Source organism: Oreochromis niloticus, linkage group LG7, assembly GCF_001858045.2.
Source record: "Oreochromis niloticus isolate F11D_XX linkage group LG7, O_niloticus_UMD_NMBU, whole genome shotgun sequence".
NCBI lineage: Eukaryota > Metazoa > Chordata > Actinopteri > Cichliformes > Cichlidae > Oreochromis > Oreochromis niloticus.
Window position 1 is genome coordinate 36413684 of NC_031972.2, and position 61249 is coordinate 36474932.

General features: G+C 40.0%; 1 protein-coding gene and 2 long non-coding RNA genes across 6 annotated transcripts; 1 reads left to right on the plus strand and 2 right to left on the minus strand.

The window, feature by feature from the left end:
* Positions 1-27353: 27353 nt before the first annotated feature.
* Positions 27354-29131, minus strand: LOC109202871 (uncharacterized). 3 transcript variants are annotated; one of them, XR_003220725.1, is made up of 4 exons: positions 28948-29131; positions 28301-28477; positions 28095-28196; positions 27359-27952 (listed from the first exon to the last, which is right to left on the minus strand). It is a non-coding gene; the product is annotated as an uncharacterized LOC109202871 (long non-coding RNA). The 3 variants fall into 3 exon arrangements; XR_002062846.2 differs by having other exon boundaries at positions 28301-28490; XR_002062845.2 differs by lacking the exon at positions 28948-29131 and having other exon boundaries at positions 27354-27952; positions 28301-28650.
* Positions 29132-29352: 221 nt separating this feature from the next.
* LOC109202874 (uncharacterized) lies at positions 29353-30248 on the minus strand. Its single transcript, XR_002062850.2, has 3 exons — positions 29746-30248; positions 29540-29653; positions 29353-29385 (listed from the first exon to the last, which is right to left on the minus strand). It is a non-coding gene; the product is annotated as an uncharacterized LOC109202874 (long non-coding RNA).
* Positions 30249-42181: 11933 nt separating this feature from the next.
* Positions 42182-52684, plus strand: LOC102083072 (uncharacterized). Of its 2 annotated transcripts, XM_019361411.2 has the most exons (11): positions 42182-42819; positions 45058-45256; positions 47185-47386; positions 47497-47665; positions 48768-48861; positions 48993-49028; positions 49692-49745; positions 49918-50045; positions 50410-50545; positions 51601-51671; positions 51970-52684. In XM_019361411.2, the coding sequence occupies exons 2-11, from the start codon at positions 45061-45063 to the stop codon at positions 52198-52200; spliced, it is 1317 nt and encodes a 438-aa protein (XP_019216956.1). In that variant the 5' UTR covers positions 42182-42819; positions 45058-45060; the 3' UTR covers positions 52201-52684. The 2 variants fall into 2 exon arrangements, with proteins under 2 accessions (XP_019216956.1, XP_019216957.1); XM_019361412.2 differs by lacking the exons at positions 42182-42819; positions 45058-45256 and adding an exon at positions 46832-47000 and having other exon boundaries at positions 47084-47386.
* Positions 52685-61249: the final 8565 nt, after the last annotated feature.

Genomic DNA, 61249 nt, shown 5'->3' on the forward strand with positions numbered 1-61249 from the left:
AGAACCCTCCAACGCATAGTGAGAGCTGCAGAGAGGATCATTGGTGTCTCTCTCCCCTCCCTCCAGGACATTTACAGCACCCGTCTCACTAAAAAAGCCCTTTGCATAGCGGCTGATCCCACGCACCCATTGCAAAGCTTCTTCAAGCTGCTGCCGTCAGGGAGGCGACTGAGGAGTCTCCAGGCCAGGACCAGCAGACTGAAGGACAGCTTCATCCATCAGGCTGTCAGGAAGCTTAACTCCCTCCCGATTCTGCCCCCTCTCCCCTCTCTCCTCCACGGTCTCACTGAACTCTGTCACACACACACACTCTCTGACTCACTCACTGGCCTGCACCAGTTATTAGTCACCTTGTGGAGCATTGGACTGCCATTACCTCATAAGACTTTGTTACACTATCTCCTACCGTACATTACCAAATCTCCATTTGCACTATTTGCCTATTTGCACTACCTTGCCTGGTCTACACCCAATGTCATTTACCCTTACCTGAATATTGTATATGGTATATTGTATAGCTTTTTTTTTTTTTTTTTTTTGTTATATGTAAAACTGTACTGTATTTATTCAAATTTTACTTTTTTTTTTTTAATTATTTTAATTATTTTTATTGCTGCTACTTCATCTAGGGTTTGAGAGTAACGAAATTTCTATTCTCTGTATGTCCTGTACATATGGCAGAATTGACAAATAAAGTTGACTTTGACTTTGACTTTAGTAATGAAAGAGAAACAGAAATGTGCAAGAAAGGTGAAGCATGTTTTGATGAGTTAGAGAATCCTTTCTCAGTTCTTAATTCGGAATACAAGAGGTCAAAATATTTATCAGACAAGTGGGAAACTGTAGAACCAGTTGAATGTGTAATTGGCTCAAGATTTGACACAAGGCGAAATAAAAAGACCGGAACATATGACCAGGCAGTTGTTCAAGATAAATTCATGCATGTTCCAATTTTATCAACATTGGATCAATATTTAAGAGTCAGCATGTTGGAGAAATGTTGAAAAAAATCAGAAACTTGTGATTCAAGACTCAGAGATATTTCTGATGGATCTCCATTGAAGACTCACCCTCTTTTTTCAACAGAAAAGCACACAGTTCAGATCCAAATGTTCTATGATGACTTTGAGGTTGCTAATCCTCTTGGTTCCAAGCGAGGTATTCACAAGTTGGGTGCAGTATATTTCACCTTAAGAAACTTCTCTCCCAAATGGAATTCTTTTTTGGCCAACATACACCTTTGTGCCTTATTTCATGCACAAGATCTGAAAGGTTATGGTTTTAGTGAAATTCTTGCTCCTATTGTTCGAGACATTAAAGTGTTAGAGAGCGATGGTATTGAGATTCCACTATTCGGTGGTTATGTTCGTGGCAGTGTGGTAAAGGTCACTGGTGATAATTTAGGCTTACATAGCTTGTTTGGTCTGGTGGAGTCTTTCAGTGCAAAGTACTGTTGCAGGTTTTATTTAGCTGAAAATTCAATTATATTAAATTTTATTTATATAGCACCAAATCACAACAAAAGTCGCCTCAAGGCGCTCTATATTGTACAGTAGATAGCACAATAATAAATACAGAGAAAAACCCAACAATCACATGACCCCCTTTGAGCAAGCACTTTGGCGACAGTGGGAAGGAAAAACTCCCTTTTAACAGGAAGAAACCTCCGGCAGAACCAGGCTCAGGGAGGGGCGGGGCCATCTGCTGCGACTGGTTGGGGTGAAAGAAGGAAAACAGGATAAAGACATGCTGTGGAAGAGAGACAGAGATTAATAACAGACAAATGATGACTTTCAAACAGAATTCTCTGAAGATTCCCCCAAAATAGTGTTGCGCACCAAAGACCACCACACTGCTCACTGTCAGGAAATGTCTTTTACCACAAACAATGACCCTAAAGTGATTGCAAGTTATTTTCTGAAAACAGTTTCATTCATCAATGGATGTCCAGAGAGGTTACGTGCTGACCGAGGTACAGAAAATGGTTGTGTTGAACAAATGCAGATGTTCTTACGGAGAAACCACACAGACAGTTTTGCAGGTGAGAAAAGTTTCCTTTACAGAAGAAGTACAGCCAACCAACATATAGAAGGATGGTGGTCTACCCTACGCAAACAGAGTGCACAATTTTGGATGAACTTATTTCAAACTTTTCAGGACGATGGCCACTTCACAGGGGACTTTTTGGACAAAAGTCTTATCCAATTCTGCTTTCTCAATTTTATTCAGGTAAAAGCATGTGCTCATGCTATGTAATGTCTTAGCTGCAAAAATAGAACATATAAATATGGCTGCTGTCTGCCCAGCCTGGAGGTCATTGCAAACTCTCGGTAATTACCGTCAGGCCGACGGTACAGGTCACATAAAACCAGGACAAACAGATTCAGGGATAGCTTCTTTCCCAGAGCTATCACCGTAGTAAATAAGCACAAAAACAATTGAACCTGCTTAGCTACACCATACTGTCACTGTCATTATATTATGCTGCTATCCTGTATATATCGTACTTACTATTGTTTGAGTACTTACGATTGTTTTATTGTACTTTTTATATTTATATTTACTATTGCATTTTGCACCAAGGGAGTGGCACTCCAATTTCGTTGTACCCTGTACAATGACAATAAAGGCTATTCTATTCTGGTAGTTTTATTAGAATTTTTTTCTTTCAATTTAATATGAATTTTATTTCCATTGTAATGGAAATCAGCCAGGTAAGGAATGATTTTTTTTCTCACACTGAAAACGCTACATCCAGATGAACAGAATCAACTTTTTGGGATTCCACTTTAATACTTTGATGGAATTGTACTCATGTTATCAGTGGAAGTAACTGCACCTGTCTCAGCACAGGTGCATGGAGCATTATTTATGTTTTTTATTGCCACATGGTTTTAATTACTATGGAGTCCGTTACCTAGTGGTCTTTTGGGCACGGTTACAGAAAGCAATCTTATCATTTGGTAAATTCTCTATTGAAAATATATTGTAGAATCATTGCACACTGAGTATAAAGTGTTGGGCTGTCATGTAGCACCATCCTGTGTCCATGTGCTGTTTAGTGAAAGTGCTATTTTGTTGTTGCTGCTTGGTTTTACATTAATTAGAGGTCACTTTCTCTGTCTGTTGATTAATGAGTTAATAAGCCTCAACTCTGGCTAAATCCACTGGTACATGGTCTGTTTCATACACTTATACTGTGCTGTTTTTCATGTAGGATGAACTTGATTAAGTTGTTGTTATATTCTCTCTTATAACTTAACTGGTAAGTAACAACACCTTTTTAGTTGTTAGTAACTTACTTTAATAACCAGTCTAATGAAAGGCACAGGCATATCAATGCGCACATACACCACACTTACTACTTTGGACAAGATTGTGACTCGGCTCGTTTCTCTTTTCACCTGAGCACTTGTGACAGGTAGGGGTTCCATTTGTGTAACGTGAAACACAGTAGCTGGATCAGTCTTTTCTTCAGTGGGTTGCATGTGTGGAAGATGTGAAAGTCCATCTGCATTTCCATGTAGCTTTGTCCCTTTGAACTCAGTGGTGTAGGTGTGTGCACCCAGGAACAAAGCCCATCGCTGCAAGCGTTTACTTCATGCAGCTTTCTGTCTCTTTTCCACATTTTGTTTTTCTTTTTATCATACTGCTTTGATTTGCACATTTTCTGTGTATGCCCCTTTTTGTTACATTGCAGGCATTCTTTCTCTTTAAACCAGCAATTAGCAGCGTCATGTGACTTTTTGCCGCATCTGAAGCACATCGGTAATTTATTATTGCGCTGCGGATGTATTTTGTTTACAGAACACGGCTCCGTGCATTTTCCCTGAAGCTCTCCGGCATCTTTTGCTGCTGTCTCCATCGATATCGCTATCTCTAATGCACGGTGCAAGGTGAGGTTATCCTCTGTGAGAAGTCGTTTCTGTGTGCTCTCATTGTTCATGCCGCAGACAAAACGGTCTCTCAGCGCATCTGACAGCCACTCCCCGAACTGACAGTGTTCCGACAGCCGCCGGAGTTCCGCGACGTACTCCGATGTGGACTCATTCTTTAGTTGATTTCGTTTATGAAATCGGAAACGTTCGGCTATAACCAGTGGCTTCGGTTGGAAATGTTTTGGAGCACTTCTGTGATCTCCTTGAAACTTTTGTCAGCTGGTTTGGCCGGTGTGATGAGGCTGCGCAACAAGTTGTATGTTTTCGCTCCCATCACACTCAGTAACACAGCAACTCTTCTCTCATCCTCTACTTTGTTAGCCAGACAATACTGTTCAACTCTCTCTACATATGTTGTCCAATCCTCTGTGCCATTATCAAAAACGTCCATTTGTCCAACGCCTCCTGACATTTTCTCGGTATTTTATAAGCGTCCTTCACTTAAAAGAATTGATGTTACTCACGTCCTCTCAGCAGCGCTTTAGCCAGGCAGGTGAGTTAGCATCCACACGGAGGGTTAGTTGTTTTGGCCCTAACCCTTTTCGTGTCCTTTTGGCCACTTTCACAAGGATTTCCCCCTCTCTGTCGTCCAATGCACATCGGGGATCCGTTTTAATCCTCGTCGCCAGTCTGTTATATTCTCTCTTATAACTTAACTGGTAAGTAACAACGCTTTTTTAGTTGTTAGTAACTTACTTTAATAACCAGTCTAATGAAAGGCACAGGCATATCAATGCGCACATACACCACACTTGGTGTTCTCTACTTTGCGCAGAAAGTAGTACCACAAAACTATAAACTGATTTTACTAAATACATAACAGTTGTGAACACATGCAACTCGCACAAAATCCGGCCAAGTGGTAGTGCAGCATCGGGTCGACCTGTAGTAATGTACTCATTTCCAGAGCTGCACAGTGCTGAGGATAGACTGAAATATTTCCATGGAGGAGACCACTGTGTGTATGGAAGAGTGTAGCCCAAAATGTCAACACCCCTGTGATGAAACAGTCTTTGAACTCTGTTGTCTGCTTATGGTAGAAAATGAATGGGATGTCTCTGGAAATCCACTTGGTGCTGCAGATCTGTATATTCAGCTTCCTGCTCAAACTGCACGATTGACTCGCAAGGGTTAGAAGTTCATAGGTCACGATGCAGGGTCTCACACTATACGACCCAATGCTCTGATGCGACCTGGACCCACACTGTGCGTCCATAAAATGAAGGTTATAACAGAAAATCTGTCGCTCGCTCTCCCTCTCTGTCTTTCACTCACACAGACACGCACCACCACCATCAACTTTGCTAAATTGCTAATGAAAAACATGATCAGGCAGCTGTGATTGAGCAGCAGTGTAAATCTATTTACACGGTTGTTGTGGTCGTGATAATTTTGTGAGGCCACATCGAAAAGGCTCTGCTGAGCTTGCCATAGTTGTACAAGTTGTGCCTTCATCGCTTGTGTCCAGATCACGCTGCACTGCCGTGCTGCGCCGTCTTTTTCGCTGACATTTTTCAGGTCATTCTGTCAGAATATTGCTGTTTATTACTGCTGTGATTTAAATTCAGAGTGCTGATAGGAGGTCAGCACCAACTAGTATTATTTTTGTCACAGCCGAGGCAAACTGCGTGGAGTGTGAAAAGTGGACCCAGGTGCAGACATTCTAAAACTCAAACTTAACAGATGAGCTGTTTATTAAGGCAGACTGAACAGTACAAAATAAAAGGGCAAAAACAATGCAAACTAAGCAATAACCTAAACTGGGTAAACTAGAAAGGAAGCACAAACTATGAAAACCCTGGCAAACAGAAACACAAACAAAACTCTAAACATGGCAATGATGAGGAGGATATATGAAAACATGAACACAGGACATGGCATGGGAATAACACAGACGATCCGACCAAGACTGAATGAGAAGGCACAGACTAAATACACACAGGAGGCTAATGAGGGAGGTGGGAACACATGGGGGAACAGCTGAAACACATGAACATAACGACCTCACAGTGGAAGAGTAAAACTAAACACGATGAACACAGGAACACAAGATCTCTTCAAAATAAAACAGGAAACATGAGACGCAGACATGACAACCAGAACCTGACAACGTAAGACACAGACATGAAATACATGAAGGGCTAGGGAGACTTAACATGGGTGGAAGACACAAGGGGAATCTAATAACAAAGAAGTATAACAACCTAGGCATGATAAAAAATGAACTTAGAAAACCTGAAGGGCTTGAACATAAACTAAAACTCAAAACGCTGTGTCAAAAGACCCAGGATTGTGACAATTTTATGTTGATCTTAGTAAAAACTACAGTTTGGTTGGTATCTTTCCCCCCAAGTTTGATTGTTTTTCTACATTCACACTACCAATAAACAGAAATGTTTATATGTTGCTTGAAAAAGCTGAATATTGTGATATTATCAATCAGTTATGAAACACATGTCAATCCTTTAAAAAGGCCATACATTAAACTGCATTTACAAATGTTATATTTTTCATTGAATCATACGTGGTGTAAACCTGCCTACCAGTGACCTGCAATATTAATTTCTGTGTTTTTCTGCCAGACATGTGCATAGTATGGAAAATATAAACTGACCAGCTCCCTGTTCATTGTAGTAATGGGATTTTAGAGAACCGGCTCTTTCGGCTCCGAACCGGCTCTTCAGGTTGTTTTGTTGCTTTAATTATTTTTACAATAATATAAAATTATGCACAAAAGGAATTACTAATGTAAAAAAAAGTGGTTTTATTTACATATGTTTATATATAAATATATATTTATATATATATATATATAAATATATACAGTGGCCCTTAGAGACACGTACAAACTCCAAAAAGCACGTACAAACTCTAAAACACATTTCTAGCGTTAACTGAACTTCCAAAACAGAGCTACCTAGATCACTTAAATTACACAATTGAAAGCATATGTGTATTGTTTGTATATTTATACACAAGCACTCATATATATTCAAATAATTAAAAAAAAAAAAGTTCATTTACCTCTTACTACCACACACCGGTCGTTGGTACTTGCTGGCTTGTGTAGCCTCTAGGTAACAAAAGCTCAACACTGTGCCTAGCATTCTGGAGCACTTCTGTTGTCTTTTGTACATGTTTTGCAGTTTTTACGTGCTTCTGAGGCTACGTCCACACGTACACGGGTATTTTTGAAAACAGAGATTTTCTGTTTTCGTTTTAAAAAATGATCCCGTCCACATGTAAATGCAGAAATGAAGGAAAACGCTGCTAGGAGAATGCCAAAGCAACAGGTGGCGATATATTCCTAAACGTGTAGAAATGTTGGCCAATCAGAAGTGTAGAAGCCTCGGTGGGAAATAGTAAACAAAGCTGGGGCGTAGAAGCAGAACCGAGTCGTATGTGTGGAGGGACAGTAACTGTGTGTATATGTAAGCATTTAAACACTGCAGAGAGTACAATTAACAGTAACAGTATTGTAGAAATTCATTTCACAGAAACAAAACGTGGCGCACAGTGACGCTGCGTTTTCTCCGTTTTCCTCATCCACGCGTAAATGCAAAAACAGAGTTTTCAAAAATATCCTTCCTGACAGTCATTTTTAGAAATCTCCGTTTACGTGTGGACGAAAGGTGCACACGTTTTTAAAAAATACCCGGGTATGTGTGGATGTAGCCTGAGGTTTCACGTGTTTTGAAGTTTGTACGTGCTTTGTCTCTAGGGGCCACCGTAAATATACTTTTATTCATTCACTCCACATAAAATGTAATAAATAAATCATATAATACAAAAACCAACTAGTCACTGTTCAACTTTTAACTATTTAAATTTTCAGCTTTTTCCTTTTAAACAAATTTAAAATGAAACAACACAAAACACTGCAAACCACAACCACAAAATATGAAAAAGAAGATGCATATTCTCTGTCATATGGGCCTGCATGAATAAACTTTCTGAATCCTTTATCATCTGCAACTGAAAATAGTTGTGGATGATCACTATACCTTTCTAATGTGACGTTGTTGTCCCTGGCTCTCTCTCTCTCTCTCCCTCCGGCTCTGTTCCTGTGCTACCTACCCCTTGGAAGATCCTCAAAAACACATCCTTATGAGGTCCTCAGGTCAAAAATCGACCACACCATGAAAAGTGCTATAAAAATATTATATATTAATATTTTTTTCCACTTTAAATTGGTCAGTCTTTTAAAACCACTTCTCCCTGAAATATTCATATAAAGTTTTAATTATATTTCGGGGGTTGTAACCGTTTAAATCCCAGTTCCGTTACATGAGCGCACTGGTTTTTTAGCCGAAAAAACCAAAAAACTTAAAAATTTTCCATAAAATACATTTGAAGTAATATTTGATTGTTATTATAATTAGGCCTTTGGATGGTCCGAAGATTACCACTGACATTCATTTTGATTCACCATTATTTTTTTTTTGCAGGAGCACGGTTTTTCACTCTTGCCTCACTAAATGCATATTACCTTGTTGCTATGGAGGACCACAAGAGCCACGCACATCGAAATAAAAATTTCTGTGCTTTAATAATGAATTGTAGAATAAATTCTGCAATTGTAAATTCATTTTTGAATTCCAATTTAATAAACTGCATTTCAAAATCCTTTTTCCAATTGCACTTTAATAAACTGCATTTTAAAATCTTTTTTCTGTTGCACTTTAATAAACTGCAGTTCAAAATCCTTTTCCCACTTGCAATTTAATAAACTGCAGTTCAAAATCCATTTCCCTTTCCTGTTCGCTCTGGGATTAGTTGCTGGATTAGCTCCTGGATTAGCTGCTGGATTAACTCTTCGATTAACAACTTGCTGGAGGCTATTCAAATTAGCCACACCGTGGGATGTAAGGAGCTCTCTGATTGGTTGGTCAGACACAGGCTGTCTGCCAGCCTGGATTTTTCTAGCTCATAGCTTCTCCCTGCTACGAAGCGTGTGTGCTTGTACAAAGGCCGTTCAGCCTCGGGATTTACACTCGGCTCGACACGGATATGTGAAGAATGAAGGGAGCCTGCAGCGAAACGGAGAGCCAACCTCTGACTGAGTGCCCGTTAACTCAGTCTGACCACCTGTTGAAGGTAACGTGCTAACATGGCTAACGCTAGCATCACCGCACGTAGCCCAGTTATTTTAAGGTCATTTTAGCTAATGAAAGTTTTACGTCGCAGCTGTACGAGCTCGCTACGTGTTTTGTAAGCTGCTGTGCTCTTCACAAATAAAGCTGGAAGCAGCTCAGACTGTTAGAACCAGCACTGAGCCCTGTTACATTTATACAGTGTTAGAGCAATGGCTGCAACCTACAGCCTTTAAACTAGCGATTACAAATGCTGACAGTAAACTCGTCAGTCCAGATGTTACCACATTACTCTGTGGTACTTAGAGTTAAAACAACTGAGACAGGCTGATTAAAATAACAGCTGTCAGTTCTCTCATTCCTTATATCAAGACTGGAGATCACACTACTGATTTCAGTTCATTTAATATGTGAGTGCACAGATTCATTCTCAACTGGACATAAATGATGATCAAAGGTTGTATATATGATGAATTCATCAAATCCCAGCCTCTAACACAGTGCGCTGAATCTTAGCTTTGGATGTCCAGTATATTCTAATCAGTGCAATGTAAGCATTCACTGAACCTACAGTATCTACACCTGTGTGGCAAATGTGTGGTAAAGATACAGATAATGAAGTTTAATTATTAATACAATATACATCATGAAAAACAAAAGCTGAAATTGATTCAGTTTAGTACTTTTCTCTGTATGTTCTGTGATTATAAAGGCCTTAAATTCTGTGATATATACTGTAAATGATGTTCACAGAGGTCTTAAAGTACTTAAATCACTGCTGATAGTCTGGTTGTTTATATTTTCACGTTTTTGTGTCTGTAGGGCTGTTTGATGATGATCACACACACACACAAGGAAACAAGCATCCTTAAAATAATACAACATTCCAGCTCATGTGTTGGAATGGAAAACAAATGTGTTGTTTAAATTAGAGACTGCACTTGTGACAGAACAATAAATATTTTATTTTGATTATATAAGTAATGTAAGTACAAAACAAACTGTGGTAGACCTAAACTTATTTTCAGAATAATTACATCTGAGACTTTGTTTCATTGTAAGATTATAACAGTGATGGCAATATAATTGTTTGTTGTTCAGCAGAACAGTGTCCAGTATGTTGGCTGTTATACTTTGTTGTGTTTGAAAATAAAAGTTGGGCTCATTTTAACATCATTACAAACATTGTTGTTAATTATTTTTAATCATATTCATGGTACCACAAATTGTTTTTTCATTTAGTTGAACTTAACATGTTTGTCAGTAGGTAAACAATTAGTATTGTACAGTCAGAAATATCAAGTTATTCTTAATACTGCAGACTTGCAATGTATAAGTTGTCCTAACAGTCATCTTAAGTAAGCTTTACTTAGTTTTTTTGAGGCAACGAGTTTCCATAATTTTTTTGAGTTCTGGGAACTAACAAGGCTGTACAGTGTACTCAAAATGAGTAAGTTGCCCTAACTTGGTCATCTTACGTAAACTTGATCCAATTTTTTTGAGTTCTGGGAACAAATGAGCTTGTACAGAGTACTCAAAGTAAATAAGTTGTCCTAACTTAGTCATTTTTAGCTAAGCTTTACTCAATTTTTTTGAGGCAACGAGTTTCCATAATTTTTTTGAGTTCTGGGAACTAATTAGATTTTACAGTGTGTGGGAGCCAGAGATTTTCCATGTTTGAGGTGACCAAATACTTATTTGCCACACTGATTTACAAATAAATTCTTTACAAATCCTACCATGTGTATTCATGGATTTTTTTTTCACATTCTGTCTCTCACAGTTGACGTGTACCTCTGGTGCAAATTACTGGCCTCTGTCATCATTTTAGGTGGGGGCACTTGCACAATCGGTGGCTGACTAAATACTTTTTTGCCCCACTGTATGAAGTGTTTCTAACAGCGAGCAGGAGGCGACTCAGATTGTAAAGCAGACAGCGACACTGCTGATGATTTGCTCCGTGACCAGTTTGTGGTTTATATATTTCAGCATCTTATTTAATACAACATGATGTTATCTTTAAGACATGACCCACTGAAGAGGAGGAAACACAGGATCAATTTTATCTTTCATATGTCACATAACAACTGACCCCCAAAGAGAGGTTACCACAGTAACCATGGTGGATGGTGACCAACCCATCAGCAACAAAGAAACGCACAATCTGGATTAAAAGCTGGATTAAAGGACTCTTAAAGGAGAAAAGCAAACTCAGTACAACATTCACAGGAACTACAGATTTATTTCTTTCACATACATGATCAGGAACCACCAGCGGAACAAGGATTTAACTCAAGCCAGGAAAACCAGGAACTGAAATGCCCTGGGAAGGCGTGATGGGGTCCGTGGGAAACATCCGAGGAGGGACAGACAGAGACTGAGGGATTGTCTCGCACGCAGAACAGGCAGGAGGACAAGCAGGTGAGATTATGTGAAAGAAGGGGGACAGACGCTCAGAGACAGAGTGTGGTGGTGCAGAGAGCGACAAAGAGACGAGGGGCAGGATTTAATTCTTTTAAAATATGTAATGCTAAACAGGCCGCCGGGAATTATGTTGTTGTTTTTAGCTGTAAAGGTGTCATAAAATCTGCTGTATGTCCATTTTTTCAGGACTACTCTCAACATCTGGTAGTTGTTTTGTTTTACTGTGAGTGTCTAACAAGAAATATTACAGATTTTTACTGAATGAGGCTCTCAGGACGAATAAAAGATTTAGACTTTGCCATTTGAAGTTTGAACTATAAAACACTAAACAACAGCAAATATATGAACCTAAAGTTTGTTTCTTCAGAAACACAAAAGGAGCTAATGAAAAAATCAAATAATGTTTTGATTTATTTTATAATATGGTCATTTTGAAAATTCATAAAAACAGCAATGATTGTATTTTAACATTAAGAGCATCATTTAAAGTTAAACAACCATATGTGTGATCAGAGACGGCATAAATGTAGCACGGGAGAGCTCAGAGCCACACGTGTTTCCAAAGGACGCTGGCCCAGAAGACACTTGAGGCCTCAGGTGCATAAGATCTCCTGAAGTTAAATTTATTTTTTTGTGTCAAACTACTGAATAGCTAACATTATATTTAACATATTAGTATGTGACAATGACAAAACTGTCCAGGACCGATTTGTTGGTCAATTATTAAGTCATGTACTAACAGAGACTTGGAGGAGAGAGACCTAATATTCAATAATCCACACCGACTTTACAGGGTGATATACAAATTTGCACAGGCAGTGCATAATAACAACAACAAATAAAGGAGAGTTATTCTCAAGTTCAACACAGATACTCAAATATTGCATCAAATTCACAAAGTCATCCTTGAGTTATCCTTGATTGTTGACGTTACTCTGAACATTGTCTTCTGCTCCATCCAGTTGAAGGGCCAAATTTCATCCAAAGTCTTTCTGATATTCTTCCACGCTGCAGCCTTACTTGTGGTTCCAAGAGTACTTTAAGGTTGGGAGGGAGGCAGAGCCTTAAGCTCTCCTCTTCTGTAGAAACAGCTTCCAGTATGAATTCAAACACCTGTCTCTGCTTTTGAGATTAGCCTTAAAACTTTCCTTTTGACAAATAATACAGTTCGGGTGGATCAGCTGACCATGAATCTTCCCTTATTTATGTTGCAGTAAGCTGAGGCTCCTGCAGGCTTCCCATGATGTACATAGTATTCTTATTCAAGGGGGGAAACACAACATCCAGTTTCTTAACAAAAACATTTCTGCTCTGAACTGGCAGAAACAACCCTGAGTAGAAGCTCACATCAAGACAACAGCTCCTCGGTCCACAGTAGCATCGCTCTGCTAACATGCTAACAGCACATGTGAGCTACTCACCCCTCCCTCCTGTGCTGAATCGTAGCACGAACGAATCACTCACTGAATTTCAATTTTAAAAAAATAGTAAAATTAACCTCAAGAGAACCACATTAATAAATAATAAGTTTTTGTGTTACCTGAGTATTATTGAGGGGTGTAGGACACATCTCTTAAATCTGTTTTATTGAGTTTTTCATGTTAATGACATCTGTGGTGTTACGGGTAAATTTTGACCCATAGGTATTTACATTAAGAAAAGCCAAAAAAAGTTTTTTTTTTTCAGCAGTAGAACTTTAATATAAACCAAAAAACAAAGAAAGTCCACTCCTCCTTTGCTTTGGTTATAGTCGTGGGTAATTGTGGGGTTTTCATCACTTCCTGATGATACAGCTACACCTTTGTTTCCTTTGTGAAGTTCTTGTCTGAGGTCATATCTGGCAAATAAAATAAAATAAAATATCACAGCTGATCCAGTGACCCTGCAGTCTAGTGGTCATACTGAGGACCACACATTTGAACTGGTTCTTCTCAGGGGTGCCACTCACAGCTTGGACTCTGAAAATCTGTACATTCCAGGCATAGTTGGTTTTGGCATCACAGGTTTCCCAGATTTTTCTGTACACTCCAGCAAGAAGAAGAACACCAGTGAAAGCATCCAGGTGTTCCTCATCAATATCTTTCCACATGGACTTCATTTCCTTCAAGGTTTATCATAGTAATGATGATTCTTTTCAGTGACAGTGGCATAAATTGCTCAAAACATCTCTTGATGTCACTGACTTTGCTCAGAGCAAAGCTTATGATTCCAGGGGTCATTTTGATGAGGTTTGCTGCAGCTGCCCTGCTCATGAGGTACTGAGCTCCAAAAGATATCACCATTTTTGGTGTCTTGACATGCCCGTCTTTATTGTGTTTTGTTTTTGTGCAGGTATACTGGAAAAAACATGCAAAATAAGAATCCCCTAAAGCTCATATGATTGGGAGAGGAGCTGGCTGTCAGTGTTTTAGCTGACAGTGCACTTATGATTTCAGTTTTGGCTCTAATTATTGATTTATACTCATAATATTATACCTGGGTCGAAACCGACCCTAACAACACAAAGGTCATAATTTCAGCTAGGGCCTTTTATAATTTAGTGAAAAGATTTTTTTTGTTGTTTTATTTTGCAGAAAGGATTTTGTAGAGGTTCCCGACAAAGTCAAAAAGCCTTGATACAATAAACAAAATATGTGGGTTTTTTATGCATTTGAAATTTAAAATGGGTCGGTGCTAACACGAGAGGGAGGTTAATTCTTCTTTGCAGTGAATCCTGTCCAATTACAAAACCTGTTTATTTGTGGGTTGAGCAGCAGAGTTGAGTCTGTGGGTTGCGCCCATTCAATTCAATTCAATTCAATTTTATTGAATTGCATATGCTAGTCACCTATGGAACGCCAGGACTGCCATAATGACTTAATTAAATACACCATTAAATAATTAATTAAATGTGGCAGTAATTAATTAAAATCGGAAATAATTAATTACATAAATATTTACGACACATGTACTTAATTATTGACACATTTAATTAATTATTGTCATATTTAATTAATTATTTAATGATTTATTTATTTTATTCATTTTGGCACTCTACTTGAATTAATTTTTTCTGTCAGCCTCACCCATCAAACTAAGTGGGCGGGCTTAACGCTGCCATTCAGCTTCTCTAACATTTGATTGGTTGCCGTGCAAAGTAAGTCAAGACAGGTCGATCCTAGATCATCAATTGCCTGTGTGGACTTGGGGCAGCCAGGTATCCCAGAATGCATTTCAAATCACAGGCAGCAATGGTGGTGGTGTAGTTTTAAAATACCCCGTTTGTCTGTCACCAACTACACTTTTAACAGTGTTTTAGCCGCGAATGAACATGTTTGCAAAAGTGCTCAGATGTTTTCAGAGATGTCACTGCTCTGCTAACAGTCAGCATGCAGAGTGCACCGAGCTCACAGCCCCGGTGTTCCAGCTTCACTGTTTATTTTGTGTGTATTTGTTTGTTTTGAGGGGGGGTACGTTAACCAGTTTGTTTACATATTCCACTCTCTGTGTTCCACATGTTGCATTCGCAGATTCTCATTTTCACAGAGCGATCGTCTCTTTCCGCCTGCACTTGTGCTTCTGTAACATAAAGAACGAGCTGACATGTTTCTAATGACACCAGCGATCAGCTCAGCAGACCCTCAGTTTACCTGCATGTAGTGACGGCCCGCGTGAAGCTGACGCTCCGGAGCGTGTGTCGAAAAAAACATCACACTGGTTCAGAAGCACTGTGTCGAGGCTTGCTTCGTTTGGCAAAAGTCACGTGACCAGTGACATCCGAAGCTTCATTACGACGTAACTGCTTCGGTACCTGATTCAAATGGAAGGAAGTGAATCATTCGCGGGATTTGTGGAGTGTTTTGATGGTGGCAGATAGTGAACCACTGATCATTCTACTGAGAGATTTGGTTCTGTTGTGTGGGAGTGTTTTGAGTTGATTCTGGTCGGTGGGTTTTCCAGCTTTGTGTTCTGGCTGTTTGCTTTTGTGTTGTGCGTCTTTATTTTATCTGAAAACGGGACAAACTTAAAATGTCAAAAATCTGCTTTTCATAATATAAATATCATTAAATAACTTTAGAAAGACTTCCATTTGACTCGTAACATTTAATGTTATAAAAAGATATATTTTATTTTCAATATAATCTTAAAATGTTAGTCTACAAATTGTGCAGCAATTTAATTTATTTATTCTCTTTAGCTGATAGTTTGTAGGACCCAGGTAGACTGTATAACTGCCTCTCTACCAGTTTCTCTGCACTGCAGCCTCTTCTGTGCCATGTGAAGACATTCTCCTTAAGGCAGGAGAAATGATCTCCACGAAGAGGAGGTTCGGCCATCGCACAGTGGAACAAATTCTCTTCTTGAATAAAAATGAGAAAGGGTTTCCTTAAATGCATCATGTTTTGAATTTGCAAGTTCATGAGCATTTCCCCTTTCAAAATCAATTCTGCCCCCAGGTCAAAAATATGTAAGTTTCCCTAATATAATATTATTTATAAAAATACCCGTCTAGCGATTAACTGCATAAGTACATGGAGGCAGGACCTCACAGCAGAATACTGCATAATGTGCGTCAGAATTATTTATTAAACAAATAAACTACATGTTTTTAACACCAAAAAATACGCGTTCAAAGCAACACAACAGCAGCCCAATATATCCAATGAGTGGACAATCATTATGAAGCAGCTGCTCTTCATACTTTTGGACACAAGATGTCACCAGAGAGGACTGTGCTGAAAAGCCTTGAGTAATGAACCGTTTTTCAATACAAGCTTCAGAAAGCTTCATTTGGCCATCACTACCTGCATGCATCCTCCTCCTCTACTGTCAGCTGTTTAACACCTGCTGCTAATTCAAGAAACACGCCCACGTTACCTGGTGATAGTCACAGTTTAACTGGGCAGTCGGTGCTCGATATAACGCAATGTCAGCGCATTTTTCTGCACACGATAAGTAAATATAGTATTTCTCCCGAGCGCAGAGCTGCTGTTTCCTTATAGAGCACTTCATAGGCGAAGCCACTTTATCAGCGGCTGATGTCCAATCACGGCACAGCTTTGAAACCTCACCTGAGTTTTAGCTCTCAGTGGTTAAACGCTGGACTTAATTCACTCAGGTTTTGTCTGTCGGGTCACGTTTACTTCACTGTTTTATTTACAACTGAGCAAATCAGTTTGGCTGAGGCTAAAGTTTCATAACTGCAGATTTTACAGACGTTTAATGGTTCACTGGCACATGTGTTAGACTGAACTATTCGCTTTTCTTTATCTGGTGTGTTTTGGATTTAACAGTGAATTTTGAGATTAAACTGACTTTTAAAATGTTTTTATACAAAGAGGGAAGAGAAGGCACATTTCCACCGAGAGGAGCAGAGTTTGCAACAGCATGTTCATCATGAAGACTGCAACCTGGACAGAAATATTATATCATCTGTTTTTTAATAGTTATTCAACTGTATTCTAAGCACCAGGTATCTGTTAGAATTTTTAGAGTTTACTTAACTAAAAATAAATGAGGTTAACATATAATTTGTGTGATTTTCTTTCTCTTTTTTTTTGCTTTTTCGGTCATGTTATGTTTAACTGTCAAAGGTTCGTTACAAACTATGAAACCCATCGTGCAGACTTCTGGATGATACTTCTGGATGAGACTAAAGGCAGGAAGGTGTCCTTTAAAACTAAACATGTTACACTGTTCCAAAAAATAGTAATGTCAAAGTATATTACTGTAATTCTTTACAGTTGTGTACTGTCTTCCTAGGATATCATTCAATTTACATAAGCAGACTGTGATCTTACATGTCAAAGGTAAAACAACATAACATCACTGTAAATATAGTAAAACACAATTTACTTGTCTTTTAAATATATTTGTTTGTACATATGCATATTTAGATCGTAAAAATACATCCAGAAACAGCTAGTTCTCTCCCATCATGCCTTGGGACATGTGATGCTGTTTAGATGTTCTTGTTTTATTGTTTATGGTTAGTTACTGTTAACTGTTATCTTGAATGTTGTGTTTGCGCCGTGGTGCAGAGTCACTGACAGTTGTTGTTTTGTAGCGGGATGTCACTCATGTCACTCATGTACCATGAGTCACTGCTGTTCTGCTGTTGTTGAAGGTTGAGGCACATGGAAACACCTCAGAGTGTTTAAATAAAGAGCTCCCTCTACCAGCTTGGGGTTGAGTAACAAGCTCAATATCTTTGAGCTGATTTGTTAAGATTCTTTTGCCACGATCTAAATCAGTTCACGGCCACGCTGTGATAACTATATATATTTTTTAATAAATGTAGAGGTAGGATTTGCATTAATATAAATCTCAAAGTATTCACAACATGCCTGAACAGAAATAGGCCTCTGCACCTGGGGTGAGGGTGTGGCCATGAAAACATTGTGATATGCCATTGGATGTTGGGACACATAATAACATGACGCTAAGCATCGGCCAATGAATGTGAACTAACAACAACAAGGTCGCGGGTATGGCTGCGACCGTAGGAAAGAATCGTGCATTTTACAGTTTTGTTCTGTTCTTCTAGAATATCATTAAAGTTACGTAAATAGACTTTGACTTCACATTTCAAATGTAAATTAATGTTAAATCACTGTAATGTAATGAAACATAATTGTCATGATCATTAAATGTATCTGTCTGTACATATGCATATTTAGATTGTTAAAATACATTTACAAATGTATCATGATTTCACAAATATCTGTCCGTTATTTGAAAGATTGAACTGTTGGATTCAAATGTAATGCTACGGTAAAGTATATAACATGATCCCTATAAGCTTGTGTTACATCACATAAGTATTATTATCATTGCTAGTTAGGGCGATCGTGGCTCATGAGTTAGCAGTTCGCCTTGTGATCAGAAGGTTGCTGGTTCGAGCCCTGGCTCAAACACTCTCGGTCGTTGTGTCCTTGGTCAAGACACTTTGCCTACTGGCGATGGCCAGAGGGGCCGATGGTGCGATACGGCAGTCTGTCCCAGGCCATGCAATCCATTATTAGTTAAACCAACTGTTAACGGTATATTTCTGTACATTTACGTATTATGATTCATATTGCCACATTCATTCACCTTGTTTATAGGTAATTTCATTGTTTGATCACGTTACAATGTTCCTAATTTGATGTCTAAAAGCACTTGGAAAAGGCAGAATCTCATGTAACATTACAAAAACAAACTCTATTTTCACTACTGAAAATGACCGTATTTTTACGGGACAGTTATTTTCTGTTATTTTACGGTCGTATTTTGGCGCCCCAGCTGCCGGAAGATTACCGTTGTTTTACGATGTTTTTTTTAACAGTGTAGATAGATGTATACACGAAGTAGAGAGATGTCTTGATGCATTCTCAATCATCCAGGAAAGTAAATCTCCAAAAGTTGATTCTGTTCATCTGGACGTAGCGTTTTGTGGGAGAAACGTTTCGTCACTCATCCAGGTGACTTCTTCAGTCTCAGCTGACTGCAGGTTTCAATCTTATTGTAGAGGCTAAGCCTACGCTTGAAGCCACCGAGGTGGTCGTTAACGGGGGGTGACGCGATGTCACTGGTATGTATGAATTAAGTAAACAGTCAATAAATCCAGCTGTACTTATCTTGTCCTTTTTGTTCTTTATTCCAACACCATCTTGACATAACAGCGCAGCGGTCACAAACTGTTTGCCTTCGTACAATTAACGACACACCTGACGCTGATTACGTGCGTCTACCTTAAATACCTTTACATGAACAAAACAGAAAAAGGTGACCTCTAGCGGCCACATAAGGTATTAACCCAAAAACGGCTCCTACACTTATAAACAGTACATTTGCATAATGAGTGAAACCAGCCCACTGAAGGAACAATGGGCTGTGAGGTCAGTTCCTTCATCATAATTATGCAAACTCCCATTGTTGATCAATGGTCATGGGAATTTGCATAATTATGATGAAGGAACTGACCTCACAGCCCATTGTTCCTTCAGTGGGCTGGTTTCACTCATGCAAATGTACTGTTTATAAGGTTTATAAGAGACTGAAGAAGTCACTTGGATGAGTGACGAAACGTTTCTCCCACAAAACGCTACGTCCAGATGAACAGATTCAACTTTTGGAGAAGTAAATAGATATATACATGAAGTAGATAGATGTATACATGATCAACATAAGTTATTTGTACATCTGTACACAGCAGGTATGATCAGCTCACAGTCCGATGTTGTGTTTGTTCTCAGATGGGTTCAAAATGTATGTGGTGTCTCACTGTGACTTTAACTCCACTGAGTCGAAGGACATCAAGTACATGAGATCTTACTATTACAACAAGATCGAGGTCACCAGGTTTGACAGTGATGTGGGGAAGTTTGTTGGATTCACTGAGTTCGGAGTGAAGAAAGCAGAGACCTGGAACAATGATCAGGCATTCCTGGCTGGATGGAGAGCTGAGAAGGAGAGGTACTGCCAACACAACATTGGTCTCTGGTACAGCAATGTTCTGTCTAAATCAGGTGAGTGTGCTGGTCTGTGTGACATCATCAGGTGTTCATGTTGACCTCACTCTGAATCATTTATGATGGACCCACAGCTGCAGGTCAGACTCTGGTGATCAATAACTGTAATAAATCACTGACTGTGAACACTCTAACCTCAGTCTGTGGCGCTCCCTGCTGGTGAAACGGGCAAACTGCAGCTGTTCATTATAACACGCTGATGATTCATTGAACCTCTTTAAGCTCAAATATTGCTCATATTTATTTTTTTTATATTTCGATATAAATATCTCTAACAGCATGAAGCAGCCTGACAGGTTAATATAACGCTTTTCTTCTATTTCATTTATTTTAAATCAAAAGCCCGTCTGCAGTTTATTTATTGATTGTGATTTTCAGAGCTTGTGTAGCAGCTTCACACCTGCACACATTTACAGCTCAGATCTATGAGTCAGTGTAACAGTGGAGCTATTAAATATACTGAAACAATTATAAAGTTCCCATTACAACCCAGAGGAAACACACACAGATATTGTCTTATTAAATATTTCACTATTTTGGCACTTAATGCTGGTATTTATTGTGACTGTTTGTCTGTGAAAAGCACTCAATGAATAAGCTTTACTTACTTGAATGAAATCAGCTCCCAGCATCAGCTCAGAGGAACATGAGGAGAACCAGCTCAGACCTCCTGTGGAGGGGAAGCTGTCTGAGAGTGGAAACTGATTCTGTGTCTTCTGCTTTTGGGCTATAGATGGCTAGATTTACGAGTGCACATAAATGCACCACGAGTGTTGACCAGGCTGTTCACAGGAGTGACTTCCTCTCTGTGAGCAGGAGAGCAGAGCATTTTCCTCCATCAGCCAGCAGCTGTTTTGTGACCCATCTGTGTTTGACTGGTTGAGCAATATGATCAAATAGACCGACAGAGCGCCCCCTGCTGGCTCTGGATGGTACATTAAACTGAGTGAAAACACTCAGGGTTTATTTATGTGTGGATGAGTTAAGGTGTTAGTTTCTCATCTAGTCTCCATGTGTCAGTTTTTACTTTTAAACCAGCACAGCAGCTGATCTGCCAACACGTTCTCACTCCCAACTCGTCAAATGTGTGACGCATGGTCAGGCTCCCTCTGCTTCACTTATCGACGCGCAGGGTACCCCCCTCGCGTCGAGAATTGACGTGCAGGGTCCTCCTATTGAATACTATAGAGCTCCCTAATCGTTGTTTATCGACGAAAAGAGATTTCCGCGCAAGAGCCTGTTGTTCGTATATTTATATATTTCCGAAATCACATTGTAGTGACGTATACTGAACACAATATATTATATAATGTAAGCAACTACCTGAGAAACAGCAGATACAGCAGATAAATTAATTATAGGCTATTACTTTTGTATCGTTTATTGCATTTATGGAGGGAGAGGTGTATGCTGGGTAATGGCACAGCTAGCGACACGGTGACTTTATTCACCCGCTTCGGCTGTTATCAGTCCATACAATGGGCGTTATTAGCAGAAATCAGTCCCATAGATATGGGGCATCCACCTGCTAGATTGTTCAGAAGGTTGTTATCATCCATCCAGATGGAGGATCACTAACAGGAGCGTGGAAGACTCCAGAATCCACTCTGGCTGGAATCCGGTGGATACAGCAGTGTTACAGGTAAGACCATTTAAACGGACAGCATTTATAGAATGACTATTAAAAGTCAGCGAGTGTCAATAATGTTAATGTGGTTATGTTAGTAATACACCGAGTGCTAATATAACAGCTTTAAGATGCATTTGTAGATATTATTACGTGTTTTACCGTCTTTATGGTGCTAGCTTAAAGTTACGGTGTAAACGTTAGCTTATGTTGTAGTAAAGCTGTTACTGTTTAAACGATGTTGGGACAGAAATATTAGCTTCTGTCATGACTGATGAAGTTACTAGTTAATAAAGTTTCCAGTAAAGTGATTAATCGCAGCCACAGATTGACAGTAAATATCTCGATTAGCTTCAATGCATCTGTAATAAATATGTGCAAGTTTCAGTGCTTCGTTTAAACTGTATGATACTTATACTGACCCAGGGTCAGTGTAAAATACAATCCTAGCTGTGTGAACAAAGCCTGGCTCCTTTAATCCTGCAGGACAAACCTCAGGATGCAGGTTCTTATTACTCTTTCCTGCTGGCACACCTGTCACACCTGAGAGTCAGCTAGAAACTTACAGTGACGTGGACATCATGCAAAGACTGCCAGACTCTGTAATACTGTAAATGATCAGTGACTCAGGTTAACACTAAACTTTAAACAGTCCCTCTGTGTCTCTGTGTGTGCTGAACATGTAGGACTGAGTCAGGCTGTATTGACTGTGGGACTTTAATGTGTTAAAAGCAGGTTGAAGACGGCTCAGAAACATTTGATGATTAAAATTTACATTTATTTATTAATTAATTAATTTATGGCTGCTGGTGGTGTGTAAAGCCTCTACTCAGCTGTATTTTTGTTACTAATTTATGTTTGTTGTTGTTTAACACAGATTTCAGAAGAGCAAAGATGAGCACTGTTGCTTAATCCTTAATAGTTTAACCTGATTGGAAATCAAAATAAATCCAGATTCTTCTTCCACAGAAGTTTCATTTGTCAGTGTGGGACTGCTGAGTCACCTGAAGAACTCATTTCATTCTCCACGATGTTCATTTACAAAAATGTTTCACAGGAACTGATTCCTCCCAAAGGGTGAACTAGTGTGTTTCCATAGATTACCTCTGTATGAATGTACTTCTTAAATGAAGGCAAGTGTTTGTCCTGTTTTGTTCCTCAGGTACAGTACGTGATATTAAGGGCAGGCGGTCATCACTGGGGGAAGACAAGAAGCAGACGTACTTCCAAGAGGGAGCTGCAGTGAGGACACAGCCTGGTCACCGTGGTCAGAGGTCAGAATTTGAAACAGCTCAGGTTTATATTCTAGGGGTTATAAAAAAATTGAAATGTATTTATAAAGAAACCTTTAAATAATATTTCAAATAATAGTCATAATTATGATTATTATTAGAAATATCAAACATCTAAGTGGATTTTCTGTCACACGTATTGTGTTAGCCCTGCGATAACTGGCAGCCTGTCTTTGTCCTGTATCAGCTGGGATAGGCTTCATCCTCCCGCAACCCTGAATTGGATACATGAATTGTATTGAATTGTATCCCAATTATGTAATCTGATCTTTTACAAACTCAAGGTATCCAATCAAAATGTAAGTAATAATGTTAAAAATGGGAAAGCAGAAATAAGTGTGACATGAATGTAAATGTGTGAGCTGACATAGAGGACAGCTACATGTAGTCTGAAAAACCTTTGTTGTCAAGTTTGCTGGTATATCAGCACGAGACATTCTTACATAGAAGAGACTGTTAAAGTCTCTAACTCAGTGAAGCATTATTGGTCCCGTCTGTTTGGATAAATATAGTAAGCTGATGTATTTATTGACACATTTTCTTAAGTGCTTATCCAGTTCAGGATCACAGTGGAGCTGCAGCTGGATATGTTCAGTAAAGAAACCTTACAAAAGTTAACATAAACCTGCATCTCTGTACGTTGTTGTCCACAGGATGAGAAAATCAAACTGGAAGACTGTGGAACATGTTAATAAATGTTTGTGTTTATGCCTGTGTCTTTCACAGGAGGCGCTGAAAGGTTTCCCTAATAGTTCCTGGTGAATCAAAGCAGGACCATAAAGGTTGCTGGACTGCATGATGGCCTTACCCCTGAGCAGTCATCCTGTTAAAGGAGGAACCAGTTAGAAGCTGTTTTCAAAGTAGCTGAGCAGATTTCATCTCAAGTAAGCGATTAACTGTTTGTTCATTTGTTCTGCCACTTAAAGAGCATTTAAGGACGTCTTTTGAGTGTCCAGTTGAATTAATTCTGGTGACTCTCATGGTCATTTGTGATTATGGACATATTTTTCATGTTCATCCAGCTATTTAGTAAATTCTATCTTACAGTCTGAGAAATCACAGTGTTGATATTCAGCACGAAGAGAAAAGCTCACTAGTTTGAATTTATTTACAATCATAGTTTTTATAAATTCTGACTGTAAACAGCTTTTACAGCTTTGATATTGTTTGACACTCGATATCAGGTGATGGGATTTAATTTAAAGGTTTCTGTGTCCCAATGAGCCATTTACATTGACCAGTGTCACTTTAACTGTAACACATTCATTATTTAGATCCAACATTTCTAAGAGAAATAACTGAATGTAAAAATGGCAGCCCTCAGGCCAGGTTTAACTGATAGAGATATATGCATGCATTATGAAATTTATGTATCCCAGATCATTTTTATTCATCTAGTCATGGCAGACCCACCCCTTCCTCCCAAGTTAACTGCAACCCAAAAGACTAGTGGGGCTATTTACACACTCACAACCAGTGTGGGGTAAAAAGAGCCACCAAAAAGCTGTCAGCCTGCACAGCTACAGATGTGCTAAAAGCTATAAGAGTTAGAAGCTCTGCTTATGGAGAAACTTTCTAAGCCTAACTGGGGACAGGTACTCCTGCCCAAATAACATGATATAACCCCACATACAGCCCAGCCATAAAGTGAACCAAGTCATTTGGTTAAAGACAGCATGGGAGCAAATGCCAGCCTGCACCAACCTGACATTTCTTCCTCCTGAATTAAATGGATGGATGGATGAAAGTTAAATGACTACAAACCTAAAGCCACTAGTTCCCACACTGGAGTTCCCCGACACTGTGTTAACTGTACTGAGCTTGTATCAACAGTTGTAACAGGCTAAGCTACCTGAGAGACTGCATTGAACGATTGTTTCTATCTTAATGGTTTCAGCTCAGATGTTCTGCTTTTTCCTTTCAGTAGATCAAAGCAGCTCGTGCTCTGTCTGCTTCCATTCTGATGGCAAGAAGAAAAAGAAGAAGACTTCAGCGAAGTGGCGTTCATGGTCTCAGTGGACAGTCATGGTCACACACTGCATGTGGTTTTAAAAGCAACATTGTTCACCACAACAATGGAGATGTGTAATATCAGTGCAGCTACGGTTTGTTCTTGAACATCAGTTCTGTTTTCTACTTTGACCACTTAGACCAAAAAAAGTGTTGTTTTCAGATTCTTTCTTATAAATCTGTAAATCACCTGCTCATTTTTATTACAACTAGTTTCACATAAATGTTAGTGTTTCCTTTATGATCTTTTAATGCTTACACTAGACTGTACACGTCTACATTAGAGACATTTCTGTTACCTATTTATGAGACTGGGCTGCTTGACTACGATTTGGAAATGGATGCAAAATCACACGGATCATGCTATTGTTTGTTTTTTAATATGATTCAATTCAATAAAACTTTATTGATCCTGAAGGTTGACCCCGAGGGAAATTTGGGTTAAGGCCAACACAGGACGTGTCTGACTAAGCAAAGATTAATCTGAGCCCATTTCTACCTGTCTCTACTGTTTCAACTGTAACTGTCAGGATATATATTTATTCCAGCTCTCACAGGACAAAGGAATGACTCAGACTTGTCAAATGTTCTTTGACTTGATAAACAATTTGAAGTTCACAATTTTCTTACAAATAAAACTTTAATGACAAACATGAACAGCTGTGGTTATTTCTGAGACATGAGTTTTTTTGAATGTGTTCATATTTAACAGTGTGCATTTGTATGCTGAAACTGTAATGGTGAACCCTTATGAACCTGAGGTGATGGTCAACAGAAGGCAAACATATATAAATATAAAACAATACTGAAGTAATGTCTTTACCCTGTGCAGCGTGTGGACGCTGTGCACACAATCACCTTATTCACTGTAGTAAACATGCACCGCTAGCTCACGTGACTGACTGTCTCCATGGTTACATCGTATATTGTTAGCTATGTAAACAGCTTCCAAAGATACCGCCATAGCTCTCTGCAGCTGTAACACTTTCACACTTTACAAATCATTTCACGTTTTTGATAGTTATGAAGACAGAATATGTTTTTAAAGTCATGCTAGGCGGTTGCTATGGTGGTTGCTGTGGACTAGGGTGGACCGCGTCCGATTCCTGTTGTTAGCTGTCCGCCGTAGGAAGGCTGCGTTCCATTTAGAAGTAGAGCCAGTCTGCCGTAACTCGAACTCAAACCCCGTTTTGTTCTGTAATTAAAGGGCTTTTACAGCCGTTCATGACACACACGCACACACATATAAAACACTTTGCCTCACCATGAGAATGCAACTTTACTAAAACCTTTAAAGTATCTGAGATAGGATAGAAAAACGAAGCAACCACAGATTTAATGAAGACTCTGGGTTCTGTAGTTCACGTTTTACAGTCCTGAATGACTCACTGCACATCCATATAATTTATTGAAGAGGAGTTTAGAATGCACTTTAAATTTACACTGTTGCTGTTTAATTCTTTACATTGTTACTGTGTTATGTCATGAATAAGGTTCACCTGCTGGGGTTTGATGGATCAGCTGGACAATACAGTCAAAGACAGCTTTCATCCATCATATGCAAGAATCCTAGTTGGATTTTTGTTTTCACTCATATTTTAGAACCAAATATTGAAAACAACTGTGACAGACTGGATACCTGGTCAGGGTGTACATTACCTTTCACTCAAGCATCCCAGGACAGAGCCCTGCCCCACCATGAGCCTGGGTGGATACATGGTTATAATATAAAATGACTGATACTGAATATGAATATTTCATGAAAATCAAATTATAATATGAATTCCTAGGTGTTTGTTATATCCAGTAAGAGATTGATTACATATGTCTGAATTGCTAACCCTAACCCTAGCTCAACAGACCACAATGCCCTGGACTGTCAGTATTATTACATGCTGTGAACATAAGTAGCTTTGATCACAGTTTATGTTGTAAAAGAGAAGGAATATTAAAAAAAGATCAACATTGTGATATTATTTCTTCCAAACTGACCAGAAACATGCTTGTCAGACTCTCACAGCACAGGATCAGACTCACTGTGCATGACGGCTCAGGCCAATAATGTTTGTTAGATTGTCAGTTGTTTAGTGCTTCTGTACAGTTAGGGTCACCATCTCTATTTCAGAATAATTAATATGCAGAAAACACTAAAAGTTGATTGTCTTCCAATATTCTAGCATAATTAAAAAACTTTGACTTTGTAAGTACATATTGTTACAGTCCTAATGCCAGTATGATTCTTCATAACTCCTGCTTTGAAATACTGAACTTTAAAATTGACCTGATGAAAGATAATTTACAGTCTGTCAGGATAATTCTGACTATAAGATCACTGTATTAATCTGAATCCTTCTGCAATGTGCTGTGAATGAATGCTGATGCAACTGACTGTGGGAAAGCTGTTAATAAAATGAATCTGTGACACATGCAACACATTCACAGAGGAAGAGGACACAAAGGGAGGACACGCAGAGGCTGTGTTAAAGTCAGAAATCCAAATCTTTAGTCAAAAACAGGCGGCGGTTACAAACAGGAAGACAAGCAGTCCATCAAACAGTCTACAGGGTCAAACATGCAGAGAATTCAAACAGCAGTAAAAAATAACTGGACACTGGAAAAACTTAAAGCAATGTGTGACGCAATAAAAGGAAGCAGCGCAGTATATTCACTGAATTATCATCAATTACAAAAGAGAAAAACGAGGATTTCTAAGGATTATTTGCTTAATTGCAGGTAGAGTGTGGCTGGTAAAGATGGAAACATACAGAATGTAAACTGTGTGAGTTTGGTGAACTTTGTTAGTAACAAATGAGGTAAAAAAAAAAAAAAACAGACAAAACACAGAAAGAGGCTCTCAGTATTCATTAATAATTAGAAAGCATCTAAATATTCTGATTTTTACAGTCTTAGTTCTGCTCGCTGTCATCATTATAATCATCATGATCAATGGCGAGGTCCTGAGGTGGGCGGGGCTGTCTCTGGTGATGTCACCATGAAGGAACAGCGTCTGGCACGTGTTGCTGAAACATCCCAGTACACTGGTGTAGTTTCCTCTCCAGCTGTTAGACATTTGACACTTCAACATTAAGGGGAAGAAGAAGAAACAGTGTTAGGTCAGGTGACCACATGGTTTCTAAAATAACTGACAGGAAGTAACCAGGCCGTTAGAAATGGATGGCATGTGTTTGGAGTTACTGTAGTTAGGTAACTCTACTTACCAAAAGCAGAGCTGCTGAATGTTGCAGGAACATGCTCATGTGTAGTGGTTATTCAGTGCTGCTCCTGCAGGTTAGACAGTCCAATAGTGATATCCTGCCCATCTGAGAGTTTGAAAACATACATGCAAAGATTTAATTGTATTACAGTCAAAGTGGGATGTTCGATTTTGTCCTTTAAAAATGTTTGTGTATTTGAAAGCACTAACATTTAAGGATGACTCGGATCGTCTCTCTCTAAGAGTGTCTCCTTTAAAGGGGAGACAAGTGTATCCACTGATCAACAAGTCAAGGTGGTGAGAAGGACTCGTGCCCTTTGTGACTCTGCTAGTTCTTCTGAGGAAACACCACCGTCTCTCCACACCGTCACCATCTGTGAGCACAAACTGCTGCTCTGCTCTGTCAGCATGTAGGAAATCACATATCACACACACAAGGGTGAAGAAACATTAGAGCTCAACGTTGGATACTTTAGATCAAAACTAGCTCTTAGTTTCAGCAATCAGACAAACAATGATACCAAACTGATTCTGTATGAATACAATATGGTATTTTCAATACAGCTGTCAAATTAATGTATAACAACTAATACAGATATATGTATATATATTTTTGATAAATTAGTTTGGTAAATTAGAATATATTTTTATTTATTTTTGATTTAACAATTGCATCTGAATGAATTAAATATTGAACAAAAATATATTGTCACATTCTTCATTCTCAAATACAAATTTCACAAAGTAAATTTTTGATTAACAGAAAAATATGAATTACAAAAAATAATTGTATATTATTAAAATATTATGCAACCATGACCAAAGTCAGAATCATCATTACAGTACTGTGGACTTACTGCTTGATAAACTTCAGGGGAGATCATGATGACAGAAAACTGTAAACAACACTCTGAAGTCTGAAGCTGCTTTTCTTGTTTCTGTGACCTCAGCACGCTGACAGACTTGAAGTTGCTACAGATTTTAAAAAGTGATAATTACAGGGAAGAAACTTCTCTTTTTCATCCATTTAATCAAACATTTGATGCCTCAGCTGTCTCAGTCCTATAGCATTCTGCAACTACAACTAACCTGAGGAGCCTTGGATTTGGCTGCAGGCGCCCCTGTACATCCTTCTCAGCAGCACACATGTGGGTACCATTTAATCACACTTCTTCCTGAGCTTTGCTTCATCACAAGACTAAAGGTGGCATCCCGTGTCACAGTCTTATCATCATCCAATTGGAGAAGAAACATTTACAGGCCTCCTGGTTTTGTTTTCTGATCCTGCAAAAAGACTGAGGACAACAAAGCCCAGAGAACACGAGATACACAACATCCAACATTCAGACTCAACAGCCTCCATAAAGGAAGAGCACCACATTGGTCCAGTTATACTAGATATAAGCATACTTCACATTACTGTGTATCAATAATAAGCAAGAGACAAACATTGAAGATGCAGAGCATGAGGTCCCATCATCAGACTGCAAACAAATATCCACCAGGCTTCTTTGTTGGCAGAGGTGATGATTCTCCCATCAGGGATCAGTAGCGTGTATTAACCTGTGGTATAAGCAGCAGTCACTGAAATATTTCAGATAAGAAATCTAGCACATAAAAGCCAGGATGGGAGGGATCTCTGCAAACTGACTTACCTCTCTGTTCCTCCAGCTTCAACAAAAATCTGACTCTCCAGTCACAGACAAACAAAAAACTGCAGCTGGGAGATAGAAAACGCTGCCTGGGTCTTGCTGGATGTTGCTGGACAGAGTCCACACATTAGCAGAGTGCTGCTTGGTCCCACTGACCCATGTGGACAGCGACTGTGGAGAACTGTTCTGGCAAACGGAAAAGAGAAGTAAAATGACAAAAAGCCAAACAGGATTTCCACAAAGACTCTCTTAGAATCAGCAATCAGAAAATCATTGGTTCATATTACAATTAAATATGACCAGGCTCCTTAAATGTAAGCAGTTAAGATCTGATTTGATTTACATCCTTCACACAACACATTTGTCCAGGCTGTCAGGTAAACATAGAATTAATCTCAGGTAACATGACTCAGAGTAGAGATTCAGTAAGAAAGATTGCCAGCTCTAATATTATTACCACACCAACAGCTCAGATTTCTAGAAGTATTTAAACAAATGTCTTCTGAATATTCAATTCAGGTTCGGGGGGGGGCGGCGTGTCGTGGAATTTTGTAAATAAAATCTGCTGTGATCAAGCTATTTATTACTGCGCGCAGGAGAGCCAACACACATCAAACATCACAGTTCACAGTCATGCCAGCTCTGCCACAGAAGTCATGCTCCTACTCCTTTATGCATTCCAAGAAAGAGGGAGGAAGTTACAAACTGATCATACCACACTTCACGTGTCTCGCTATGAAACCTAACAGATCAATGGTGTTGGGATTTAGAGATTCTTTTATTGCTGCCATATACTCTGCCTTATGATAAATGCATTAATAACATGTTCTACAGTATTATTTTATCAGTAATATTGTTTACAGGGTTCATATTGCATTGAATATGTTTGTCATCACATTCATTCTATTCACAGGTTGAGTTCATTCTATACACAATGCATAACTGTGCTTGTTTAGAGTTGATGTTCTATCCAAGAGGGTTTTAAGCTTCACTGGTGAGAGTGTCCAGGTGATACATGTTGAGGGAAGATGAGAACATAGCAGGTTAATTGCATGCATGCTTACAATACACATAAATCTAGTAGCAGGCCTGAGCGAAGGCCCAAGTGTCTTCTGCTTCTTGTTTGAGACCTGCGCCAATTCAGTCTACTTAGTGATTGAGGACGAGGGTCCATTATTAGCCCTTAGAGGCCCTGAAGCTTGAAGTTATTACCTTAAAAGGAAGGTGTTATCAAAAAGAGAAGTTATATGTCTGTTCATAGTTATTAGAGATGTACAAGATGTACCCTTGTCTGTAAACAATGACTGGACATAATGTATTTTTGACCTGTATTGACGTGTATGTGGGGGTGTGATCCTCTATGCTATAAAACCAGAACTCAGTGTATTTTTGTCAGAGCAAATAAGCCATATGCTGACGGTTGTTCTCCGTTGTCAATAAACTCATCGTTTGATTGTACTTTTCTGGGCCTCCGTCGTTTGTTGTCTGGTCTACAGTTGATCGATCTCGCTTCATTTGGTGGAGAATGCGGGCAACTAAAGATCAGCAGTAAGAGGTACAGGTGTTTGTTGTCGGCGGAGGTCGAGGCCAGATCAGGTGATTGAACGGCAGACGTCACGGTGATCGCTTGACTATTGGGCCCACAAAAAGGTAAGGCACAAACCTCTTAAACTGAAATTGTGCTGTAGTGGATTATAATTCTAGAATATGTAGTCAAGTGGTCATCCGTTGATCTCTGTTTTGAGTTTTGTTTGAAACGAAAACCTTTGTTGCAACGAAAGTGAAACTTAAGAGTAGTATTGTGTTCACGGTCGCTCGGAAAAAGCAGTACTGAGCTAAAAGTAATTTGTGTTGTGTTCATGGTCGCTTGGAAAAAGCAGTACTGAGCTAAAAGTAACTAGAGACGTTGTTTTTAAGGAAATAAGAGAGATTAAAAGAGATTAAAAGTGTCTAAAGTCAAGGAGTTGAAGAACTCCCTCCCTGGGAAAGACGTTTCCTAGGATTATACTAGGGGGAGGGCCCCGCTGAGAGTTGTGGCCTCAGATATAGCCCTGGTGATCGCAGAGGATCATTGTTAGGGAGACACTTAATTGTGAGAAAAAGAGTAAAATACCGGACGCAAGAGTCCGAGGAAGTTGATATATGATTTAAGAGAAACTCAGGCCAGCCGTGAGCTTGAGGTTTTGCAGTAAAGCCAGCCGAGCAGTAAAGTGAAACTAAGGTCTGTTGTGTTGAAGTAACTCTGAGAATAAATACTGTGAGCTATGAGAGACGATTAAAAAGTATTACCTATGCATTTGCGGACCCGCTGTGGTCAGTGAAAAATTTGTGGACCACCGTGGGCCGAGAAAAGCTGTGTTTTTGTTGATATATCTGGAGAATTTGCAGACCTGTTGACGTCTCTTAAAGACGAGCAGCGGTGTGTATATCCGGGTTGTAGGGACCCACTCATACAGCTGGAAACCGTGACGTAAGAAACTGTCTGAAATGATTTAAGTGCCAGCCGGCTGCAGGCTGTGTGTGAGAGAGGCTGTAAAAGTCTCTTTTTCCGTTCTTTTTGCTGGGGAAAAGTGCGCAGTTAAAATTTGGGTGCGGTCACTTCCCCTTTTAATTTTAACAAAGAATAGATACATTGATTAAATGAGGGGTAGATAAAAAGGCATGCTCATTGTGCCGGTGTTTCATTATAGGTGCTTGGAAATAGACAGTGAGAGGCCCACGGGGATCCCATTAAGGCTGCTGAAGCATTTTCCTGTTTTGTGAGCGTGCCTTTGGTGATTTTGAAATACTGTATCACTGGACAGGGTGATTCTAATATAAGAGTTATTTTAATCCAACCAGAAACAGAGTAAGAGATAAAGCTGTGAGCCTCCTCCTGAGTGGAGAGAATTTGCAGAATTTTTGAGTATCTCTTGTCAAAGAAAAGGGAAAAGAGATTCTGTGTACGGCAGACCGTGAAGTTTCTAGATTAGATCAGAGAGAACTAATGTGGCCGAAGGTTGGATCTGATATGAGGCGAACAGAAGACCGGTCTAAAAAAGATTAAGAGGTACGCACAAACCTGTTCAATAAGCAAATTTGTGCAAATTGGCTGAATTCTAAATTATCTGTTCGCTGAGTAGATGATCTTAACTACTAAATTGGCGCAGTAGAGGTAAAACTGAATTCTCGAGAATAAAGTAAAACGTTGAAGTAATGAATGAGTAACTTGGAAGTAATGAGAAGCTTTGAAGCAAGGATAATGAAACTTTGAGAAACAGACAGTACTGAGTTAAAAGGTTATATGGTATTTCATGGTAAAGAAGAAAAAGAGACCAATGCATGTTTAGGAATAGAGAAGAATATAAGAGTTATTGGTCAGCTTATGGTTTAATAAGTGTCAAACTCACGGGATTGGAGATCCTGTACTTCTTTGAGACTTCAAAGAGGAGCTCCGGCGTGGGCATATGTCAGGTGGTGTTGCCGAGAGTTGTGGGCTCGGTGAATAGCTAATGATCAAGAGGATCATTTTGGGAGACGCTTATTTGTAAGTAAAAGGATTAAGTTCGGATGAGGAAGTCCGACAGAAACACCTGGTGCTGTCAGGATGTTTAAGTGACACAGAAGTTCAGAAAATCGAGTCAGAAATGGTTTTGTGGCTTTTGGTAAACTGATTTTGAAGGAAAATCAGTGTTTATTGTGCTGAAGTAACAGATCCGGCGTGGTCTGAGGAAAAGAAATAAATCGGTTAATGGCTGATATATTTATATGAATTTTGGTGGATCTGCTGAGGTCCAGAAAATAATCAAGGCGGACTGTGTTTGTTCGAACGTTGATAAATGATCCAGGAAGAATTGCCCTGGGTCTGTGTCTGTGTGTGTGTGTTGTTCAGTGACAGCATGCCCAGTTTAAAATTGGGCGCTGTTCCTTCCTCTTTTTAGTTTCAAAACACAAAGGCTGTTGGATGAAGAATTACTGTGTGAGGAACGGCTTCACTTTTGATTAGGGAAATAATATGCTTACTTTTGGGTTTATGAAGATCTCGTAACAATCTGGGGGAGATGCCGGGGTAAAAGAGTGAGCTCGGACGAAGGGGTCCGAGAAAAGAACACCGTGAGTTGAGCAAGGTGTTTAACTGACTCAGGATTTCAGAGAATCGAGTCAGCTGTGATCTCGAGTTTTAAGGGTAAGTTGATTTTAAAGGAAAATCAATGTTTACCATGTTGAAGTAATTCTGATGATGTTACTAGATGTGTTGTGATACAAGTAAAGAATAAGTTGTGTAAAGGTGAACACACGATTGTGTTGAGATGTATGGATCGGCTGCGGTCCACCTGATAAGTTAATACTGGGTAAACTGAGACAATAAACTGTTTTTAAATCTTCACTGGCTGCAGTGAGATACGTGTGCTGAAGATTACTGGACCCGGTGAGGTCCGTATGATGAAGTTCGTGGGGAGATAAATGACAGAAACAGTTTCTGAATTTTGAGGGGAATTCTGAAGCACTGAGGTTGAATTTTCTCTGTGCTTGGTGCGCTGTGTGGACTTATATCAGAGTTATAAGTCCAAAGGTTATGAGCTGGAGGTCATTCATGGTGTTTAAAGAAGAACAGGAATTAGAAAAGGATATTTAATGTCATATTTTGTGTAAATTGAGGAAAACTCACCACATGTGTTCACCTTTTTTCATTTAAAGGGACACAGACATTAACACACACACACAGTACTTGGGTGTGAGTTACTTCCTCTTTTAATTTTAAAACTGCAACACACGTGTTCATTGAACTAGAATTTCAGCAGTGGATGAGACAGGATTTAGGTTAGGGCTAGTTAAAGATAAAGATGACTTTATTAGTCCCACAGCTGGGAAATTTGTTTTGTTAAAGCAAAAGTGCAAAGTTATGCAGCAGAAATTAGAAAACACTGGAATGCAATAAAATAAAGTAGAATAGAATAAAATAGAATACCATACTATATACAGCTGAGTAAGAAAATACAAAATACAACTTTGTCAAAGAAAGAAGTGCACATATAGCAGTCTTAGTCTTAGTATGAGGGTTCTTGTAAAGTAAAAGATTATGCTCAAAGTTTTATGCCCTGGAGGCCAAGAGTCGTGTGTAGAGAAGAACATGACTTGGAAACGGACATTAAAGGTCACATTTTGTCTAAGATGGGGAGAATTGTCCCATATGTGTTTATTCTCTTCTTTTAAGAGGACAGACGCACTGAGTGTTGTCTACTTGCTCTTTTTGATTCTAAGCAAGCATGTTTGATAAAATACTCTTAGGAAAGCGTATTTTGAGTGCTTCTAAGTGTGTGAATGTTGTGAGTACTTGATTTGAATGATTCTGTGTGATTTGTACAAAATAATAATAAGTAATAATAACTCATAGGGAGTGCGTGAATAGAGGAGGCCTGAGAGAGTGTGTGTGCGTCAAACAGGAAGTCTGATTATAGCTGGGGAGAGACGTTGCAGCATGAAAACAGAGCAATTAGAGACTGAATGTCTTAAGAAAAAGTAATAAAATATATTATTACATGTTTAGAAAAAGAAAGACTGAGAAAATAAATACATGAACTAACATTTACATTAATGAATTGAAAACACAGTACACAATTGTTACAGGTGAAATGTTGGGAATAATCAAGAAGTGAGATAGCTTAATATACTGATGAATGAAGAAAGCAGTTACACTCCTTTGATTTCCAGAGTCAGTGTGTCCCTCCCCTCATAGACCCGTGCCCACTTGGCCCCATATCAGGCGAAGCATGGAAGGCTGGACAGCCCATGACGGGTAAGATCCCACCTCGAAACCCTGGGACAACCTAAGGCAAGGCGCAGTCACGATTGCTTGAACCTAGGTCCCTAAGTGAGCTGGACTCACTGGAGGAGACGGGACTAAGGGTAAAGCCGCTGGGGCAGAGGGGGAAAGTCATTAACAATGACGAGTGATGAGCCAAGAGGGGAGACACTCACTGTCTTTCAGGGTGAATTGTTCCCTGAACCTGAAAATCAAGCTCTAACTTCTGGCTGAGGACAAGGAATGTTGTTATTTAAGGAGGGAGATCAAATTTGGAAAGAGAAAAACTGACTGTTTAAGTGGAACCTTGTGAGGGAGTCTGAAAAAACCACGAAAAGAAACATATACACAATCACACACACAAATAGAAAATGCGTTAACCTTGAATAAAAAGAGCTCATGAAATCAGATAGCAGGTTTAGCATAGGAGTCTGTTATCATGTTGTCCAACTCGCTTAGTGGTAGTAAGTTTTCAGGAGAGAAAATTTAGAATTTAGTGATGATGGTGTGCAAGTTGTGTGGTGTTTAACGAGATTTTCTGTGTATTGAGCAGGTGAGGTGATGTTAGTTGACCTGAGAGTGTCAGGACCCTGAAGAACTTGTGGCAAAATGTTCTGTGTTTAAGATTGTTGAGGTTGTTGTTGTAGTGATGGGTTACTTCTATCGGTTAGATTTGTGTTGTTTTCTTATTTTAATAGAGGGAGTTTTATCAAACATGCACATGTCTAAGGGGTCATCATTTTTGTAACAGTGCACTTAGAAAAAACCTGTCAGGTGATTTTGTTTGTGTTTGGATGAGCCAATAATCAGCTCTCTTTTTCTCATTTTTGTTCTAAGCAGGCCTGCAAAGAGTGGATAACAGCGCTGAAAATTCTCGGTGACCTTCTCCAGATTACAATGGCCAGAGGAGAAGGCTAAGTCTCTGTCTAAAAGGATTGCCGCGAGCCAATCCAGTCTAAAAGCAGAAAGAACTATTTTCCTAAAACAAATAAAACAAATGAATGAGCGCATGTTGCTGAGAGTGAAGACCTGATTATTTGCGAGATAGTCTCCACTGTCAGCAAGACCTGATGTTAATGCATGTGAGTGAATGTGTGTAAATGGATGGTGACTGGACGGACGAGGCAGACCATAGGTTGGACCGACTGGACACTGAGATAAAGACTGGACTAAGGTTAGACACATGACTGATAACTGTTCTGGTTTAAGTTTCCTTTCTTATAATACAGGTTGGATCATAAGTGAGGAAAAACTGAGTATGAAATGTGAAGTTCTGGTTAACATACAGGTTTTGTTTCTAGGAAGTTCCAAGGATGCAGGCTGTGGATGGAGCCAAGAAAAGATTTGACATAATGATTAATTTGATTTCATTCCTTAAACACAGGTTTGAAGGGCCGGAGCATGAATATTTAATATGATATGACTAACCTTTTTCTTTTAATTCCTAAGCTCGAGTGAAGGATTTTGAGTTTGTAACACATAAGATGTGTCACAAAAGGGGGAGTTACAGGATTTAAGGTTTAATTTGAAATGGGTTTTAGGATCGTTTATGACGTTTGGGGTTTTTGATAATTTAGATATAGAAATTGTTTTGTGGTTCTTTTTGATCTGTTTCTATGCTTAGATGGTGATGGTTTATATCTTACCCTGGGCGTGTTTAATAAAACTAAAGTGTTGCTCACACACGAAGGGCATGGAGATTAAGTAAAGTTAATATAAAGGACAGAGCCCAGAACATGATATGGTGAAACAACTTTGAATGATTAAAGGAACCTTAGATGAATATAGTAGATTAGTGAGGTGTAGCAGAGAGAGGCTTTTGTTTTCTATCCTTTACAGGAGAAGATTCAGGACCACAGCAACCACAGGGGTGGCAAGAATCCTGGAAGCCTGAGATCGAACGGAACCAACCAGAGAAAGGAGAAAAACAGAGCACAAATACACCTAGTTGTTTATATTACAAAGAAGATCAAAAGCTTGTTAGACATAGGTTATAATGGAAGCATAAAAGGGATGAGAGGAACTTTACATAACATAGAAATCCTGCAACAATTCGTAAATTGCCCAAACACAGTGTTCAGACTGGATATGCGCTACCCGTTAAAGGGGCGAAGAAATCAGGCCTAAGTTTGAACAATGAAATGGGTTAACTCGATAGAGGATGTTTCCAAAGGTAGAGAAATAATGTAGGACCTTTTACCAGGAGAAAGCTAATTGTATCTTTTACACTTTACAGTGTGCACTGAGGGAAGTCAGGAATAGTTTAAATTAGGATTAAAAATTAAACTAGGTGAAAAGGGGGTGTAGCAAGTAGATTTAGGGCAGCTCACAGCCTGGCGTAAACGCAAGGTGCCGTCACACAGCTTAAGTTATTTGTTTGATTTATTTTAAACATTGAAAACATACAACCCGTTGAGGAGACAGATAGGGTTGGGGAATTGAAAGGTTTTGTTTGTTTAGCATAATTTCTTTGTTATATTTTAGCTTTAACAGGGAACATGCCTCTCTGGAGCTTCTCTCCTGATGCTACCCTGCCAAACACCCTTATCCATAGAGACTATGTCAGCTCCCAAACAGACAGCAACAAACCAAATCTAGCAATAAAACAACTTAAACATCAATAGTAACAAAGCAAGAACAATACAGAATCCACATCTGAACCGAAGATTAAAACAGTGAAATGTGGATTATTAAATATTAGGTCTCTCTCTTCAAAGCCTCTGTTGGCTCACGCCGAGCGGTCGCAGCAGATGGCTGCCCGTACCTGAGCCTGGTTCTGCTGGAGGTTTCTTCCTGTTAAAAGGGAGTTTTTCCTTCCCACTGTTGCCAAAGTGCTTGCTCATAGGGCGTCACAAGATTGTTGGGTTTTTCTCTGTATCTATGAAGCGCCTGGAGGCAATTTTTGTTGTGATTTAGCGCTATATAAATAAAATTCAATTGAATTGTATTGAAGTAAACTTAATGTGATAAATTAGGAATTAGTTCATTTCTCAAGTGAGAAATGAAAAAGGGGGACTGGTGTTAGGAATAAAAGAAATATTTTTAATGTGTATCTGCTCATTATCCTGTTTTATGTACTTTAATAATGAAGGCTTGTAGAGCAAGGCCACCTTTGACTTACAAACAAGAGCTCAGCCAGACTGAAAAACAGGAAGTTTTAGTGCACAAGGCATATTAATAGATATAGACACAAAAAGAGGAACTCCCCATATAAACAACGTTCAAGCCTGTGTGACGTGTAAAGTACCGAAATAACACCATATAAGTCACAGCTGATGATTCTAATGTTAGAGAGCTCTTGCAACTGGCGTTTGAGCTGTGCAGAGGTCTCTCACCCCCAGAAGATGATTGAATAAAGAAAGACAGGTACTTATGTATGTCAGCATAAGGTGGAGTCCAACAGAAGCAAGGCACCCTATATGCGCACAGCATGCAGCAGGGGTTGCCAAAATAATATAGAAAACAGCACATGTAGTGAGAGAACACCCACCAAAAAGTTCTGACTACACATAGTGTGGTGGCATATGTGAACTCGCAGGCGTTCACGATGACATCATTAGCACAACAGAGACTGAGTAAAGTTTTAGATGCTCCGAATCTGACATTTACACATGAAGGAATCAATCAGGAGAACCTCATGATTGTACTAAGAAAGCAGAAGTTGAAGGGAAAGTTAGGGAAGATTTAAAAGCAGAACCTATCCCTGGAGCTGAGGATTGGTTCAGAGATGGCTGCTGTCATCGTGATGAAGAAGGATCGAAAGCAGGCTATGCTATAGTCTGCAAACAAGGAACTGAATTTGAGCCCACGAGGAACTCCAGCAGTGAAAGGAGCCACGCTGGACGGGTCCTTATGAGGTCGTTGCCAGAACAACTACAGCAGTTCAACTGAAAGGGAAAGGCGATACCTGGTATCATTGGTCGCAGTGTGCGCCAGCACATGAGAGCTTGCCAGAGGAAAACTCGTCTTTAACTAACACAGGTGTCAACGATAACGAGCAGAGGCAAAATAAATCCTCTCACCTGTGCAACGGGCCAACCAGTAGTCTACCTGGGAGGCCGAAGAGAGAAGAGGAGCAGCGCAGAAGGTCGCCACGCCAGCAGAAAGGAGCGGTGACAAGTTGAGGACTCCACAAAAGCAGGGGAGTTTCATTCCAGGATATAAAGTTTATATAACATGATGCAAACACACGAATCAGAGACACATAATGAGAAAACTGATTAGAATGTTCCTTACAACTACATGTTTATTGTATGCAATGATATTAACTATGGCTGTGTTGTTTATTGTCTATATTTTGCAGGGCACTCTGGACCACTTGTCTGAACACGGAGGCCAGTCCAGCACAGCGCTTCCTGAGACTGTAGTTGCTAAAACAGGATCGGTAAAAAGACAAAAGCGCGAGGTGTCAGGTAAAGGTGATGAGTGTCTCAGCATGAATAATGGCATAGAGTTGAATTATGGTAAAGGGTCTACCCGCTCATTCACATTTGATTTGTGTGACGTCATTAAGTGTACAGGAGCTAGTAGTAGCTGGAGAGCATATGATGTATGGGTCTGCAATCACCCCATGATATGCTTAGGGCAAATTTAGTTGATGCAAAGTCTAAGCCGCTCGCAGAAAGCTTAATCACCATTCTGACTGATCAGATGGTAACTTCGAGAACAGTAGCTCAAAAGGAACAGGAACCAAAAGAGAGATTACTTCTGACGACAGATTACTCCAGACTGAAGCCTAAGGATTTGATAAAGCGTGCCACCGGTTTCAAGGACAGTAACCTCTGGCTTGATTGGGTGGCTCAAAATGCTAGAGAACAACATGTATCTGACTGTGTTGCCTGTGCTTCAGTTAGGCAGGTAAAGGCTATTCCACAACACAACACACGTACCTTAGCCGCCAGAGGTAAGAGACATATTTTGGCCGAAAGAGGGACCCAGGGTACACATGCATATGACCCTAGGTTAAACTCTCCAACCTAGACTCTATTGGAGTGCCCAGGAGAGTTCCAGATGAGTACAAGCTGGTAAATCTGATAGTGGTAGAATTTGAAAGTAACTATGTTCATTGGAATCTGCTGAGACTCTCTAACCAAACCAGGGACGCCATGATGGGGTTCGCAGAACAATTGGGTCCGAGTTCACTGACGGGAGAGCAAAATCGAATTGTCTAAAACTATGCATGAACACTTAGGTATCGAAAATCTGCTGGCGTACTGGATGACATCTGTGTTTGGACAATGGAAAGGTGTGGCTATGTCAGTGATGTTTTCTTTGACTGTACTTTTGGGAATACTGGTCATCGCTAGTTGTTGTATCATTCCTTGTGTCAGAGGATTGTTGGTAAAAGTAATGGCGAGGGTTCCTAACCCTGGCTGGGTTGAGGGCATCTACCAGATGAACTTAGAACCCATAGAGTGGGCCAGGGAGTGATACAACATGAAGTGTGGTGACATTCCTTGTTGGAATGTCAAAAGAGGGAATGTTGGGATTTAGAGATTCTTTTATTGCTGCCATATAATCTGCCTTATGATAAATGCATTAATAACATGTTCTACAGTATTATTTTATCAGTAATATTGTTTACAGGGTTCATATTGCATTGAATATGTTTGTCATCACATTCATTCTATTCACAGGTTGAGTTTATTTTATACACAATGCATAACTGTGCTTGTTTAGAGTTGATGTTCTATCCAAGAGGGTTTTAAGCTTCACTGGTGAGAGTGTCCAGGTGATACATGTTGAAGGAAGATGAGAACATAGCAGGTTAATTGCATGCATGCTTACAATACACATAAATCTAGTAGCAGGCCTGAGCGAAGGCCCAAGTGTCTTCTGCTTCTTATTTGAGACCTGCGCCAATTCAGTCTACTTAGTGATTGAGGACGAGGGTCCATTATTAGCCCTTAGAGGCCCTGAAGCTTGAAGTTATTACCTTAAAAGGAAGGTGTTATCAAAGAGAGAAGTTATATGTCTGTTTATAGTTATTAGAGATGTACAAGATGTACCCTTGTCTGTAAACAATGACTGGACATAATGTATTTTTGACCTGTATTGACGTGTATGTGGGGGTGTGATCCTCTATGCTATAAAACCAGAACTCAGTGTATTTTTGACAGACCAAAAAAGGCCATATGCTGATGGTTGTTCTCCGTTGTCAATAAACTCATCGTTTGATTGCACTTTTCTGGGCCTCCGTCGTTTGTTGTCTGGTCTACAGTTGATCGATCTCGCTTCATATGCTTGGACACAACACTCTGTGAACAGCCAGCCTCCTTAGCTATGAACTTTTGTGGCTTCCCATCCTATGGAGGGTATCAGTGATGCTCTTCTGGCCAGTTGTCAAGTCTGTAGTCTTCCCCATATTGAACCTAACTGAGACAATTGGATCAAAGTGAAGCAATTTAATGACATCTGGGAAAACCTGCAGGTACTTTGAGTGTGACACTCAATTTAAAACATTCATGCCGTGTAAAATTTGGGGTGATGTCTTCACAGTATTCTAATTTTTTGAATTCCTGTTTTTGTGGGTTTTATGAGCTGGAAGCCCAAATTATGTACAAATAAACAGCTAAGTAGTTGAAATCATTTAAGCTGTGGGCTCTGAATGTATAATCTATGAAAGTTTAACGTTTTGAATGGAATTATGGAAATATATATACTTTTCCATGATATTCTAAGTTTTTGGAAAGGGTCTATATAAGGAAGTGAGAGCACAGCATGTAGATTTGCACAACTTAAATAAATTCTTTGTTTCATTTTTCCCAAGAAAAAAAACCAAAAGCATTGTGTTGCTGCATCACAGTTCAGCAGAATTTACAGGCTGCAGCATGCACAGTCATGTCCTTCAATGTTTGGACAGAGATTACCAGATTACCAGAGTAATCAGCAATCACTGAACGTGTCACTGAAGAATTTATTGTGTATAAAGTGCGAGTTTAAAAAAAGCAGTCTCACAGGTTCCTACAGGTCTTCCTAGCTGTAAAATGAGCCAACAGGTTTTTCTGTTGCAACGTGTTTACCGTCTTCAGCACACACCCCGCTGCGCTTCACAGTTACTGCAGGATATTTTAGAGCTGAGAGACTCAAACACAGGCTTTGTTTTGTTTTCCTCTCTCGTTTTAAATGTGTTAAAAGCAGAGCTTTAACTGAATTGTTTTTTAGAAAAAGCTTCCTGTTGCTTTGTGGGAGCTCCAGCTGTTGCACTCTACATTGACCTGACCCTGACACGTGTGAATGTGCAGTGATTCATTGGCTGAACTGGTTCAGCCGCTGGGTGTGAAAATCTGCTGAAGGTAAGAAACTCTTTAAGATTCATGTTTCACGTTAACTTTGCTGTCAGGACACATGCATGAAAAAGTTTTACATGCTTACAGCCTGATGAACAGTTCAAAATTATATCTGATACATCTGCATGTATGCATGCATTTAAACAGTAATAAAACACTGTAGGTAAAGCATATTTGAGTGTATTGCACATCATATTTGGTTTTAGATGCATCAGCTCTGCATAACTTTGATTCTGCAGGTGAGAAAGTTGGAGCAGATTTTATTCCTGGATAAAATCTTAGTATCTCAATTCTTGTCATCATGTGCACTCGCATTAATAACAAAGTGAATGCCATAACTTTTAAATCATTTTAAAACTTCATGTTACTGGATAATCCCACAACGATAGCATCAAATGTGGAAAAATATCTTATCTCTGCTCAGATGAGAGTTGATGGAGATCCTGTTTAGAGCAGTTTGCAAGTGGACCTCTGTGTTCACATGTACATGCAAAGGAAAACAAAACAAAAAGCAAGCAGATGTCATTTAGCTTCCAGTAATGCCGTCAATGAGATCATTACTGACTTTTTATTGCAGGAGTCAATAAATTTAAAGCCATATTAAAAAAACAAACAAATACATTTATTGCCTCTGACAGTGAAACCACTGTGGGCTAAAACAAGGTGGTGGAAAATCTGCGTACTAATGACTTTAACTTGTGAGATGATCGGGGTAAAATGAGCATTTTGAAGAAGCTGAGTGGTTCAGAAGTAAAGACGTGCAGGTGATCAGCTCTGTGTGAGCAAAAAAGCTCTGAATGAGCTTGTTTGCTCATTCAGAACTCATAACTATGCACTGTTATGACATCATCTTTTTGTTATAACCTCAGAAAGATTCAGAGACTTTTGAGTGTTGGTTGTTTTCAGGCAGCGCTGCATTAAACTCCCACCTGACTTTGAGGAGGACTTTTGAGGAGGTATTAGAATACCTTCTATGATTAAAACCCCCCAAAACAATCATGAAAATAAGCGTGGATCAGAATCTGGCAATTATAAGTTAGAATTCTAAAGTCTTTAAGATGCTTTTCATTATTTAAGTCAAGCTTAGTGATAAACCAGTACACCCACGGCTGCACAATGTAAATAACAGCTGTAGGTAAACTGGCAAACGTACTTTCAAAAAGTCAATAAATCCTCAAGACTGATGTGTAGCGCAGATCAATGCTTTTATACTGATTTTTTATTTATTTTATTTATTCATGCAAATATTTCATTATGAACTCTAATCCTATTTGTCAGAATTGATATAAAATATAAATGAGCTAATAAATTGTTGTGTGGTTTAGCTTCAGTGAATTAGCTCCAGCTGTGGTTTACACTTTAATTACTCAACAATGATATAGAATAGAATTATTTTCATGAATAACATTTGTGCTTTTACTTAAGTAAAAATGTACTTTTACAGAATGTACGTGAAGTATAGTATTGGTACTTTTATATAAGTATAGGATTTAGGATAGGTAAAGACAGATATAACCACAAAGCATTACAACTTAGCACACTTATCACACAGCAGCTACAAGCATGGTGTGTAATGTAGTAATAAGAGCCTGTAGATTTCCACAGCATGATGCAACATCTCTTTATTAGACACTAGTTCAGACCAATGAGCTACTTACCAAATGACAGCCTGTCATATCCTACTCTCCAGTCTACTCCACAGTCTGTCTGTTCAGAGAACCCAAAACATTACCTGGATGAAATATTACAGTGGTGCCTGAACCCACAGTGAGTTGAGTAACCTGAAATGTCCATCAAAGTGACCCCGTCCTCCTTTGGGCTCTGCCTCCAAACTTTCAAAAGTAAATTTAGTCGTGCCAGCAGCACTCCTCTCCAAATGCAGAGAGTGTGAAACTGTAGCGAAGTTTTAATTTCGCCCATGAAATGAAATTATTTGCTCAGATTATCTTTTTGCTTGTGCATTTGTTATGACATATAATTCTGTAGCGATGCATGAGGGAGGTCACCTGGTATGAAAATCTGCACCAACCATACAGACACCAGATGAGTGTCTTAATCTCAGTTTCCGTGTTAATTCGTATTTGTTGATTATATTTTAACTGAGTCATCTGGTTTGACTGACTCATCTAAACCTGCAAAATAACCAGAAACTACTCTCCTCAAGAGCTTCCTGTGCCATAAAAGTAGAAAAAAAATGGAAATCTTCTGTGCTGACGTACAGAACTTTTATTCTTGTTTCCACAGAAGATGTTTGCTGCTGAAGCCAAAGCATTTGTCCAGACGCTGGGAGAAACAGACCTCATCTCTAATGATAACTTAAACTGTAAAATGGATCTGCTGACTCTGGTCAAAGTCACTGAGGGAAGTTTTTGGCCAGTACAGAAGTACAAAGTGATACACTGCAGCCTGCCTGAGCTCATGGAGGAGGAAAACTTCTCTCCAGGTACGTTATCTAGAAACAAGGGTTTACTGAGTAACCATGGTTCTATGAATGAAGGTCAACAGGTTCACCTGGTGAGCTGTTTAGGAGACAGTTTAAAATTTACCCTCCTGAGACCCAGTGCCCCTGGTACTGGGAGCAAAGGGGAAATTTCCCATTTAATCGGCTGTAACAGGCTTGGTAATGTAAGTCCCAGTGTTCTGGCAAACCGTCCCACCGTATGTAGTTTATGCACATTTCTGCTGTCACACAATAATTCCAGCATAAATTTAAGCAGGATGGTTTACCACTTAACTTTACCCATCAAAGTATACTTGTAGCTCATATTTACAAAGATACGACGGCTTGCCACTTAATTTTGAGTTGTGTGGATGCGCAGCACATGCGCAGAAATAACCAGTAGGATGATTTGTGAGGTAGGATGGATTCCCAGAACACCGGCATGTGTGGTAAACCTCTGAAACCTCTGAATCTCAGCTAAAAGCTCATATAAACCATTTCTACAACCACCAAACCTGGCGAAAACAACAATCCGATAAAAGAGCAGTTACATCATTTCGGTAAAGAAACACAACAAAGCCTCGTTGGCACGGAGCCCCGGCTAACTGAACAAACTATACCGGTTAGAAAACAGAAATCTCACAGATTCATCTCACAACATTTCTGATGACTGACAATCAATAATGTGAAAATCAGGTTTACCGTGTTCATTGTTTCTACTGTGTAAACATCCATTTGGCACTACAGAATGTTTCCTTCCTAACTTGATCTTCCAAAACGCATCAGAGCTGTTTTGTTAAAAATCACTATTTTCTGCCCAGTTACAGACATTTGATTGGACCAGGGCAAGTGTCGTAATTTAGGGTCATGTGTATTTTTCACCTTGCAACTTCTAATTGATGGAACTGACATGAAGAACGCCACATTACTGTGATTCATTTGGCTCAAACAATTCAAAAGAGATGTTGATCATACAAATTGGCCAAAAGAAGCTGAAGTCACAGCCCCTCAGAGTTTAAAGGGAAAACACACATTTCCAGATCTTGATTAGCACAGTAAAAAAAGATGCATTGTACCTGAGTGTGTGGGTAATTCTTCAAATAATATTCAAAAATGTTAGGCCAGTAAATTAAGTTAAATTATTTTTGCTGTTCAGTACCTAAGAAAATTTTAGCTGACAGATGGTGCCAAAATGTGCCAAAATACAAAACTGCTGGGTATCTATTCATTTAAAGTGCTGTAATTTTACACTGTTTCACTTCAGAAGCACAAGTCTTTGCAAAGATAATGTTCATATGTTGATTCCTGGTTTTCTGGAGTTAAATGTGAACCAAAGCATATTTTGGTTATAAGTGGTTATATGCAATAAAATCCAAACCTAAATTAGGTGAGGAAAAACTTAACATAGTTTTTCTCTGTTCCAGCCTCACTAACTTTGAAACGATAATATCTGCTGCAATATTTACATCTCTGATGTTAGCTTTATTTTGATACCAAGTTTATTTATATACAGCTGGTAATTGCAGAAAAATACTCCATTCATTTTGGGCATGTCATTTTCGAGCAGAAAGCTCAGAAAGCCCCTTTTTGCTTTACAGGTTTTAAAGAGCCAAGGGAACGTTGGCATACAACCAAATAACACCTCAGTGAATCCGAGAGCCAGTTTTAAGGTTTGCAAGTCCACCATGGTCAGGCAGAAAGGATGCTGAACCCCCAAAAAGTGCAACTATAATGTGACTAATATCGGGTATGACCCCGCTGTAAAGCCTTGAATAAAAGGTTTCTAAACCCACTAACCCTGCCACTCATGAACCTGTGTCTCCTAAACAGTTCACCCTCACTGAGCTGACCTGCATGGCAGCATGCTGACCTCATATGAAACAGAAAAAATGAAACCCAGTATAAAAAATGATGCTCCGTTCTCCTGCCAGATTACACCGAGGAAGTCTTGGTGGAGGACTTTAAGATCACTGCAGAGAAGAGTGGGAGTGGAGGTGTAGGTGGAGAATGCAGTAATGTAGGTGAAGCTTATATTAATGCCAGCACTAGTTCTGTGGATGGTCTGGTTCAGCCCGTCAGCATGATGACAAAGAAGGCCAATGTTAAAACTGTGGTGAGCAGATTCAAGGGCAGGTACGTCTGTCTCTTTGCTTATTTATTTATTTATTTATTTATTTATTTATTTATGTATTTTCAAAATAAAAGCCAACCTTTTCCTATCTGTTGGTTCCTTCTGATTCCAGGAAAATACATAAGGACAGCTTGGACGTGCTGGGATTGAAAGAGAAGGATAAACTGATGTTTGTTTCTCAAATAGTTTACAACTCCAGCCCTGTCAAAGTTATTAGAAAGTCTACGACTGATGGCTCCATTTTCACTTCTTATGTAAAGATGCTGAGTGTCTTTGCAAAGGTGAGTGAGTGAATTCAGTGGTCTGCAGGGACGAGACTATCTGTTTCTGATTTCACATGCAGGAACCCATAGACTGTTTTAGGAGAAACCAAGACCTTGTAGGTCATTTCAGGGCCACTGTAAGGAGACAAACCTGCTAAGTGGGACACTAAGGTAGTTTATTTGAAATCCAACAAACATGAACAGCAGACTGACTGTTACAATCAGTGTATAATATGCCAATGTTTTTGGTTTATTTACAGACATAGTATTTGAAGCTTTTATCCATATAACTCGTGTGTCAAGAGGGTTGGACACTTATTCTGTCACCTCATGATTCCTTCAGACTGAGTGAAGAAATGCAGACTAAACGAGGCTTAAAGCCTGGCACCGGACTTAAACCATGGCTGAAGGTGTTATTTATCTGGGGTGGCACTGCAGGCCTGAACCTGTCCAGAAAATATCTGGTGCAGCTGATTGTAAGAAGACACAGCTCACTGTGACTGGACGTTAAACAGGCTTTAACGTGCAGGTTTGATGGCATGTGAGAGCAGTGCAGGTAACAAACAGTGCAGTTAAAGAGTAACAAAAACATGAGTGACAAAGAGCGATAAATCTTCTACTGTTAAAGTGACCATGAAATGATTTTGAAATGAGAGAACTGATTCAAAACCTAAACAGAATTAAACTGAAACTAGAGTTAATTGATTTACTTAGAAATAATTCCCGCAGTAACAGTTATCAGGCAGTGTTTAGTTGTCTTTGATAAATTCATTTGTATGATCGGATCTAATCTTTAAGTGACATTTTGATGCACACTTGATACAACTTAGTGGGGGTAATGCACCAATTCGTTGTTTGTCAACTGCCAATAAACACTGAGCAGAAGGAGAAATTATTTGCAAATAGTGAAAATAGTTGTTACTTTCTATAACTCCAGTTCTCTGAGTATATCTGTTGTTCGTGTGGGGTCGCCTGCTGTGGCTCGGTTGCCGTCAGCAGCTTCAGAACTCTCAAAGTCATAGTAAAGAGTCTCTGACCTTGTCTCCCTCTCGTTGTGATTGTACAGATGTATTATTGGTCTAAATGATAATAAAATAATAATAATAACGTGTTTCTTCAGGGGAGCAGTAAGGTGGAGACAAGCTTCACTGTGCCAGCAAAATCCATCTTTGCTTACGGCCTGGTGGAGATAAAGATTGAGGATGAGAAGCTGAGTAAGAGCACAACACTGTGTTTAATGTGTGTGTGTGTGTGTGTGTGTGTGTGTGTGTGTGTGTGTGTGTGTGTGTGTGTGTGTGTGTGTGTTGGTGTCACTGAGCAGTCTTTCTCTTTTTCTCTCATTTAGAGATCTCATGTGAGCCGTGGACTCGTAGCTTACTCGGTAGGTGGTCTGAACTTTTCTTCTGTTACACATTTGAAAAAAACTTTGATGTCATATTTATATTCACAGTCGCACTCACAGGCTCACTGTTACTGAGAGAAAAACATCTGTATCAAACTGTAAACCAAAGACGACAGAGCATTGAGCTTTCAGTTAAGACTGTCGGCTGATTTAATCTCTGCCGAGTATATTCAGAGTTTATTTAGTCTGCGGCATTGTTAAAATCAGACACTTCAGACACTTTCCAGATTTAAAAATGCTTTCATCAGTAAAAAAAACTCCTTATGCTCTTTCTCTCTTTGTCGTAAATCCCTCCTTTGCCTGTTCCAACATGACTGCACACAGTAGGTCCATGAAAACATGCATGAGTTATCTGTAAAGGCTGAGCCAACATCATAATATACCCTATGGATTAACAATGGGATGTCTTATGCGTGTCATGTCAGATGATTGACTTTTGGCAATAAAGTGTAGCTATCAGTTGAATATCAGTAGAAAAAAAAAAACTAAGAATAAACAAAGAGTCAGTCTGACCAGACTTTGATTGTCAAATGTGAGTTTGTCTGTGGTTCAGTTTTGTAAGAGTAAAGACTTCAAACTCTGTGGAGGTTGGTGGAAGTCATTTGATTTTCAGGTGATAATGATTTTGAGATCTGTTTCCAGATTGGCTCCTTGGTGACGACGTAAGCAATCCAACTGTGCAAAAAGTAAAAGAAGGTAAGTGTGTGTTTAAATCTGCTGAGTTCTTCACAGTTCTGAAATAATCAGTTTGTTATCTTTAGAGACTTAAGACCTGCTGTTTAACAAACTGCTGGTTCCAGCACAAACTCTGTTTTCATTTACTGACAGTGTGGTCAGCTCATTGCTGCTGTTTCTTTGTTTGCTGCAGAACTGGAAATGAAGGAAGCTCTTCTGCAGCCGCTGGCAGATCTTCCTGAGTCGACTCGTTGTGATCTGCTGCAAACACTCAGCGAGCTCGTAGAGGATGGAGACAATCTCTCTCTGCTGGATAAAACAGTAAGGAGAATATTTACAAAATGCTCCTCATGAGGTTTCATCTCTCACTGACATCTTTATCAGTTAATGCAATGGTGGAAACTAGCAATTCTCTCTCTTACTGGCAGATGGACAGCAGGACTGTTGTATTCTTTATTTGTTTATCTGAACAAAGAACAGACCTGCTGATATGTATTTGTGATCATAAATTGATTATAGCTTTAGTTCAGGTACACCACGCTGTCAAGCTGTGTCACTTTCCTCCCATCTGCAAGCTGCTCTGTAGCTCACCCCCAGCTCTTGCTTTCCACACATGTATGCTCCAAAACTATTAATAATAATAATAATGATGATAATAATAATAATAATCCTCTGCTCCTCTCAGCTGGATCACTGCAGTAATGGAGTGTTTGAGTGTGTTCAGTCTGAGGCTGTCTCTTCCTTCATGGACCTTCTCATTGTCTCAAACATCTCCACAAGTGAGCAGGATGCTGTTCACATGTTGGTCAGCGCCCTGCACAGTAAGTCAGATTCAAAGATTCAAAGCATTTATTGTCATATGTACAAAGAAAAGCATTTCTCTGCAATGAAATTCTTTCTGTGCTGTCCACACACAGATGCCCAGTTAATATATACAAATAGAAATAGAACAGATAAAATACAAATAGTACGAATAAATAAATAAATGAAGACAAAATTTAAGTGTGAAATAGATGTGTGTGCAAAAGAGCTATGAGCTTAATATGCAAGATGACCTGATGTGCAAAAATTAGTATTACTGTTGAAATAGGTCAGCTGTTCAAGAGTCTGATGGCAGTGGGGAAGAAGGAGTTGTTGAGTCGGGATGTTCTGGATTTCACACTTCTGAGCCTTTGTCTCGAGGGCAGAAGAGTGAACAGTCTATGTTGGGGGTGTGTCGGGTCTTTGAGAATGGAGGCAGCTCTCCTTTAGACTCTGCGATGGTAGATGCTCTGGCAGAGATGCCAACGGAGCCCTGATGATCTTCTCCGCAGTTGTTATCACTCTCAGCAGGCGTTTGTGGTCCATAGCAGTAGTGCCGCTGTACCATGTAGTGATGCAGTTGGTCACTGTGCTCTCCACAATGCAGATGTAGAACCTGCCGAGGATCTTGGCCGACATACCAAATTTCCTCAGCCTCCTCAGGATATACAGCCGCTGCTGAGCCTTCTTGATCATTTGTGTGGTGTTCAGTGTCCAGGTGAGGTCCTCAGTGATGTAGATGCCCAGGTACCTAAAGCTGCTCACCCTCTCCACTTCAAGCCTCCGGACAAACAGCAGCTGGGGGGCTTGAAGTGGAGAGGGTGAGCAGCTATAAGTACCTGATCACTGAACCCAGTCAGATAACCTGCTCTGAGACATTTATCCCATCCAGTAACATGTAGATCCTCCACATCAGGTGTGGTATGGGAGTTGGAGGTGGTGGGGCTGAGATAAAGGTGCGCAGCTGGGAGTGTGTGAGAGCTCAGCTCAGAGTTTTACCGACACATTTGAAGCAAAGCGTTTCAGCTCGTCACATCTTCATCAAACTTTGTCTTTTTTCCTCATGTTTGTGCAGCTCTGCCAGACGAAGTGCCGCCACTTCTGACTCGCTGCAGTCCAGATACTCTGAGAGTCCTCGACCAGCTGGTGGGTCCATTCACTCATTCATCTACATTCATCTACATGCTCCTCGCAACAGCTGCCAGCCTCATCACACCTTATCCTACAGACTCGGCACACTCAACATGTGTAGTCTGGCATCTTAAAACATCTTCTGTCATGTTTTTATAATGAAGAAGAATAAACTAAAACTAAAACTAAACAGAAAATCCCACAAGTGTAAAAGCATATCACCACTAGCTCTGTCCAGTGTCAGCAGCCTGTGGGCGGAGTCTTCCTCATGTTTGAATCTGATCTGAGAACAGCTCCCTCTCTGTTTCTCCAGGTGGATGGGCTGAAGGATGGTCGGGCCAACCTCCCAGAGTCCCTGCCCGTCCCCCTGCAGGAGGGAGGGGAGCTCCGCTGGGTGGCCGAGTTCATCTGTTTGAACGATCAGAAGCTGAAAGAGTTGAGTGACGGCTGGGACCGACCCGAGCTGCCCCCAGAGGTTCTGCTGGAGGTTCTGTGCCTCGCTGTGCAGGGACTCAGCCTGATGCAGCCCACAACAAACCCTTAATGTCAGCTGCTCTGATCTTTGTTAATGTGCTTTTACAGCAGCTGATGTTTGTGATGGTTCAGTGTCCAGTCAAGTGAATACATCATAGTTTTGATGTCCATCGCTGATTCCACAATTGGTGAACTTTAATTCAATGTCTCTCTCTGATTTTGTTTCCTGTTTCACTTTGTCATCTTTCAAAGATAACATCAAAAATAACCAACAGAATTCATATTCTATTAAAGTAACATACCTTTATTAAGTTCTTTACATTATTGTTATGGTTCATGTCATGTTTCCTGTAATTTGACGGTTTTCCTGGACTCTTTTTGTTTGCAGACTCCACTTTAGTCATCGCGTCTCCAACCTCTTCATGTTCATTTTGAGTTTTTTAACAAGTTGTTTATAAATACTTTTTAAATTCCTGGTTATTAAAGGTTTGAAATTACGTGAAGGGAACAAGTGGAACAGTTTTTGTATTAGAATAAAAAAGAATGTTTAAAAACATGAATGATGATGGATGATTAAGGCTGGAAATAGATAAAAGTTTCAATTTAGGGGGCAAGTCAGAAAATCATAAAAACTGTATGGAACATATCACAATTATAATGAGCTGCCTACCTATCATATTTAGGAAAATCTCATCTTAAAGTCTGTAATCTTAAAGTCTATATGCTAACTGCTGATCTAAAATTGGATTGTGCTAATGAGAGATTAATGTTGTGCTCAGAGGTAAAAACAGGGTCAACAATGTAAATAATATAAGACAGCAATGAGGTGTTACATCCTCTGTAATCCCCACTTGCCTTGTACTGACAGTGTAAGAGTGTCTGGGTGTTGTTGAGGTTTAATTGCTTCTTATCTGCGTCTGATGAGGTGTGGCTGATGGCATGTCTGAGGAGAGTTTGGGGGATATTACTTCTGGCCTTGATACTCTCTAGGTTGTTATTTTGATTGGATGTTTTTTGGTCATTTAAACTAAAAACAAAGGTTTCTACAAAGTTTGGTTTCAGTCTCCACTTCATGTTGCAGGTTTTCATTCAGATCTAATAGTGAGGTAATAATGTAAATATATGTTTGGCTCAATGAACATGAAGTAAACATGTTATCAGAATGATGAATTGTTTAATTCTCACTGGTTTCAGCATAAAACACATCTGATAAGAAGCCTTAACAATGTCACATAAGTCTCCACAGGATCCTTTAATTATGATGAAGCTCTCGCTCCATCTAGTGGTCATTACAAAAACTATCATATGAGTTAACACACTGCTGTGAGTTTAATCTGATCAGATTAACTCTCAGAGAATCAGATACTGACATTTTCTGAAAGCTTCAGAGTTTTCAAAGGCTTCCACCAAGGTCCAGGCTACATACAATACAATACAATACAATACAGTTTTATTTATATTGATTGATTGATTGACTGATATACCTTTATTAGTCCCACAAGGGGAAATTTCATGTTAAGGCTGCCGACCTATTGCACGCAATGGCGGCGCCATCTTACCCATCCGACCATACATACATTACACAAACATCACATGGGGAAGACAGGTCAGAGGGGTATAACATGGGAAAGCACAACATGAGGAAACATAAGGAGAAAAAAATAACTCCCCCCAGACTGAGCTCCAACAGGGAGATCAGTTTGAGAACAGAAAAAAACACCTTTGCATATAGCACATGAAAAAACTCTTAATACACCAAAGAAACACATGACAAGCAACAGGGATGGGTAAAGGGTGAGAGACAGCCGATGTAGACAGTACATCTGGGCCTGCAGCCTATGCGCTGGTCTCCATGATCCACCGTCAGCATCGGAAGGGAATAAGCGTCGAAGGCGTTTGGAGGGGGGATGAGTGTACATCTGCATGTGTATATATGTCTGTGTGCGTGTGTGTGTGTATATGTCCAGAGTTCAGCTGAGACAGTGTCCTTCGCCCTGCCAGGCTAAGTAAACAGTCTTCCAGCCAACCCAGGTGGCCTTGCATGGAATGGGAAGAACAGACTCAACACAGTCGTTATCAGGGAGTTTTTGTTCAGCTCCAGCCTTGAGCCCACAGCTGGCGCCGAAGGGGTAGCCGCATTATGATGGTGATTTTTCTTTTACAAACAACTCATGAGAATTTCGAGCTGTTTTTAACACTCCGACACTGGTCTCTCAATCTCCCGTTGGATAGCTGCGAGTTTCTCCATGATGTTATTAGCCGTCGATTCCGTGATCTTGTCACTCTTTTGCTCACAGAGCAGATTCTGAGACCTCACGACCACAGCCAACTGATCCGTGATGTATCCCAATATCCGCTCAGAGATGTTATTCTGAGTATTCACTGCAGCCGCTAGCGCCTCCAAGCTCTTGACCATGTTGCCTTCCGTGAGCCCTTTCTGAGAAGCCGCACCTCGTCCCATCGATTCAATCCCAGCGGGCAGCCTTGTGGGGGCTTGAACAGCCGGTTCCGCTTTATTAATTCTCCGATAAGCCAGGGCCAGCCCAGCTCCGATCAGCAAGAACCCTGTTATCATGGTTCCGAATAGGTAGATATCTTCAGCGTCCTCGATCGACAGTCCCGCCAGGCACACGATCCCCCATTTCTGCCACCCGTCCATCGTGTATCCAGCAGGGAAAGTCCCTCCAGGGCACTCGGGCTCTCCCGAGCCCAGACTTCTCGTTGAGAAAAGGGTGTCAATAGCATTCAGAGACCAGTTGATCAAATCCATAATTCTCTTTTAGGTTTTAGACACAGACTGTGAGAGAGTGTTCCAGGGAAAGTAATACAAAAAACACGAGACTAGACAAGGACATAAGAACTAAGCAGGGAAGATAAGGGAAAGGAGAGGAGAGGAGAAAAATGCGACCGCCTTCGCTGAGAGCCAAAGAGAAGCACATTTAAAACCCCAAAGGCACACCAAAGTGCTTCACAGTAATACAGAGAATCACCATAAATCGATTAACAAAGTACAGCTCGGGCACTAGCACTAGCACAGAGAGAAGGTAGGCACTAATAGACCAGAAGAGTTAAGTAAAGTAGGTATCGAACCTCAATTCAGGAGGAAGATCAGTTCAGGAATACAAAATGTTAACTAAGAAGTTAAAAACCAGCAATAAAATTAATTATAAGTTTAATAAGGGTATTAACTGGTCGGGAAAGCCAGGTTAAATAAGTAAGCTTTGTGTCTTGTTTTGAAGGATTGGACAGAGTCTGAGGCACGAATAGAAGCGGGGAGGCTATTCCAAAGGTTGGGTGCAGCTGAAGCAAAGGCACGACTGCCTCTGGTCTTCAGCCTAAACTTAGGTTGGGCCAGGAGTAATTGACCTGATGAGCTTAACGCTCAGCAAGCAGTGTACAGATTGAGAAGATCAGTGAGATAACTGGGTGCAATATCATTCAGAATTTTAAAAGTGGGTAGCAAAATTTTAAACTCAGTGCGATATTTGATTGGTAACCAATTTAATCAACAAAAGCTGGAGTGATAGAATCAAATTTTCTAGCTCCTGTAAGAAAGTGAGCAGCAGCGTTCTGAACAAGCTGTACCCTATGAAGAGAGACAGATTGGAGACCACAGTAAAGAGAATTGCAGTAGTCTAACCTGGAGGTCACAAAAGCATGGATACGTTTTTCAAGGTCCCTGCGTGTTATATAACCCTTAGCTTTAGAAATCTGGCGCAAATGAAAGAAGCCAGATTTAACTACAGATGATACTTGCTTATTGAGCTTAAAGGAGCTGTCCAAATAGATGCCCAGGTTATTTATAGAATCAGAGAGAGAGTTCGCAAGGGGCCCCAGTAGGGCAACAAGCTGGTCTCGAGGAATATGGCTATCGAACACCATAATTTCAGTTTTCTTCTCATTTAAAATGAGGGAATTATCCTACAGCCAATCTTTGACCTCTCTCAAGCAATCCAACAAGGAGTGCAGTGAAGAAGACAGATCATGAGTCAGTTGACAATAAATTTGAATGTCATCAGCGTAGCAATGATAAGAAATATTGTATTTTTCAAATATGGAGCCCAAGGGTAGCATGTACAAAGAGAACAATAGAGGACCCAATATATCAGCATCTATCCAAGAGGCAGGAATTAAACCAGTTACCCACATAGCAGGCAGGTCTGACCCGGATCTGGTGTCAAGCCGGCACTGCTGGCTGACTTCTGGCATGGTAAGTGGTATGTCAACCAGATGTTGGCCAGGTCTGGCAATGATGACACTGTTTATGTGATGGCATGCCTTTTCTGGCCCAATTGTGGTTTGGTGTATGTGGCCCAGGGTCATAGAAAACAGGTATTCCCCGGATCCGGCATCAAGCTGGTACTTCTGACTGACTGGTGTCATGGCAGGGTCTGATTGGGTGAATGTGGCATGTTGTATAGAGCACTTTGAGTAATCCGAGAGAATAGAAAAGTGCTATATAAGAATCCGTCCATTCACCTTCTGAACAGAGTTTCGTCATGTTACTTTTGCACTATTATGTTCTGGCACATGTTGTTATTACATGGCTTGATTAAGGTACACATTAGGCTGATATCTGGGGCCAGAGCTGAAACTGTTCTGGGTCAGCACAGGGCCAGCAGTGTGTCTGCAACTGGCCCGTGGCTGCACACAACTAACACATGGCCCACATACTGCATAGAATGATGGCCCTTTGGCGGCCCAGATCAGGTTTGCCAGAGGTAATCCACACATGGGCCAGCACAGGACCACCAGTGTGTCTGCAACTGGCCTTGTGCTGGCCCATGTGTGGGCCAGATCCAGGCCATACCAATTTTGCTATGTGGGCAGTGTCTGAGATGGAACAACAGGTGGAAAGCATAGAGTTAGCAAAGCCATCAACCAAGGGGAGTGTATAACAGTTAGTATCCGTACAATCTGAATCAAAAAGGGCAGAGCTTAAAAAGGCTGTAGTAAAATTAGAAATACCAGCAGTATTCAAACAAATTTGAACACTAAGTATAAGTAATTACTTGATAATAACTGCTTTTAATGGTCAGTAAATATAAATTAGCATTTTAGGTTACTGATAAGATGTTGTTGGTAACAAATACAAATAGTCCAGTCAACAAGAATCAAACTCTTTTTTCTTTTAAAATGAGAAAATTCTGCAACATCTAAGTAAGAATGGACTTCTTGCTGAGCTTGCGCCTACCAGAAGCATTTCTGACTGGTAATCATTAATCTGGAGGAAGCTGTGGGTCATTCATGTTTCTGTGGTAAAAGAAAGAGAAGCAGATGATGATTTGTCTTTGGATTTTTGTCAAAGAAAGAAGAATTGAAAATGTCCAGTTCAGAAAAGCAGAATTGAAAAGTTTGAATGATTTCTATTCAACAGTGAGATGCACTTCATTAGTGTGTCTTCTGTTAACAACTAATCAAATCAAAGTTTAATACAAGACAGAATAAAGCTGCTGCTAGTTGGCAGAATTATTGTACAGTTTACATTAACACACAAACTGGTGCAGAGCAGGCTGTTCTATTCACATACTCACTGTTTGGTTTGGTCCCAGTTAGCAGTCATCAGTCTGAATATTAGCTGATGATGTTCTTTACTATTGCTTGCCAAATTCCACCTTTAAACTGACTAAGGGCTGAAAAGAAGTATCCATGGTGTGAAACTCTGTCCATCCATCCAAATCTCCACTTACTCCTCAGCAGCAGCTGTCTCTGTAAAAATCAGCTCGGGAATTAAATATGTGAGAGCACATTATGTCACCACTTCCCCAATTAAACCACAAAATACATGAAATCATGACACTTGTGCTCTGTAAGATGAATTCCAGGATTAGAGTATGCCTGAAAGAAAGTGAGAAAAGAAGAAAGAGGAGCTGAGATGTTGAGACTAACTGACTAAACCGTGTATGAGGGACACTCATGTTTGAGCATGGTGCAAAACAACATGTGATTACATCCATAATTTTTCCAGAGCTCCTGGTGAGCCCCAGTGCCTCTCCTTAGCTGGAGACACCTCATTTAGTAGGTATCCTGGTAGCAGCCATCAGTTTGAATATTAGCTGATGATGAGCTTCACTATCACTATCATGAATGATTCTGTCAAAAGCATAATTTGCTCAGAGCTTCCTGACCTGCAGTCTATTTACACTAAGTGGTACAGTACCAAAGACCTCTCCCATCCCAGGAATGGACTCTTCTCACTGTTGAGGTCAAGGAAGCGCTTTTGCTCCCTTAAGCCAGAAAGATTGAGGAGGAGCTTTTTTCTCCAGGCTATTCAGGCCCTGAACCAGGCGTAGGACTGGACTGAATTTGAAATTTGAAATATTGAATCCAACTCAGCTCTGACCTCCTTCTGAATGCTGCCAGTGTCGGGACTAGTTAAATGAAAACCTGAAAACCTAGGCACCATTTGGCAGAAGCTCATTTCTGCTGCTCGGGTATGTTTAATTTTTATGTTAGATGTTATGTTAGTTGGGTTGTTTCAGAGAGAAAATGTCCCTCACTTGGTTTTTGTGATTGGCCAACATGGCTGCCTAGAAGGTAATGTTGGGGTGATCTCTGAGCCAAGTTAGCTCTTTCTTTTCTTCCCCTTCTTACTTTTTTGTGCCGAGTAAAGACACACTATACAAAACTTCTTTATGATCTGGCAACCTTATTACAATGTCTGACTTTTCAACCTGTTCTCGCTGGAATCCTACCCTGAGCCAGCAGGCTATGCTGACTCAATGCTAGGCACCCAAGAGGGAGTCCTCCTGGGAAGAAGCTGAAGTCCAGGCGAGGCAGACAGGGAGGAGCTGACCGAAGGCTCTGGCAATTGATTAGCAACAGAAGGCTAAACCTCCCAGCCATACTGTTCACAAACGTTCAGTCTCTGGAAGATAAAATGGACGAGCTCCATGCTCAGATTTCCACGCAGAAGGATATTCAGAATTGGTCCATATTGTATTTCTGTGAAACCTGGCTGGGGGAAAGCCACCCTACAAGGCAAAAAACACCAGACGGCTACAGGGTCTTGAAGGAGGACTGGTGTGCTCGAGGTGGAGAAACGGCTGCCCTCGTCAAACAATCGTGGTTGCACTGACTGTAAGATCATTCTAAGTTCTGTTCTGAAATTGTGGAGTGTTTTGTGTATATTTCCCCCTCTGCTAAGGAGGGGGCTGCATTGAAGGAGCTACACCACATGATCATTGAACATGAAATCAAGTATCCTGATGTCGCTGCTATCATGCTGGGAGATTTTAACATCTGCAATCTCTGAAAAAACATACCTAAACTGCATCAGTTTGTGACCTTCCCCACTAGGGTAAATAAAACACTGGACCACTGCTACAGTAACATCAGAAATGCCTTTTCAACTGAACCAAAACCCCATTTTGGAAAGTCTGATTACCTAGTGATCTGCCTCAAGCCAGTTTACAACAAAAGGCTCAAGACAAAGTCTGATGGTGTGAATGTTAGTCTGCAGGGCTGCTTAGAGGCCACAAACTGCAGCATGTTCAAAGAAGCCACAGATGGCATCCACAAATACACAGAGACTGTGAGTGACTATATTGGTTGTCAAAGGTTTATTGGGCACATAAAGGGAAAGGCGGGATGCCTTCAAGTCAGGAGAGCAAGTGGAGTATAGGAGCTGCAGAAGTCCATCAGAGCAGCAAAAAGGGCCCATTTACAAACAATTAAAGGCTACTACCTCAACCACAACACGCTCAGCATGTGGCAGGGAATTAAATCTCTAACAAACTACAGAGGGAACCACAACTACAACAGACACCTGAGATGCCACCCTTCCAGACAGCCTTCTAGGCCAGGTTTGACTGGCTGAACACAGACACACTCTCAAAAGCCTCCAGTGACCCCATGGAAACTGCCTTCCAGGTGACACACACACAGGGCACACTTGTCTACGGAGAGTAGAATGACCTCATCCTCAGCAGAGAAAGAAATGTTACTGGACTATAGGGAAAATCCTCCCCCTCTGCAGCCTCTTATTATCAAAGGGACAGAGGAAAAGGGGGTCAAAAGCCACAGATTCCTGGGACTGCAGGTCACATCAGATCAGAGACTCTGCTTTCCTCCAGAGCAGAGTAAAATCATATCTCTCTAACAGGAGCTTCTGTGTTAAGTTGGGTTCAGCTTCATCCTCTGCGGCCCCTCTGCCATGGGGTGTACCACAGGGATCTATTCTTGAGCCACTACTGTTTTCATTGTATCTCCTTCCACTAGGTGCGATCTTTTGTTTCATTTCATTCATATGCTGACGATTGCCAGCTTTATCTACCTTTCAGTCACTCTGATAGCTCCTCAGTTGGACTTCTGCTTGATTGTCTCAGTGATGTTAAGTCATGGATGACTCTAAATTTTTTAAAATTTTAATGAACATAAAACGGAAGCAATTTCATTCAGTCCCAGTCGTTGGAAACTGTCATCCATGCTTTTATAACCTCGTGCTTGGATTACTGCAACTCCCTTTTAGTAGGGGTTGGCAAGGCACTCTGTCACACCTGCAACTGGTGCAGAATGCTGCGGCATGGTTTTTAACTGGTAAAAGAAAATTTGAGCATATTACTCCGGTTTGGGCCTCCCAACACTGGCTTCCAATTGAATTTAGGATCTATATTAAAATCCTTTTACTGGTTTTTAAATCTTTAAACGGTCTGGCACCTGTATATTTGTCTGATCAGCTGAAGCCCTATGTCCCCCCTTGCTCACTCCGGTCAGCGGAGCAGCTGTTGCTCTCAGTTCCTAAATCCCGTTTGAAACTTAGAGGAGACTGAGCGTTCTCTATTGTGGCCCTGAAGCTTTGGAATGATCTTCCTCTGCCTATTAGGCAATCTACATCAGTGGTGGTTTTTAAATCCAGACTAAAAACTCATTTTTATTTGCTGGCCTTTGACTCAGTGGGTAAGTGAAACTGTTATTTTATTGTTATTTATTATATTTAGTATATTTTTATGTTTCATGTTTATATTTTTTATTTATTTATTGTTGTTTATTTATTGTATTATTCTATACTATTCTTGTATTATTCGTATTGTATTTTTATATGTTTTTATTGTATTTTTTTTTTATATTTCTACAGTACAGCACTTTTGGTGCTATATAAATAAACTATGGTATGGTTG

Bases quoted from the DNA above. Each gene is read 5' to 3' on its own strand.
- LOC102083072 (XM_019361411.2), top strand. From the start codon at position 45,061: ATGTTTGCTGCTGAAGCCAAAGCATTTGTCCAGACGCTGGGAGAAACA. The intron at 47,387-47,496 runs GTACGTCTGTCT...TTCTGATTCCAG, and splicing joins GTGAGCAGATTCAAGGGCAG to GAAAATACATAAGGACAGCT. The intron at 51,672-51,969 runs GTGGGTCCATTC...CTGTTTCTCCAG, and splicing joins TGAGAGTCCTCGACCAGCTG to GTGGATGGGCTGAAGGATGG.